The 72,089-nt window shown below is 38.4% G+C and overlaps 1 protein-coding gene across 1 annotated transcript; it reads left to right on the top strand.

Moving 5' to 3' along the window:
• The first annotated feature begins 58,080 nt into the window (after positions 1-58,080).
• LOC127214756 (uncharacterized) lies at positions 58,081-58,587 on the top strand. Its single transcript, XM_051175038.1, has one exon. It carries the CDS (start codon positions 58,081-58,083, stop codon positions 58,585-58,587), a length of 507 nt encoding a protein of 168 aa, XP_051030995.1.
• The last annotated feature ends 13,502 nt before the right edge of the window (positions 58,588-72,089 follow it).

Genomic DNA, 72,089 nt, shown 5'->3' with positions numbered 1-72,089 from the left:
AACTTAGGAACTTCTGTAAGGAAAAGGACACAGTGGACAAGACCAAATGGCAGCCTACAGACTAGGAAAAGATTTTCACCCATAGTATATCAGACAAAGGGCTGATCTGCAAAATATACAAAGAAAGCAAAACACTAATCAACAAAACACCAAACAACCATATTAAATAATGTGGTACAGAACTGAAGAAATAATTCTCAATAGATGAAATAAAAAAACCTTAAAAAAAACTTAAGAAAGTGTTCAAAATCCTTAGCTACAGGGAAATGCAAATCAAAACAACTTTGTGATGCCATCTTATTCCTGTCACAATGGCTAATATTAGAAACACCAATGACAACTTATACCAGAGAAGACATGGAGAAATGGGAACACTCCTCTTCTGCTGGTGGGAGTGCAAACTTGTACACCCATTTTGGAGATCAGTATAGCAGTTCCTCAGGAAAATGGGAATTAGTTTACCATCCTCTTCTTAGACATATTCCCAAATGATCCACATCCATGCAACAAAGACATCTGCTCAGCTATGTTGATAGCAGCATCTTTTGTAATAGCAAGAACCTGGAAGTAACCTAGATGCCTCACAATTGAAGAATGGATAAAGAAGATGTGGCACATCTTCACAATGGAATACTACTCTGTAGAAAAAAAAATAATGGAATCTTGAAATTCACAGGCAAATAGATGGGTCTTGAAGTAACCACTCTAAATGAGGTAACCCAATCACAAAAACATGAACACAGAATATACTCACTCATATATGGATTCTAGAGCTAGATCAATGGATCACCAGCCTATAATTCACACCACCGGTGGAACTAGGATACAAGGTGTATTCTAAGAAATTCATATAAAGTCCCTCACAGAAGGTTGAAAGGAGAAGTCCCCCAGAGCACATGCGAGGTTGGGGGGGGTCACAGAATGTAGAGAGAATTAGGAGAAAGAGAGTAGGAGGAGGAAAGCAGGTGATCCTATGAAGATTGAGTCAGGGTAGGAATAGAAGACAGAAGATAGAGAGAATGAGAGTGAGAGAGAGAAGGAGAGAGAGAAACAGCATAAAAGAGGGAGCCATTAGTGGTTTAAAGAGAAAACTGAATCTAAAGAAAGGTCTAGAGACCTACAAACCTGTTGCCAACTAACAATTTGAGCAACCATGGAAAGGCTACCATAAATTCCCTTGAGTCCTGAGATCAACAACTACCTTATTCACCATCAGGGAACCCTCATCTAGTACTGTTGGAAACAGAAGCAAATACCCATATCTAAACACTGAGTCGAACTAGCATGTAGATGCGAAGGGAGAGGAAAAGACCAGGTTGTAGAAACATACATACATCTGACCTGATCAAGGAATAGATAACAGGCCTCTACACTGATAACTTGGCATCCAGAATGGGACTGACTCAGGTGTCTCTGAATATGAGTCTCAGCCAGAAGGACTGTGCAGTCTTGGGGACCTCAGAGAGTGGATCCAGGATGTATTGTGGTGCAAAAAAAAGGAACTTGCAGACACATGGAGAGACTCCCTTAACCTAGAAACAGGAGAGAAGTCCTAGCCCCTACTTCAATTGACTTGACAGATATCCATGAACCCACCAGGATGGCATTGCCATTCATGTGGAATTGGGGTGGGGGGATGGATGGGAGGGTGGTCAGGGTTCATGAGAGGGGGCAGCCTGAGGAATGGAGGGAGGGAGAGGGAACTGGGATAGATATGTGAAATAAAAACTAAGTTAGAAAATTAAAACAATAAAACAAAGAAACAAACAAAAAAAATCACCCAGGCCAAGAACTAACAGGTTGCTGGTAATGCAGAACAGCAGGGTAAACAGCACCAGCTCTTCCTGGTACAGAAGTCCTAAGCCATGCTCATCCAGGAGCCATGCTGGGTTGTTGATGGGCTATGTGCATATGGCCAGCTTTTGGGCAGTCAGAGAGGAGAGGAATTCTGAATCCCTAGCAGCAAATGACCGAAGTTGCCCCAGCCCATCCCTCCTCTCCTCAGGTGGCAGTGACTGTGATTGTAGGGACAGGGGTGGAGGTGACGGTGGGGAGGTGGAGGATAAGGGGTGTCGGGGAGAATAACTTTGGTAAAGATTTTTATGTCAACTAAAAAAATACAACTAATAAAATAGATGGTAAATAGATGTGATGGGTATGTGCAAACTTGTTACAATCAGTCTGAAGCAAAGAAGTCAAAGTAAGATAACAGTGGTCCAGTAGACAGGTCAAAAGGCCTGTAGATTTATAGGTCAATGCAACTCATCAAAGCTGCACAGATAACATCAAAAGGAACTTCAGGTGTTATGAGTATGATTCCACTTCTCTGGGCAATAAAACGTAGAACAGGAAAAAAGGCTTGGCCAGATCCATAAGAGTCAAAAAGAGATAAAAATAAAATTATAGTAATGAAAGATAACATAAAAGGAGAACTGGTGTACCCTGCATAATCCGAATAAGGACCCAACAGTTAAGAGAGCAGAAGTTGCAGAAAGGCTCAGGGGAAAGCACCAATGAAAGAACGTACAGTCAGGAATTAAATAAATAAGATGTTCACTTAAGGCATGTACCTCTGAGTAAGAGTCACTGATCAGAAAAAAAGAAAACGAAAAAGAGAAAAGGAGAGATTTTTTTATGCTAGGGATGTCTGAGAAAATCAGAGAAAGAGACTACAGGTAATGTAAAAAGATATAGAGGTTCAAAGGAAAGTCGTAAAAAAGTAAGAACAAGATGGAAACTGTTTGCTATGGGCTCTCAATCTACAAATATATATTTAAGATTAGTAATATGAGTTAAAAATTTTGAACATACTAGGTTAATTGTTTAAAATTTCTGTTTATTTCTCTCAGGAAAAATATATGTACTTGGTAAAAAGGTCTATCTGTGTTTCCTGTTAGAAACCTGTTTTATTACAAGAATATAGCTAAAACAAAAATGGTTTAAATGTTTTTGTTATCTAATGCTAACAGTCCTCAGCTCAAAATTTACCTCTGAGTGCTGGTCATTAAATTCAGATTATCAGAAAATCAGATGTCTTTTTAATGTAGATGACATTAATACTGATCTATGTCTAAAGCTGTTAAAAATTGAAACTAGTTAAAAAGTTACAATTATTAACACTGGAAATTAACATAAATTAACATGCACCAAGGTAACAATAGATTTAAAGGAATAAAGTGTGCTTAAATTAGACATCACAAAAAGAAATTACAGTAAGTTGAATTGATGTATAAAACAGTTTTTAAATGTTTAAATTCAGAAGGTTACATCATATTTGTGCGTTTTTTACATTGTTAATGTATTACTTAAATCAAAGGGCTGAAATTTAAGATCACAGCCATACACTGTATGTACTAACCAAAAGTGGAGATGCTCATTTTTTTATGACACCGAACGCAATCCGTCCTTGTTTTTGCTAAATTTTGTAAGCGTAAGTTACTTAGATAAACTGAGTCACATAGCTGTTTTATGTTTCCTTAAAGGAGTTTGAAATTAAAATGAGTATTTTTAAAGCTAAATGTGACAATGCAAAGTTCTAGTTTTATAAAAGCTGGTAACCTATTATAAAAGGTTAAGAAACACAACTTACCGGCAATCCTTATAGATTAATTGTTGGTTATAGTGAAACTAAGTATTAATGATTAATAACAGGAATAAACCTCACTATGTCTCCTATACATGTTGTAAAAGTGTAAGCTTAAAGCAAGTAACTTACATCCAAGTCATCTATTAAGATCTACCTAGAAAGACTTCTAATACTACAGAGATCTTTAGAATAAGGCATTTAAATGTTAACTAAAAAGTTGTAATAACATCAAACAAAGATTACAGAACCTAACAATTACCCAAGGTCTCTAAAGAACATTTTGGGCCAGCCTGAATTGTCATGACATGGACTTGGTAGCAAGATGCTCAAACACAATGCCTGGTGCTAGATAGGACCCAGCTCAGACTGTGTTGTAGGGTACTGGAAAATTGTCTGTGCCACCTTTGCCTAGACAAAATAACGTCAGAGTTTTCCAAGTCCTAGTTACACAGAGAAAAACAACGAACAAGTAACAAAAAATAAGCAAACCAAAAAATCTCTCACATTATGTACTTGGTGAAAAACTCCCCTCAATGCCATAGACAATTGGTTATGGTAGGAATATAAGGAATAGTCCCTGCCGTTTTATTTAATACATTCAAAAGTTACATAAAATTTATCCTTCTCAGATCTCTGATATGACTGATGGCTTGACTAAACCAAACTTTGTGAGATTGACAATATTAGGTGGCCTTTATATGGCTCCTAAATAAGGATCTAAAAATATAAAGACATAAAACTACTTTTAGAGCAATTATTTGTTAATTATGCATACAGTGTTCTGCCTGCATATATCTGCAGGTCCAAAGAGGGTATCAGATCTCATAATAGATGTTTTTGAGCCACAATGTAATTGTTGGGAATTGAACTCAGGACTTCTAGAAGAGCAGCCAGTACTCTTAATCTCTGAGCCATATCTCTAGCTCAAGACATATAAGTCTTAAAGATATAACAATAATTTACAATGTAAAAATTCAGAGCTTAACTTTTAATTAAGTTCTGAAAAGCTATCCAGGAGTGACTCCCAGCTGTTTCGTCACAAGCTCAAGTTTTTATATTTATTTTGGTTGTCATCTATGTGTAAATGTGAAGGACATTTCATCAGGACTAAGGTACTTCTGACCAATCTATACATGGATCTCTCATGACAGAAGAAAAATGTACAAGCTTCTAACCCAAATCTGTCATTTTTGCTAGGACTCAAAGGCATAAGTACATTCCTGCTCTTTTACAGCTACCCAATTAATGCGGTTAAATAAGGATCAGGATAAAAAAATAGGCCGAATAGATGTTTATTCAGGGAGAAATAACTTACAACCTAGACAGATGAACACCAGGAAATTCAACCCGATCCTCTCCTGTCTGAGTCACGCTAGTAAGAGAGCTTTTCCTGTCTCTCCCTCTGACCTCCTTCCACAGGTCACTCCGCCCATGGCTCCATCCCCTAATTGGTGTGGTCAGTGCCACAGAAGGACTATCATCTCACTACACCCAGTATCTACTTTTTCTACAATACAGATTTAAGTACATATTGGTGATGATAATATATCTAAAACATTTATGTTATTTTATACAACACAGTTTATATAGGTTTCAGAGGATCAAATGTTGTAAAGCTAGGATCCACTTCTTACTGGTCAAAAGGACTGCCTACAAGCACAACTTGAACCAATACAGCCAATGTGAATCTTCAACAGGGTGTATAAACTAATGCCTCTGATAATTTTCCATTTCCTAAATCCCCCCTCCTTTTTTTTTTTTTTTTTTTTTTTTTTAGTTTTTCTAGCATTTTACCCTTCTTGGGCCCAAGAAAACACACTACAAAAGTAAGCAGGAAGTAGTACATGAAAGAGTACTTTTCACCTTTTTCCTTGTTGAGATGCTATATCAAAAGAAAACTCCTATACATAGCGGGCTAGGTGACTAACCTGTACACCAAAAAAAGACCAGAATTCTTTTACCTATTGGAGGCCCAAAAATTGAGCCTCTAATGTCAATAGGAAAGAGGGAATGTGATGGAAAAAATAATAACTAAAAGGTATAAAATTAGGACTTATGGCAATAAGGAAAAAATAAAGAGAACAAGAATTTCTGCCAGTAGATAAATTCCTGACTACAGTGTACAGAGCCCATATACTGTTCTCAGGAGAAGTAAAAACAAAGAAAAACATCCAACCTTTCCGGTGTGCTTATCAATGTTACATAAACAAGTGACAGATACTATTAACTTAGATCCATGATGACCTAGTAAATAAACATTGTACTCTATGAATTGCCTGTATCTTGGAAACCTTGTGAAATGAGACTAGTGGTCTCAATTTTCCCTTTCTGTTTACACTGCTAAAATACCTTCAAAATTTTAAGCCACTACAATACTTTTCTGAGAGAATGAGGTCCCAGGTGGCTTGATTTTTAAGCATAAAAACCTTTTGCTTTTGCAGGCAGGAGTCACTTCCTTGGAGGTTGAGGAAACCCATAGTCATAATAGTAACAAGCTGCCTAAGGAGGCTTTTTTAGGCTATAGAACTCCAGGTGACAGCTATTTGAAAATCAAAATACTGATGTGTCAGGGATATGCCTATATTACTTCCTTCTTACGTTTGCAGTGTTTTTGAGATGCAAATATGATAAAATGCTAAACAATACCATCAGAAAGAATGGGAATTCAGAAAATCGAACATTTATCAAAGGCATTAGTTTGTAGAACCTGTTGAAGATTCACATCAGCTGGACTGGTTCACCATAAGTCCAGGAAGAACAATATTCAGGAGTAGGCTGTAGTTAGCAACTGATGCTCATCTGCCAGAAGCACAAATAGGCTGCCAAATGTTCAAAGAGGGAACAGAAGTTAAAACGTATATATTTAATTGGAACGCTTAGTTTTTTACCTTTAGTGATCAAGAGGGACAGGAAGACCAGGGAGAAAATTCCATCCTCAGGTTAGCTGTACTTATCTGCTGATGGGAGATGTCATTCTGAATATGTTTCTCATACTGGTTAATGAATAAAGCACTGTTGGCCAATATAAAAGGAAGATAGGAGGGACTAGGAGACAAGGAGGAAAGAGGAAGCAGTAAGGAGGAGTCAAGATGGAGAGACCTGGGATACCAGAAGCCTGCCCTACTCCCCGGTAAGGAGACCATGTGGAAACACATAGAAATGGGTTAGTAATTAAGACAGAGCTAGCCGATAAGAAACAAGTAACTGACTAACAGAATTTTATCTAATTCAGGGTCTTGGTGTGATAATTGGGGCTGACATGCAGGTGGGACAAGACCAGCAGTGGAAGGAAAAACCTTACTCCTTATAATCTGCAGTCCTTTTGACCTGTAAGAAGTTGATCCAAGCTTTATGACATTTGATCCTCTGAAGCCAATATAAACTATGTTATATAAAAGGACATAAAAGTTTTAGATATATTACCATTACCAATCTATGCTGAAACCCATATTGTAGAAAAATTAGATGTTGAGCATTTGTAATACAGCAGGAATATACATATGCCTTTGAGACATATATTCAGGCAGAACACTGTATGCATAATTAATAAATAAATGTTCAAAAACAACTTTTAAATCTTTCTATTTTTAGATCCTTATTTAGGAGCCACATTAAGGCTGCCTAACACTGCCAAGCTCACAAAGTTATGGTTAGCCCAGTTATCAACACGGTCAGACCTGAGAAGGATATATTTAATTAAATGACAGGGACCAGTCGATATACTCCTAGCCATAACAAATTATCTATAGCACTGAGGGCAGAAGTTCTTCACCAAGGACATAATGTGAGAGGGTTTTTTTTCTTTGTTTGTCTTTTCTCTGTGGAAGAGGGACATGGAAATCTCTCATCTTATTTTGACTAGGCAAAGGTGCAAACAATTTTTCAGTACCCTGCAGCCTCTACAAAGTCTAAGCTGGGTCCTACCTGGCAGTAGACATTGTATTTGCACATCTTGCACCCTGGTCAGTGTCATAACAATCTATGCTGCCCTAATCTTCTTTAGAGGCCTAGGGTCATTGAAAGGATCTGTGATTCTTTGTCTGATATTGTTACAGCTTTTTAGTTAACATTTGGATGCCTTATTCTATACAGATCCCTGTAGTATTAGAAGTCTGTCTAGGTATATCTAAATAGACAACTTTGTATCAGTTACTTGTTTAAGCTTAAACTTTTAGAACATGTATGGGAGACAGAGTGAGGTTTATCCCAGTTATTAATCATTACTACTTAGTTTGATTATAGCGAACAGTTAATTTATAAGGATGGCTAGTAACTTGTGTTTCTTAACATTTTATAATAAGTTATAAACAGCTTTTATAAAACAAGAACTCTGTATTGTCAGGTTTAGCTTTAAAAATACTGATTTTAATTTCATACTCCTTTTAGGGTAACATGAAACATCTTTGTGACTCAATTTATCTAAATAGCTTATACTTACCAAATGTAGCAAAAAACAAGGACGCATTGTGTTTTGTATCATAAAAAATGAGCACCTCAACTTTTTGATAGTACATAATGCTTATGGCTGTGATGTCAAATTTTAGCGCTTTGATTTAAGTACAAACATTAACAATATAATAAAAGCACAAATATCTTGTAACCTTATAAATTTAAACATTTAAATCTGTTTTTAAAAATGATTACATATCCTGTAATGTATTTTTGTGGTATCAAAAATAAACTGCCCTTTATATATTTAAACCCCTTATGAACTGGGTGATTGTTGAATTTATGTTAATTTCTAGTGTTAATAATTGTAAACTTTTAACTAGTTTCAGTTTTTAACAGCTTTGGCCAAAAAAAAAAAAAAAAAAAAACAGTATATCATCTACATTAAAAGACATCTGATTTTCTGATCATCTGAATATAATGGCCAGTTTTCAGAAATATATTTTGAGCTTAGGGCTGTTAGCATTAGACCACAAAAACATTTAAACTATTTTTGTTTTAGATATATTCTCTGTAATAAAACAGGTTTATAACAGGAATCACAGATAGACGTTTTTTCAGTTCATTAACATTTAGTAAGATTTAAAGAAAATATTCTATGATCTATCCTATCTTTGTGAGTCTAAAGTCCTATATGTAACTTTAATCCCAACTAAGAAATACTATAACCTTAACTATCAGTCTTCAACTCCATCAAAGAACACACAAGGATAATATATAAACTCTAGAATTGAAAGGGACAACTCGCCTGGTCAGATCTGACATTCTTCTGTAATGTTCCATCTTCAAACTATAGGCCATGGTGTGTAGAGCAAGAGTAAGGAGTACGTTTTTTCTGCCCACCACCTGGTCTTGTCCCGCCACCCCGCCAGCCCCATTTAACACATTGAGACTCTGTATTAGATATAATTCTGTAGGCCAGGTACTTGTTTCTTATCGGCTAGCTCTGCCTTCAGTATTAACTCATTTCTGTTGATCTGTGTATTTCTCTTACAGGGGAGCCGGCCGGCGTACTGCTTTCTCCACACTCTCCATCTTGACTCTCCTCACTACTTTCTCTTTCCTCCTTGTCTCCTAGTCCCACCTATCTCGCTTTCCTATTGGCCAACAGTGTTTATTCATTAACCAGTATGAGAAACATATACAGAATGACATCTCCCATCATCTCCTCTTTTCTGTCTAAAATAACATGAAGGGTTTTAACCTAAACATAGCAAAATATATAACACAACAGTTATCAAGTAAGAATCACAGTTAACAATAGTTAGTGCATTAACATTTAGCAAGACTAAAAGAAACTATTCTATCATCTATCCTATATTTGTGAATCCTATATGTAACTTATCTTTAAACCTAACTAAGGAAAACTATAACCATAACTATTTGTCTTCAACTCCATCAAAGACCACAAAAGGTTAATATATAAACTCTAGAAATGACAGAGGCAACTCACTGCCTGGTCACCTGAAATTCTTTTGTAATCTTTCATCTTTAGCCCATAGGCCATAGTGTGTCTAGCAGACTCTTTAGCAAAGCAGGAAACTTTAAACTGTCTTCTTGTATTGGCAGTTTGTCAGTCACTTTTCTCTGTGTCCTGCAGACTGTCTGACAGACTCTTCCATGAAGCAGGAACTCTGTAGTAATGTCCATCTTGAATCAGCAGTCACTTTTCTGTGGGTCCTGCATGTCCAGTTTATACAGTATAAAGTCAAACAGTCCAACAAGAGCAGTATCTTGTCCAAATGGCTAGTTGCTATATTGAAAGCAAAGTCCATAACAAGTTTCTTCTATGTCCATCTTCCATCTTTCTTTTTGACTCAGGTGGTGCTGCCAGGAGCATTTATGTCTCACTGTCACGAAAACCCTAAACCATTTAAATGCCATATTCTGTAGGTCTTTGAAAGGTTTGAAGAATACCTATTTACCTTAAATACATGTCTGTATATCTAGAAATCCTAACTAACTTAACTACAAGTTTTGACTATTATAGGTAACTAACTATGATCTGCACAAAATTATACAATATATTTATTACTGAGCTATATAAACACAATACCTAAACAAGAGAAATATAGATATTACAAAATTGACCTTAAATTGTATGAATAAATGAAAATCCATTCCAAAATGAAGTATTCATATCTATACCATAATCCCCTTCTTACCTTTAAAAAGAGATTGGTTGTTGTCATTAACCATTTATAACCAACCCCATATAAATTAAAACAAAGTTTTGTAAACAATAAGCAAAATTTTGATAAATGCATGAGTGAAAGTAGACTTGTGCAGATTGCTGGGACCTCACAGCTAATAGGTGTTGCCACTTAGTGGACCCTCTGGGCTGCATGAAACACATCAGCTGGAAAGGCGTCATGTGTGTGCCAGCAGAAAATGCAAAGCTGGGGATTGGCAAAGATGAGAACCAGTGAGTACTTTCTCAGGACTGTTGTGGAGGTAAAGTTGTCAGGCAGAGGCAAATGTCCCACAATCTGTGGTGTGTCTACCTAGTCAGGTAAGTGACCCTGCCCATTCTGGGATGGTGGGGGAAGGGAGCCACATCTGCGGCCTTGGTGATATCCAGGTCTAGAAAAAATACAGATCCTGCTTATGACAAAAGATATTGATGCACAATAAGAATAAGGAGAAAAATATAGGATGAATAGATGTTCAGGGGGAAATAACTTACAACACAGACAGATGAACACCAGCAGTTTACTGGTTCCAGGATAGGGTCCCCGTCCTACAGGCAAAAGAGCTCTCCGAGTATCCTCCTCAGAATTAGTTCCCCCATGTCAACTCCGGATCTGTCTCCACCACCAGTGGGCGTGGTCTATGCCACAGCCAAGGACAAAGTGAATATCTCACTACAAATACTGAATTCTCCATTTAATTCATACCTCAAACTTTAGTCAACCAATAGTGGGGCAATGGCAGAGGTGTTCTATTAATATGTATAAAGAGCAAATAGGAATTGCTTCCCCCTAATACTAAAGAAACTCCATAACTGCTTGTATTATCTGCCTTAAGGAACCCCATACTTGCATATATGCCCTGCCTGAAGGGTGTATATAAGCCTGTATGGGCCCAAATATATTGTTTTTAGATAGGAGACATTCAGCATCAAGGCCCAGACACTGTATATTAGGAAAGATAATATTTTAGGGACAATAGGAGGTATTTGAGCTCTCTATACTCATGACGAGTTGGAATGGATTCCCATATAGATTTCAGACAAGACAGGCAGGCAGAATGTGTTACAGAATTGTCAAAGCCACTCAGAGAAGCTTTATATGCAATTAGAGGATGAGATTCATCTTTAACTACTTGGTGGCAGTACACATGTTTAATATCAGAACTGAGAAGGCTGTCAGTAAACAAAAATGAAATACAATAATAAAACAAAACACATAATGAAGAATTAGACACACCTTAATATGAGTCACATCATCTGGTGGTATCCTGCTTGTATAAAGGGTATTGAAGGAGGAGGCTCTCCTTCTGTTGCTGCTTACCCTAGTTATGGCTACCAAGTATATTAGTTTACTAGATTTAGAGTCTTCTTCTTTGGATTTTTGGTGTACAATGATGACCAGCTGAGACATGCACCCTGGTGAACAAAATAACTTCTATAGCCTTCAGATTCACTGTTGGACAGCCAATTTTGGACTACCTAGATCACAGCCTATGAGACATTGTAATGAATTCACTCTACATATATGGAAAGAGTCATCCTGTCATGCCTGTTCATGCAGAGAACCTCGCATAATGCAGTTAGTTTTTGCTTTCTTTTTATTTTAACCTGCTCACTTAATGTGTGTTGTCTAAAAATATTGCTCACAAATACAAACTTCCTAGTTCCTTTTCTCTCCAACTATTCAAATTTCTATGAAGACTACTTTTTCATTACTACGCATTTTCCAAGCATTTGCTATGAGTTTCAGGGATAAAACTCCAACATTCATAGAGCCATCATCCATCTTGCTAGCAGGATTAAGAGCAACTATCTGGTTTGTCATCTAGTTCCTGCATCTCTTTCTTGATTTTAAGTGCCTGTGACAACTAAGTAAAGAGCAAATTCAGTTCACCTAAACTCAGTGTGAAGCTACACAACAATCATTTCTCTTTGTATCCCTAAATCTCTCTGTAGTAATTTGGCTGTACCATGTCAAAGGAGAAACTCCTTATTTACAAACAGCCCCTAGGCCAATCCTCATATCATAGAACAGGTGTTTCACAAGCTGCTTAAGGGGGTATTACTGGCATGGTCTGCCAGATGGTTCAGTTTTCTTCTAGAGAAAAACAAAGTTTGGCAAGATGGGCAAGATGAGCAAAATGACAACAGTTTATAAAAGTAAACACTGTTGTGTTCAGGGGTTGACTGAGCAAGCAAGCCTTCTGTATAGGTCCTGACTCATAAAGAAAGAACATAGCTCCTTCTCAAACCCATTAATGAGCTTAGCAGATTGAGTATCAGCCTCAGGAACTAGACTTAGACTCTCAGGTATTGAGACTGAAATAGAACCTCTCCTTTTACATAATGAATATGCTTAGGAAAGAATGCAATTGCCTACATCCAGGGCCTTTGTGGAGGGGGTTGCTGAATATCCTGTGAAAACAACTCTTCCCACCACATGGAGCTGGGGTTTTCCGTCAGTAAAGCTTAGTCAGTAAAGTACACCAGAAGCAATGAGTTCTTCTCATGCTGCAATGCTTGAGTAGCCTTCTCATGAGCTGGTCAAATTGAAAGAAAACTGCTACGGAATTCTTAAAAGTCTCAAATGTCTTCCATCTTCCCCCTGAATGTAGGGAACAGGAAGCTATTAATCATAAGAAGCTTAATTAGAGTAAGACTTATGTTAAGCAAGACCTCCCTTCCCGAGTTTTTATCTTTTCTGTGTCCTGCCTTTCCTTTTTTTCCCTCATCTTCTGGCACCTTTACCCCAAAACCTGTCAGGGAAGTGTAAATGTCTGTTTTATGTTACTCATGTACTATTATATAATTATGGTCCTATATTTCTATTGAAGACTTTAATTGCCTTCCTGCCCTTACTTGATGTTTCCTATTACTATTTAAATTATTCAAAGTGTCAAATAAGTTGGTAATAGCTAACTGTCACAATAAATAGGTGACACAGCATTTAACTAGCAAGGAGCAATGGCACAGACTCCAGTTCTGAAGGATGTCATCATCATCAATTTAAACAATTAATCATAATGTGAAGATATTGCCCATTAACTCTCCAAGAGGGAGCTTTACAGAACTCTTCATGGAATAGGGGATTATTGGATTATATAATTATACTATTATTTACATTTCTTGAGTATTATGACCAAGGATCAACTTAAATAATTCAATTATGTAATTGAATGATCTGTCACACTTCACACCAGAAAGTGGCACCTAATTCCAGGTGTCATGGATGATATAATCATGTTTTATATAACTGAATGATCAAATAATGAGTTCACGTACCATCATCCACTTCCCTAAGGTGGCTCCAAACCACACTCGTGAACAATGCTGTCATCATTGATTTAAATAATTTCATTACATAATTAATATTTAGATGGTATAAAATACCTGACTCCACATTGTGGCACAATAATCCACTGACATGGATTACCTAATGTCCTATTTTCATAAATAAATAATAACATAATAAGAGGATGAAATGGTCTGACTTACTCGACACAAGTTGTGTCTCACATGACTCCCACAAGATTGTGTGAAACTCCCTGGTTCATCCCTTAATTAATCACAGAGTTGAGTAGGAAAATGTGTAAATGATGAAATGTCATTGTGTATGCAGGGCCTTAAAAAATATCACATATTTAATATTGGATAACTGCCTCAAATAATCCAATAATCCCTAAGTCTACTCTAACGAATGTATTGTCACACTCCTGAAGGAAGTTAACAGTGGCAAACTCACCTTTTGATGAATAATTGTGAGTCTTATTATCTTTTAGTCCATAGTTTTACTTATTAGGAGATAGAGCATTCATAAACTGAAGTCTTTGAACAGTTTCTCCACAGAATATATTCACTGATCATAGGTAATCTTGATTGGGTAACCAGTAATAGCTGTAGGCAAACTTCCAGACATTTGGCTATGTCTTGGTTAATGGAATCAAATGCTGTTATTAAAAGTTTTAGGAGATAGTTTTCTTGGGAGATTGTAATGACCCATTACAACACCTCAATGTAGGTGCTCTCTGGCTCATGGCCCAGGATACAGAATGCAAGCATGGTTGCCAGGCAACATTTATGGTAAAACATTCTGTCATATTCTCCTGCACCTCCCACATGCTAAAATTAGAATACCCAAAAATGGACAACACTTACAACCTCACTGATTTTCTCACAAAAACAAAGCAGGGCTCTTTTTTTGAGTCATACCTAGTTACCAGTCTCTCAAGCTATTACATTCCTATAGTGATATAAACATGAAAACTAAAGCATCATTATGCCACTCAAGTACATTGATGAGCATTAAAACATATTTTCTATGGTTCAATTTCTCATTTCCAGTATGCAAACAATACCGATAATCACCTCTACCATACTAGTTTTCAATTTACTGAAAACGAAATAAACATCTATTCATTCACTTAACTTTAGATCATCTTGATCACATGGTTTCTCAGAGTTGTTATGATATGCATTTGGCTGATGACTAAGGATTTTGAGCACAGTAATATGTTTCTTTAAGTCATTTTTGATTCCACAATTTATACTTCTCTGTGGAGTCCTGTATCCCAATTTCTAATATAGTTATTTAGAGTTATTTTGAATTGGTGGTGTGTCATGTTATCATCAAAACAGAGTTCATCTGACGAGAATTCCTGATCATGAGATTATTCAGTTATTCCATTTTTAAACTCGGTGGTGACTTTGTCCTTCATGTGTAACTTCTGTTGCAACTTATCAGAAACTGATGATGCAAAACAATACAGATTTTTTTTAAAATCGTGTAATCATTCGATTGTTAAAAATCTTATATTATGTAATCAGTAACCACTGGATAATGCAGTGTCCTTCATTCTCTGGGCACTGCTTCTAGTACCAATTTCCCGCTGTGTCAGTCGAACAGTAGCCAAATGATTGAATAAACAATCATTACTTACGCAATCAAATAAGTTAATAATTGGATAATTCTCCATACTTAACTTTCATAAGATGGAACCAAACTACAGTGATTGTCAAGTAAGTAGTACTTCCTTGCCACGGTTAACTCCCATGGAGGAATGGCCCGACTCCAGTCAAGAAGAACACCATTTTCATCGATTTAAATAATGAATATATAATGGAAATGATTGAATACTGTCATGGTGGTGCATACTTAAAAACCACAGGGAGTAGTCAAACTGATCTCTTCCTGGATTAATGAGGAATTTAAAAAAAAATTATATTTAATTAGTGGGCATTTTGTATTAACACTTACGAGATAGCACCGAAATCCTAAAACTATCAGTGATGTAATGATCAATTTACATAGTTAAATGAGGAAGAAATGAGATGATGTTACATCATCAACTCCCAAAATCTAACACCAAAAGGGATTTATGGTGCATAACATTACCTGTATTTTAAATATGTTAATTAAATGAAATTATGATTTAATTTCCTATGTAACAGTTAAGGGAGTAAGTGTAGTATTAGATGATGTGATGGTCTGACACGAAGGACTCCCCTAAGGAGGCTCAAACTCCAGTGATCACTGAATACATAATGACAGATTTTCATAAATACATGAATAAACATTAAACAAGTGGATGGTGTTTTATGCGTGAAGCCTAAATTATTGATCAATAATGAAGAGTCATTGTATTCGTAATCATAGATTTGAAGAAAAAAATGAATGCATAAAGAGATAATTTCTCATAATTCACCCCTAGAGAGATAACAAAATGATATCAACATTGATTTAAATAAACAAAGAAATAAAGTAAGAAAGAAATCATGAGATACAATTTAACACCAACAAGGTGGATACAGACTCCAATCTTCTTAGAGTAGAAAAAGACAGATTTGAATAATGAAATAATCAGATAGTTAGATTGTCTGTCATACTTGAGTCACACAAGGTGGCAACAAACTTCAGGGATCACAGATTATATAATGAAAGAATTTAATAATTATATCTTTAAATATGAAAGACGTTGACTATTTTTGTATCATCAATTCCTGAGCAGACTTGCCAGATATGAAAATGTATGCTGTCATCACGCATTTTTAAAATGCCATCAGTTAATCGTCAGATAATCATACTGTCTTGCCTGATGAATTCTGTTGGCCTGACCTCATCACAAGCACCTGAATCTCTGTTGTGGTGCAGCAGGACGTGAGATAATTGGCCCAATCCTGGCATAGAATTAGGAGCAACAATGTTGATATCAGCTGAAAAGATGGCTGTAGCAGGGGCATCACCAGCATAGATGAGTGAGAGATGTTCTTCCGTGTTCTGAGTCGTCATCCTTTTGCCAGATCTCGGTGGTGGTGCTGACCTCCTAGTGCCACTCCTTTTCTCATGGTAGATCACAACCGATGTGAAGATGTGCAGGAACAGCAGGTAGTCAACACCCAGACCACCATGACGGCCTTGGAGAAGTTCTTGTACTTCTCCGGAGGCACCGTGCAACCTTAAGGACTCAATCATCCAGCATCCCTCGTGCTCTGGGAGATGCATAGATCATTCAGAAAATGCTCTGCCCATGTCTACAACTTTCCTAACCTTGTCCCTGACAGATATTTTCACCCTAACCGTAATCGGTGATGGCACTGTCAGTCGTTTACATAATTTAACGAATTAGATAAGTCAGTAATACCTAATTGTCACAATAAATAGGGGATGTAGCATTTTACTGGCAGGGAAGCATGGCCAGACTCCAGTCATGAACGATGTCATCATCCGCAATTAAATCAATGTATCATAAAATGTGATGATATTGCACATTAACTCCACAAGAGGGAGCTTTACAGGTCTCTTCATGGAATGGAGGATTGTTGTTTACATAACTATACAAATATTTACATTATCTTGGCATTAACACAGATTGTTAATTTAAATGCATTAATTATGTAATTTGATGACCTGTGGCACCAGATTCCAGGTGTCATGGACGATATAATCATTGTTTTATATAATTAAATAATCAAATAATGAGTTTATGTAACATCATCCACTTCCCTAAGGTGGCTCAAAACCAGGCTCATGAAAGATGCTGTCGTGATTAGTTTAAATATTTTAACTACATAATTGATATTAAGATGGTCTATAATAATTACCTCCTACATCGCGTCACCACAATCCACTGATCATGGATTATCTAATGTCCTATTTTAATAATCAAATAACAACATAATCATAGGATGAAATGGTCTGCCACGTTCGACACCATTGACTCTCAGTTGACTCCCAACTGATTGTGGGAAACTCCCAGTTGCATCCCTTATTTAATTGCAGAACAGAGTAGTAACATGTTTTAATGCTGAAATGTCATTGTGTATGCAGGGTTTTTAGACGATATCACATATTTAATGTTGGGTGGCTGCCTCAAAAGAGATGGACTGAAATCCAATAATCACTAACTCTACTCTAACAAATGGATTATCACCTTCCTGATGGAAGTCAGAAAGGGCAAACTCACATTTTGATGAGTAATTGTGAGTCTTATTATCTCTTGTTCCGTAGTTTTATTTCTTAGGAGAGAGAGTATTCATAAACAGAAGAATTTGAATTGTTTCTTCACAGACTACGTTCTCTGATGATTAGGTAATCTTGAATTTGGTAACCAGTAAAAGCTGTAGGCACACTTCCAGAGGTGTGGCTATGACTTGTTTAGGCGAATCAAGTGTTGTCATTAAAAGTTTTAGGAGATAGTTACCTTGGGAGACTGTTATGTCCCATGATAACACTTTCTCGAAGCTGCTCTCTGGTCGTTGGCCCATGATACCAGGATACAGAATGCAACAGGGTTGCCCGGCAACATTTATGAACCTACATTCTGTCACATTCTAGTGCCCCTCCCACATGCTTAAAGGAGTATACCCACCGATGAGCTAACATTATAGCCTCACTGAGTTTCTCACAAAAACCAAGCAGGGCTCTTTCTTTTGAGTTCTACATATTTACCAGTCTCTCAAGCTACAACTTGCCTATAGTGACAAAAGCATGAAAACGAAAGCATCCTTGTGCCATTCAAGTACAATGATGAGTATTTTAAACCTGTTTTCTATTCTTCAATTTTCTAATTTCCACAATGGAAACAATACAATGAATCGCCTCTACCATAATCCTTTTCTCTTTATTGAAAATAAAATAAACTCCTCTGCATCCTCTTACCTTTAGAGGAGCTTAATCCCCTGGTTTCTCAGAGTTGTTTAGATTCGCATTAGGCTGATGATTAAGGATTTTGAGCAGTGTCTTCTGTTTCTTTCAGTCATTTTGGATTCCTCAATTGACTGTTCTCTATTAAGTCCTGAAACCCACTTTCTAATATGGTTATTTAGAGATATTTATTGTTGGTGGTGTGTCATGTTAACAGCCCGACAGAGTTCATTAGATGAGATTCCATGATCAGGAGATTATTCAGTTATTCCATTTTTAAAATCGGTGGTCCCTGTGTCCTTCATGGGTCAGTTCTGTTGCAACCTCTCAGAAACTGATGATGCGAAACAGTACAGTTTTTTTTTTTTTAATCGTGTAATCATTCGATTGTTAAAAAACTACTATTGTGTAATCAATAATCACTGTATAAGGCAGTGTCTCCCATTCTCTGGCCACTGCTTCTGATACCGATCTCATGCTGTGTCAATGCCACAGCAGCCAAATGACGGATGACACCATCATTATTTACGCAATCAAATAAGTTAATAATTGGATAGTCCTCCATATATAACTTTCAAAAGATGGTACCAAACTCCAGTGATTGTCATGGAAGTAGTACTTAGATAATTAAATATTGCCACGTGATTAACTCCCGTGGAGGTTTGGCCCGACTCCAGTCAAGAAGAACAACATCTTCATCGATTTTAATAATTAATATATAATGAAAAATGATTGAAAAATGACATGGTGGTGCATACTTAAATCCCACATGGAGTAGTCAAACTGATCTCTCACTGGAATAATGATGTTTTTAAAAAATTAAATTGAAAATTAATTAGTGGGCCTTTCATATTAACACTGTTGAGATGGCACCAATGTCCTAAACCTATCGCTGATGTAAAGCTCTATTGACATAGCTAAATGATGAAGTAATGAGATAATATTACATCATCAACTACCAAAATCTGACTCCAAACGGGACTTCTGGTCCATAACGTTAACTGTATTTGAAATATGTAAATTAAATGATGAATTATTACTTAATTTCCTAGTTTAAAAGTTAAAGAAGTAAGTGTAGTATCAGATGACATGATGGTCTGCTACAACGGTCTCCCCAAAATAGGCTCAAAACTCCAGTGATCACTGAATACATAATGACAGATTTTCACAATTAAATGAATAAACATTAAGCAAGTGGATGGTGTTTTATGCGTGAAGACTAAATGATTGCTCAATACTGAAGAGACATTGAGTTCTTAATCATAGATTTGAACAAAAAATGAATGAATAAAGAGATAGTTTCTCATAATTCACCCATAGAGAGATAACAAAATGATATCAACATTGATTTAAATAAAGAAAGTAAGAAAGAAAGAATGAAATAAAGAAAAAAGAAAGACAGATAGAATTCACAAGATACAATTTAACACCAAGAAGGTGGATACAGACTCCACTCTCCCTGGAGTAGAAAAAGACAGATTTGAATAATGAAATAATAAGATGGTTAGATGTTCTGTCACACTTGAGTCACACAAGGTGGCCCCAAACTTCAGGGATCACAGATTATATAATGAAAGAATTCAACAATTACATCTTTAAATATGTAAGCCGTCGACATTATTTTGTATCATCAATTTGTGGGCTTACTTGCCAGGTATGAAACTGTATGCTGTCATCTCGCATTTTTAACATGTCATCGGTTAATCGTCAGATAATCATAATGTCTTGTCTGACGAATTCTGTAGGCCTGACCTCATCACAAGCGCCTGAATGTCTGTTGTGGTGCGGCAGGATGTGAGATAGTGGGCCCAATCCTGGCGTAGCAGTAGTAGCCACAATGTTGATAACAGCTGACAAGACGGCTGCAGCAGGGGCATCAATAGCATAGCTGAGAGACAGATGTTCTTCTGTGTTCTGAGTCGTCATCCTTTTGCCAGGTCTCGGTGATGGTGCCGACCTCCTAGTGCCACTCCTTCTTCTCATGGTAGATCACAACCGATGTGGAGATGTGGAGGAAGAACAGGTAGTCAACAGCCAGACCACCGTGCCAGCCTTGGTGAAGTCCTTGTACTTCTCAGAGGGCACGGTGCAACCTTCAGGACTCAATCACCCAGCATCTCTCGTACTCTGGAAGATGCATAGATCATTCAGAAAATGCTCTGCCCATGTCTACAACTTTCCTATCCTTGTCCCTGACAGATTTTTGCACCCTAACCATAATCGGTGATGGCAATGTCTTTCGTTTACCTAATTTAAAGAATTAAATAAGTCACTAATAGCTAACTGTCACAATAAATAGGGGATGTAGCATTCTATTGGCAGGGAAGCATGGCCAGACTCCAGTCATGAAGGATGTCATCATCATCAATTGAGTCAATGAATCATACAATGTGAAAATATTGCACATTATCTCCACAAGAGGGAGCTTTACAGGTAGGTCTCCTAATGGAATGGAGGATTGTTGTTTACATAACTATACAAACATTTCCATTATCTTGGGTATTCACACAGATTGTCAATTTAAATTCATTAATTATGTAATTAGATGATCTGTGGCACCAGATTCCAGGTGTCATGGACGATATAATCATTGTTTTATATAATTAAATAATCAAATAATGAGTTCATGTAACATCATCCACTTCCCTAAGATGGCTCCCAACCAGACTCATGAACGATGCTGTCGTGATAAATTGATGTATTTTAACTACATAAATGATATTAAGATGGACTATAACAATCGCCTCCCACATCGCGTCACCACAATCCACTGATCACGGATTCTGTAAAGTCCTATTTTAGTAATCAAATAACAACATAATCAAAGGATGAAATGGTCTGCCATACTCCACACAATTGACTCTCTGTTGTCTCCCACATGAATGTGGGAAACTCCCAGGTTCATCAGTTATTTAATCGCAGAGCAGAGTAGAAACATGTTTAAATGCTACACTGTCATTGTGTATGCAGCGTTTTTAGAAGATATCACATATTTAATGTTGGGTGGCTCCCTCAAAAGAGATGGACTGAAATCCATTAATCACAAAGTCTACTCTAAAAAATGGATTATCACCTTCCTGAAGGAAATAATCAATGCCAAACTCACCTTTTCATGAATAATTGTGAGTCTTATTTGTCTTTTGTTCCATAGTGTGACTTCTTAGGAGACAGAGTATTCCTAAACAGAAGACTTTGAACTGTTTCTCCACAGACTACGTTCTCTGATGATTAGGTAATCTTGAATTTGGTAACCAGTAAAAGCTGTCGGCACACCTCCAGAGGTGTGACTATGACTTGATTAGGGGAATCAAATATTGTCATTAAAAGTTTTAGGAGATAGTTACCTTGGGATACTGTTATGTCCCATGATAACACTTTCTCGAAGCTGCTCTCTGGTCCTTGGCCCATGATACCAGGATAAAGAATGCTCAGGGTTGCCAGGCAACATTTATGAACCAACATCCTGTCACATTCTAGTGCCCCTCCCACATGCTTAAAGGAGTATACCCACCGATGAGCTAACCTTACAGCCTCACTGAGTTTCTCAAAAAAACAAAGCAGGGCTCTTTCTTTTGAGTTCTACGTATTTACCAGTCTCTTAAGCTACAACTTGCCTATAGAGACATAAGCATGAAAACGAAAGCATCATTGTGCCATTCAAGTACAATAATGAGTATTTTAAACCTGTTTTCTATGCTTCAGTTTTCTAATTTCTAGAACAGAAACAATACAATTAATCGCCTCTACCATAATCCTTTTCCCTTCATTGAAAATAAAATTAACTCCTCTGCATCCTCTTACCATTAGAGGAGCTTGATCCCCTGGTTTCTCAGAGTTGTTTAGATTTGCATTAGGCTGATGATTAAGGATTTTGAGCAGTGTCTTCTGATTCTTTCGGTCATTTTGGATTCCTGAATTGACTGTTCTCTATTAAGTCCTGTACCCTGCTTTCTAATATGGTTATTTAGAGTTATTTATTGTTGGTGGTGTGTCATGATAATAGCCCGACAGAGTTCATTAGATGAGATTTCCTGATCAGGAGATTATTCAGTTATTGCATTTTTAAAATCGGTGGTCACTGTGTCCTTCATGGGTCAGTTCTGTTGCAACCTCTCAGAAACTGATGATGCAAAAAGTACAGTTTTTTTTTTTTTTGTTTTAAATCGTATAGTCATTCGATTGTTAAAAACCTACTATTGCATAATCAGTAATCACTGTATGAGGCAGTGTCTCCCATTCTGTGGCCACTGCTTCTGGTACCGATCTCCTGCTGTGTCAATTCCACAGCAGCCAAATGACGGATGACACCGTCATTACTTACAAAATCAAATAAGTTAATAATTGGATAGTCCTCCATATTTCACTTTCAAGAGATGGAACCAAACTCCAGTGATTGTCAAGGAAGTAGTACTTAGATAACTCAATAATGCCAAGTGATTAACTCCCATGGAGGTTTGGCCCGACTCCAGTCAAGAAGAACAACACCTTCATCGATTTTAATAATTAATATATAATGAAAAATGATTGAAAAATGACATGGTGGTGCATACTTAAATCCCACATGGAGTAGTCAGACTGATCTCTTACTGGAATAATGATGTTTTTAAAAAATTAAATTGAAAATTAATTAGTGAGCCTTTTTTATTAACACTGATGAGATGGCACCAAAGTCCTAAACATATCGCTGATGTAAAGATCTATTTACATAGCTAAATGATGAAGTAATGAGATGATATTATGTCATCAACTCCCAAAATCTGACTCCAAACGGGACTTCTGGTCCATAACATTACCTGTATTTGAAATACGTAAATTAAATGATGAAATATTACTTAATTTCCTAGTTTAACAGTTAAAGAAGTAAGTGTAGTATCAGATGACGTGATGGTCTGCTACAAAGGTCTCCCCAAAGGAGGCTCAAAACTCCAGTGATCACTGAATACATAATGACAGATTTTCACCATTAAATGAATAAACATTAAGCAAGTGGATGGTGTTTTATGCGTGAAGACTAAATGATTGCTCAATACTGAAGAGACATTGAGTTCTTAATCATAGATTTGAACAAAAAATGAATGAATAAAGAGAAAGTTTCTCATAATTCACCCCTAGAGAGATAACAAAATGATATCAACATTGATTTAAATAAAGAAAGGAAGAAAGAAAGAAAGAAGGAAAGAAAGAAAGAAAGAAAGAATTCACAAGATACAATTTAACACCAACAAGTTGGATCCCAGACTCCACTCTCCCTGGAGTAGAAAAAGACAGATTTGAATAATGAAATAATCAGATAGTTAGATGGTCTGTCACACTTGAGTCACACAAGGTGGCGCCAAACTTCAGGGATCACAGATTATATAATGAAAGAATTTAATAATTACATCTCTAAATAAGTAAGCCATTGACATTTTTTTTGTATCATCAATTCCTGGGCTTACTTGCCAGGTATGAAACTGTAGCTGTGATCACGCATTTTTAACATGCCATCAGTTAATCGACAGATAATCATACTGTCTTGCCTGATGAATTCTGTTGGCCTGAACTCATCACAAGCGCCTGAATGTCTGTTGTGGTGCAGCAGGACATGAGATAATGGGCCCAATCCTGGCATAGGGGTAGTAGCCACAATTTTGATAAAAGCTGAAAAGATGGATGCAGCAGGGGCATCAATAGCATAGCTGAGAGAGAGATGTTTTTCTGTGTTCTGAGTCGTCATCCTTTTGCCAGGTCTCGGTGATGGTGCCGACCTCCTAGTGCCACTCCTTCTTCTCATGGTAGATCACAACCGATGTGGAGATGTGGAGGAAGAACAGGTAGTCAACAGCCAGACCACCGTGCCGGCCTTGGTGAAGTCCTTGTACTTCTCAGAGGGCACCGTGCAACTTTCAGGACTCGATCAACCAGCATCCCTCGTACTCTGGAAGATGCATAGATCATTCAGAAAATGCTCTGCCCATGTCTACAACTTTCCTATCCTTGTCCCTGACAGATTTTTGCACCCTAACCATAATCGGTGATGGCAATGTCTTTCGTTTACCTAATTTAAAGACTTAAATAAGTCACTAATAGCTAACTGTCACAATAAATAGGGGATGTAGCATTCTATTGGCAGGGAAGCATGGCCAGACTCCAGTCATGAAGGATGTCAACATCATCAATTGAGTCAATGAATCATACAATGTGAAAATATTGCACATTATCTCCACAAGAGGGAGCTTTACAGGTAGGTCTCTTCATGGAATGGAGGATTGTTGTTTACATAACTATACAAATATTTACATTATCTTGGGGATTAACACAGATTGTCAATTTAAATTCATTAATTATGTAATTAGATGATCTGTGGCACCAGATTCCAGGTGTCATGGACGATATAATCATTGTTTTATATAACTATATAATCAAATAATGAGTTCATGTAACATCATCCACTTCCCTAAGGTGGCTCTCAACCAGGCTCATGAACGATGCTGTCGTGATAAATTGATGTATTTTAACTAAATAAATGATATTAAAATGGTCTATAATAATCGCCTCCCACATCGCGTCAACACAATCCACTGATCATGGATTATCTAATGTCCTATTTTAATAATCAAATAACAACATAATCAGAGGATGAAATGATCTGCCATACTCCACACAATTGACTCTCTGTTGACTCCCACATGATTGTGGGAAACTCCCAGGTTCATCAGTTATTTAATCACAGAGCAGAGTAGTAACATGTTTAAATGCTGAACTGCCATTGTGGATGTAGGGTTTTTAGAAGATATCACATATTTAATGTTGGGCATTTGCCTCAAAAGAGATGGACTGAAATCCATTAATCACAAAGTCTACTCTAACAAATGGATTATCACCTTCCTGAAGGAAGTCATCAATGGCAAACTCACCTTTTGATGAATAATTGTTGGTCTTATTTGTCTTTTGTTCCATAGGAGAGAGAGTATTCATAAACAGAAGACTTGGAACTGTTTCTTCACAGACTACGTTCTCTGATGATTAGGTAATCTTGAGTTTGGTAACCAGTAAAAGCTGTAGGCACACTTCCCGAGGTGTGGCTATGACTTGTTTAGGCGAATCAAGTGTTGTCATTAAAAGTTTTAGGAGATAGTTACCTTGGGAGACTGTTATGTCCCATGATAACACTTTCTCGAAGCTGCTCTCTGGTCCTTGGCCCATGATACCAGGATACAGAATGCAACAGGGTTGCCAGGCAACATTTATGAACCAACATTCTCTCACATTCTAGTGCCCCTGCCACATGCTTAAAGAGTATACCCACCGATGAGCTAAACTTACAGCCTCACTGAGTTTCTCACAAATACCAAGCAGGGCTCTTTCTTTTGAGTTCTACGTATTTACCAGTCTCTCAAGCTACAATTTGCCTATAGTGATAAAAGCATGAAAACGAAAGCATCCTTGTGCCATTCAAGTACAATGATGAGTATTTTAAACCTGTTTTCTATGCTTCAATTTTCTAATTTCTACAATGGAAACAATACAATTAATCACCTCTACCATAATCCTTTTCTCTTTATTGAAAATAAAATAAACTCCTCTGCATCCTCTTACCTTTAGAGGAGCTTGATCCCCTGTTTTCTCAGAGTTGTTTAGGTTTGCATTAGGCTGATGATTAAGGATTTTGAGCAGTGTCTTCTGTTTCTTTCATTCATTTTGGATTCCTCAATTGATTGTTCTCTATTAAGTCCTGAACCCTGCTTTCTAATATGGTTATTTAGAGATATTTATTGTTGGTGGTGTGTCATGTTAACAGCCCGACAGAGTTCATTAGATGAGATTCCATGATCAGGAGATTATTCAGTTATTCCATTTTTAAAATCGGTGGTCACTCTGTCCTTCATGGGTCAGTTCTGTTGCAACCTCTCAGAAACTGATGATGCGAAACAGTATAGTTTTTTTTTTTAAATCGTGTAATCATTCGATTGTTAAAAACCTACTATTGCATAATCAATAATCACTGTATAAGGCAGTGTCTCCCATTCTGTGGCCACTGCTTCTGGTACCGATCTCCTGCTATGTCAATTCCACAGCAGCCATATGACAGATGACACCGTCATTACTTACGAAATCAAATAATTTAATAATTGGATAGTCCTCCATATATAACTTTCAAAAGATGGTACCAAACTCCCGTGATTGTCAAGGAAGTAGTACTTAGATAATTAAATAATGCCACGTGATTAACTCCCTTGGAGGTTTGGCCCGACTCCAGTCAAGAAGAACAACATCTTCATCGATTTTAATAATTAATATATAATGAAAAATGATTGAAAAATGACATGGTGGTGCATACTTAAATCCCACATGGAGTAGTCAGACTGATCTCTCACTGGAATAATGTTGTTTTTAAAAAATTAAATTGAAAATTAATTAGTGGGCCTTTCATATTAACACTGTTGAGATGGCACCAAAGTCCTAAACCTATCGCTGATGTAAAGCTCTATTTACATAGCTAAATGATGAAGTAATGAGATGATATTACATCATCAACTCCCAAAATCTGAGTCCAAATGGGACTTATGGTCCATAACGTTACCTGTATTTGAAATACGTAAATTAAATGATGAATTATTACTTAATTTCCTAGTTCAACAGTTAAAGAAGTAAGTGTAGTATCAGATGACGTGATGGTCTGCTACAACGGTCTCCCCAAAGGAGGCTCAAAACTCCAGTGATCACCGAATACATAATGACAGATTTTCACCATTAAATGAATAAACATTAAGCAAGTGGATGGTGTTTTATGCGTGAAGACTAAATGATTGCTCAATACTGAAGAGACATTGAGTTCTTAATCATAGATTTGAACAAAAAATGAATGAATAAAGAGATAGTTTCTCATAATTCACCCCTAGAGAGATAACAAAATGATATCAACATCGATTTAAATAAAGAAAGGAAGAAAGAAAGAAAGAAAGAAAGAGTTCACAAGATACAATTTAACACCAACAAGGTGTATCCCAGTCTCCACTCGCCCTGGAGTAGAAAAAGACAGATTTGAATAATGAAATAATCAGATAGTTAGATGTTCTGTCACACCTTTTGCCCCCCCTTTCCGGGGCCCCCTCCCGGCCCCGCCCTCCCCCCCTGCCAACCCCACATGACCATCATTACTTACACAATCAAGTAAGTTAATAATTGGATATTCCTCCATACTTAAATTTCATAAGATGGAACCAAACCCCAGTGATTGTCAAAGAAGGAGTACTTAGATGATTAAATACTGCCACTTGATTAACTCCCATGGAGGAATGGCCCTACTCCAGTCAAGAAGAACAACATCTTCATCGATTCAAATAAGGAATATATAATGAAAAATGATTGAATAATGTCATGGTGGTGCATACTTAAATCCCACATGGAGCAGTGAGACTGACCTCTTCCTGGAATAATGATTTATTTATAAAATTAAATTGATAATTAATTAGCTGGCGTTTTATATTAACACTGACGAGATGGCACCAATGTCCTAAAACTATCGCTGATGTAATGACCTACTTACAGAGCTAAATGATGAAGTAATGAGATGATGTTACATCGTCTACTCACAAAATCTGACTCCAAAAGGGACTTATGGTCCATAACATTACCTGTATTTCAAATATGTTAATTAAATGATGAATTATTATTTAATTTCCTAGTTTAACAGGTAAATAAGTAAGTGTACTATTAGATGATGCTATGTTCTGGCACGATGGACTCCCCTAAGGAGGCTAAAATCTTCACTGGTCACTGAATAGGTAATGACAGATTTTCATAATTCAATGAATAAACATTAAACTAGTGGATGGTGTTTTATGTGAAAAACCTAAAGATTGATCAATACTGAAGAGTCATTGAGTTCTTAATCATAGATTTGAACAATAAAATGAATGAATGAAAAGATATTTTCTCATAATTCACCCCTAGAGAGATAACAAAATGATATCAACATTGATTTAAATAAATAAATAATGAAACCACAAGAGACATTTCAAGACCAACAAGGGAGGCTCCAGACTCCACTCTTCCTGGAGTAGGAAAAGACAGATTTAAGTAATGAAATCATCAGATTGTTAGATCGTCTGTCACACTTGAGTCACACAAGGTGGCACCACACTTCAGGGTTCACAGATTATATAATGAATAAATTTAATGATTACATCTTTACATATCTAAGTCGTTGAACTTTTTCGTATCATCAATACCTGGGCAGACTTGCCAGATATGAAAGCGGATGCTGTCATCACGGATTTTTAATATTCCATCAGTTATTCGTCAGACAATCATACTTTCTTGCCTGGTGAATTCTGTTGGCCTGACATCCTCACCGGTGCCTGAATCTCTGTTGTGTTGCGGCAGGACCTGAGGTAATTGGCCCATTCCTGGCATACCAGTAGTAGCCAAAATGTTGATATCAGCTGAAAAGGTGGCTGCAGCAGGGGCATCAACAGCATAGCTGAGAGAGATATGTTCTTCCGTGTTCTGTGTCGTCATCCTTTTGCCAGGTCTCGGTGATGGTGCCGACCTCCTAGTGCCACTACATCTTCTAGACGTAGACCACAACCGACGTGAAGATGTGGAGGAAGAGCAAGTAGTCAACACCGAGACCACCATGCAGACCTTGGTAAAGTTCTTTTACTTCTTGGAGGGCACCATGCAATCTTCTGGACTCTATTCTCCAGCATTCCTAGTGGTCTGCAAGACGCATAGACATTCAGAACATGCTCTGCCCATATCTACATGTTTCCTAATTTGTCGCTGACAGATATTTGCAACCTAAAAATAATCGGTGATGGCATTGTCTGTCGTTTAAGTAATTTAAAGAACTAAATAAGTCAGTGATAGCTAACTGTCCCAATAAAGACGTGATGTAGCATTTAACTTGCAGGGAGGTATGTCCAGACTCCAGTATGAAGAATGTCATCATCATCCTTTGAAACCATGAATCATAAACTGTGATGATATTGCACATTAACGCCACAAGAGGGAGCTTTACGGGTCTCTTCATGGAATGGACAATTTTTGGTTTACATAATTACACTCATATTTACATTATCTTTGGGATTAACACAGATTGTCAATTTAAATACATCAATTATGTAATTAGGTGATCTGTGGCACCAGATTCCAAGTGTCATGGACGATATAATCATTGTTTTATATAACTAAATAATCAAATAATGAGTTCATGTAACATCATCCACTTCCCTAAGGTGGCTCCAAGCCAGGCTCATGAACAATGCTGTCGTGATTAATTTAAATATTTTAACTACATAATTGATATTAAGATGGTCTATAATAATTGCCTCCCACATCGCGTCACCACAATCCACTGATCATGGATTATCTAATGTCCTATTTTAATAATCAAATAACAACTTAATCAGAGGATGAAATGGTCTGCTATGCTCCACACAATTGAGTCTCAGTTGACTCCCACATGATTGTGGGAAACTCCCAGGTTCATCCCTTATTTAATCGCAGAGCAGAGTAGTACCATGTTTAAATGCTGAACTCTCATTGTGTATGCAGGGTTTTTAGAAGATATCACATATTTAATGTTGGATGGCTGCCTCAAAAGAGATGGACTGAAATCTAATAATCGCTAAGTCTACTCTAACAAACGGATTATCACCTTCCTGAAGGAAGTCAACAATGTCAAACTCACCTTTTTGATGAATAATCGTGAGTCTTATTATCTTTTGCTCCATAGTTTTACTTCTGAGGAGAGAGAGTATTCATAAACAGAAGACTCTGAACTGTTTCTCCACTGACTATGTTCTCTGATGATTAGGTAATCTTGCATTTGGTAACCAGGAAAAGCTGTAGGCACACTTCCAGAGGTGTGGCTCTGACTTGGTTAGGCGAATCAAATGCTGTCATTAAAAGGTTTAGGAGATAGTTATCTTGGCAGACTGTAATGTCCCATGATAACACTTTCTCGAAGCTGCTCTCTCGTCCTTGGCCCATGATACCAGGATACAGAATGCAAGGAGGGTTGCCAGGCAACATTTATGAACCAACATTCTGTCACATTCTAGTGCCCCTCCCACAGGCTAAAAGGAGTATACCCACCGGTGAACTAACCCTACAGCCTCACTGAGTTTCTCACAAAAACAAACCAGGGCTCTTTCTTTTGAGTTCTACATATTTACCCGTCTCTCAAGCTACAACATGCCTCTAGTGACATAAGCATGAAAACGAAAGCATCATTGTGCCATTCAAGTAAAATGATGAGTATTTTACTCTTGTTTTCAATTCTTCAATTTGCTAATTTCTAGAATGGAAACAATACCGTTAATCGCCTCTACCATAATCCTTTTCTCTTTATTGAAAATAAAATAAACTCCTCTTCATCCTCTTATCATTAGAGGAGCTTGATCCCATGGTTTCTCAGAGTTGTTTAGATTTGCATTAGGCTGATGATTAAGGATTTTGAGCAGTGTCTTATGTTTCTTTCAGTCATTTTGGATTCCTCAATTGACTGTTCTCTATTAAGTCCTGTACCCCGCTTTCTAAGATGGTTATTTAGAGTTATTTATTGTTGGTGGTGTGTCATGTTATCAGCCCGACAGAGTTCATTAGATGAGATTCCCTGATCAGGAGATTATACAGTTATTCCATTGTGAAAATCGGGGGTTACTGTGTCCTTCATGGGTCAGTTCTGTTGCAACCTCGCAGAAACTGATGATGCGAAACAGTACAGTTTTTTAAAATCGTGTAATCATTCGATTGTTTAAAATGTACTACTACGTAATCAGTAATCACTGTATGAGGCCGTGTCCCCCATTCCCTGGGCACTGCTTCTGGTACCTATATCCTGCTGTGTCAATCCCACAGCAGACACATGACGGATTACACCATCATTACTTACGCAATCAAGTAAGTTAATAATGGGATAGTCCTCCATATTAACTATCATAAGATGGAACCAAACCCCAGTGATTGTCAAGGAAGTAGTACTTAGATGATTAAATACTGCCACGTGATTAACTCCCATGGAGGAATGGCACTACTCCAGTCAAGAAGAACATCTTTACCGATTCAAATAATTAATATATAATGAAAAATAATTAAATAATATCATGGTGGTGCATACTTAAATCCCACATGGAGTAGTCAGACTGGTCTCTTCCTGGAATAATGATTTATTTATAAAATTAAATTGATAATTAATTAGCTGGCGTTTTACATTAACACTGACGAGATGGCACCAAAGTCCTAAAACTATCGCTGATGTAATGACCTACTTACAGAGCTAAATGATGAAGTAATGAGATGATGTTACATCGTCTACTCACAAAATCTGACTCCAAAAGGGACTTAGGGTCCATAACATTACCTGTATTTCAAATACGTTAATTAAATGATGAATTATTATTTAATTTCCTAGTTTAACAGGTAAATAAGTAAGTATACTATTAGATGATGCTATGTTCTGGCACGATGGACTCCCCTAAGGAGGCTAAAATCTTCACTGGTCACTGAATACATAATGACAGATTTTCATAATTCAATGAATAAACATTAAAATAGTGGATGGTTTTTTATGCACGAAACCTAAAGATTGATCAATACTGAAGAGTCATTGAGTTCTTAATCATAGATTTGAACAATAAAATGAATGAATGAAGAGATAATTTCTCATAATTCACCCCTAGAGAGATAACAAAATGATATCCACATTGATTTAAATAAATAAATAATGAAATCACAAGAGACATTTTAACACCAACAAGGGAGCTCCAGACTCCACTCTTCCGGGAGTAGAAAAGACAGATTTAAATAATGAAAGCATCAGATTGTTAGATCGTCTGTCACACTTGAGTCACACAAGGTGGCACCGCACTTCAGGGTTCACAGATTATATAATGAAACAATTTAATAATTACTTCTTTACATATCTAAGTCGTTGAACTTTTTCATATCATCAATTCCTGGGCAGACATGCCAGATATGAAAACGGATGCTGTCATAACTGATTTTTAAATTCTATCAGTTATTCGTCAGACAATCATACTTTCTTGCCTGGTGAATTCTGTAGGTCAGACATTCTCACCGGTGCCTGAATCTCTGTTGAGTTGCTGCAGGACCTGAGGTAATTGGCCCAATTCCTGGCATACCAGTAGTAGCCAAAATGTTGATATCAGCTGAAAAGTTGGCTGCAGCAGGGGCTTCAACAGCATAGCTGAGAGAGAGATGTTCTTCTGTGTTCTGAGTCATCATCCTTTTGCCAGGTCTCGGTGATGGTGCCGACCTCCTAGTGCCACTACATCTTCTAGACGTAGACCACAACAGATGTGAAGATGTTGAGGAAGAGCAAGTAGTCAACACCCAGACCACCATGCAGACCTTGGTAAAGTTCTTGTTCTTCTCGGGGGGCACCATGCAATCTTCTGGACTCTATTCTCCAGCATTCCTAGTGGTCTGGAAGACGCATAGACATTCAGAAAATGCTCTGCCCATGTCTACAAGTTTCCTAATTTGTCGCTGACAGATATTTGCAACCTAAAAATAATCGGTGTTGGCATTGTCTGTTGTTTAAGTAATTTAAAGAACTAAATAAGTCAGTGATAGCTAACGGTCCCAATAAAGACGTGATGTAGCATTTAACTGTCAGGGAGGTATGGCCAGACTCCAGTCATGAAGAATGTCATCATCATCCATTGAAACCATGGATCATAAACTGTGATGATATTGCACATTAACGCCACAAGAGGGAGCTTTACGGGTCTCTTCATGGAATGGACAATTTTTGGTTTACATAATTACACACATATTTACATTATCTTGGGGATTAACACAGATTGTCAATTTAAATACATTAATTATGTAATTAGGTGATCTGTGGCACTAGATTCCAGGTGTCATGGACGATATAATCATTGTTTTATATAACTAAATAATCAAATAATGAGTTCATGTAACATCATCTACTTCCCTAAGGTGGCTCCAAACCAGGCTCATGAATGATGCTGTCGTGATTCATTTAAATATTTTAACTACATAATTGTTAAGATGGTCTATATTAATTGCCTCCCACATCGTGTCACCACAATCCACTGATCATGGATTATCTAATGTCCTATTTTAATAAACAAATAACAACATAATCAGAGGATGAAATGGTCTGCCATGGTCCACACAATTGAGTCTCAGTTGACTCCCACATGATTGTGGGAAACTCCCAGATTCATCCCTTATTTAATCGCAGAGCACAGAAGGAATATGTTTCAATGCTGAACTGTCATTGTGTATGCAGGGTTTTTAGAAGATATCACATATTTAATGTGGGACGGCTGCCTCAAAAGAGATGGACTGAAATCTAATAATCGCTAAGTCTACTCTAACAAACGGATTATCACCTTCCTGAAGGAAGTCAACAATGTCAAACTCACCTTTTTGATGAATAATCGTGAGTCTTATTATCTTTTGTTCCATAGTTTTACTTCTGAGGAGAGAGAGTATTCATAAACAGAAGACTCTGAACTGTTTCTCCACAGACTTTGTCCTCTGATGATTAGGTAATCTTGCATTTGGTAATCAGTAAAACCTGTAGGCACACTTCCAGAAGTGTGGCTATGACTTGGTTAGACGAATCAAATGCTATCATGAATAGTTTTAGGAGATAGTTATCTTGGCAGACTGTAATGTCCCATGATAACACTTTCTCAAAGCTGCTCTCTCGTCCTTGGCCCATGATACCAGGATACAGAATGCAAGGAGGGTTGCCAGGCAACATTTATGAACCAAAATTCTGTCACATTCTAGTGCCCCTCCCACAGGCTTAAAGGAGTATACCCACCGATGAACTAACCCTACAGCCTCACTGAGTTTCTCACAAAAACAAAGCAGGGCTCTTTCTTTTGAGTTCTACATATTTACCAGTCTCTCAAGCTACAACTTGCCTATAGTGACATAAGCATGAAAACGAAAGCATCATTGTGCCATTCAAGTACAATGATGAGTATTTTACTCTTGTTTTCTATGCTTCAATTTGCTAATTTCTAGAATGGAAACAATACAGTTAATCGCCTCTACCATAATCCTTTTCTCTTTATTGAAAATAAAATAAACTCCTCTTCATCCTCTTACCATTAGAGGAGCTTGATCCCATGGTTCCTCAGAGTTTTTTAGATTTGCATTAGGCTGATGATTAAGGATTTTGAGCAGTTTCTTATGTTTCTTTCAGTCATTTTGAATTCCTCAATTGACTGTTCTCTATTAAGTTCTGTAACCCGCTTTCTAATATGGTTATTTAGAGTTATTTATTGTTGGTGGTGTGTCATGTTATCAGCCCGACAGAGTTCATTAGATGAGATTCCCTGATCAGGAGATTATTCAGTTATTCCATTTTTAAAATCGGTGGTCACTGTGTCCTTCATGGGTCAGTTCTGTTTCAACCTCGCAGAACCTGATGATGCGAAACCGTACAGTTTTTTAAAATCGTGTAATCATTCGATTGATAAAAATGTACTACTGGGTAATCAGTAATCACTGTATGAGGCAGTGTCCCCCATTCTCTGGGCACTGCTTCTGGTACCGATCTCCTGCTGTGTCAATCCCACAGCACCACATGACGGATGACACCATCATTACTTACGCAATCAAGTAAGTTAATAATTGGATAGTCCTCCATACTTAACTTTCATGAGATGGAACCAAACCCCAGTGATTGTCAAGGAAGTAGTACTTAGATGATTAAATACTGCCACGTGATTAACTCCCATGGAGGAATGGCCCTACTCCAGTCAAGAAGAACAACATCTTCATCGATTCAAATAATTAATATATAATGAAAAATGATTGAATAATGTCATGGTGGTGCATACTTAAATCCCACATGGAGTAGTCAGACTGATCTCTTCCTGGAATAATGATTTATTTATAAAATTAAATTGATAATTAATTAGCTGGCGTTTTATATTAACACTGACGAGATGGCACCAAAGTCCTAAAACTATCGCTGATGTAATGACCTACTTACAGAGCTAAATGATGAAGTAATGAGATGATGTTACATCGTCTACTCACAAAATCTGACTCCAAAAGGGACTTATGGTCCATAACATTACCTGTATTTCAAATACGTTAATTAAATGATGAATTATTATTTAATTTCCTAGTTTAACAGTTAAATAAGTAAGTGTACTATAAGATGATGCGATGTTCTGGCACGATGGACTCCCCTAAGGAGGCTAAAATCTTCACTGGTCACTGAATACATAATGACAGATTTTCATAATTCAATGAATAAACATTAAACTAGTGGATGGTGTTTTATGTGGGAAACCTAAAGATTGATCAATACTGAAGAGTCATTGAGTTCTTAATCATACATTTGAACAATAAAATGAATGAATGAAGAGATAATTTCTCATAATTCACCCCTAGAGAGATAACAAAATGATATCAACATTGATTTAAATAAATAAATAATGAAATCACAAGAGACATTTTAACACCAACAAGGGGGCTCCAGACTCCACTCTTCCTGGAGTAGAAAAAGACAGATTTAAATAATGAAATCATCAGATTGTTAGATCGTCTGTCACACTTGAGTCACACAAGGTGGCACCACACTTCAGGGTTCACAGATTATATAATGAAACAATTTAATTATTACATCTTTACATATCTAAGTCGTTGAACTTTTTCGTATCATCAATACCTGGGCAGACTTGCCAGATATGAAAGCGGATGCTGTCATCACGGATTTTTAATATTCCATCAGTTAATTGTCAGATAATCATATTTTCTTGCCTGGTGAATTCTGTTGGCCTGACATCCTCACCGGTGCCTGAATCTCTGTTGTGTTGCGGCAGGACCTGAGGTAATTGGCCCATTCCTGGCATACCAGTAGTAGCCAAAATGTTGATATCAGCTGAAAAGGTGGCTGCAGCAGGGGCATCAACAGCATAGCTGAGAGAGAGATGTTCTTCCGTGTTCTGAGTCGTCATCCTTTTGCCAGGTCTCGGTGATGGTGCCGACCTCCTAGTGCCACTACATCTTCTAGACGTAGACCACAACCGATGTGAAGATGTTGAGGAAGAGCAAGTAGTCAACACCCAGACCACCATGCAGACCTTGGTAAAGTTCTTTTACTTCTCGGAGGGCACCATGCAATCTTCTGAACTCTATTCTCCAGCATTCCTAGTGGTCTGGAAGACGCATAGACATTCAGAACATGCTCTGCCCATATCTACAAGTTTCCTAATTTGTCGCTGACAGATATTTGCAACCTAAAAATAATCGGTGTTGGCATTGTCTGTTGTTTAAGTAATTTAAAGAACTAAATAAGTCAGTGATAGCTAACGGTCCCAATAAAGACGTGATGTAGCATTTAACTGGCAGGGAGGTATGGCCAGACTCCAGTCATGAAGGATGTCATCATCATCCATTGAAACCATGGATCATAAAATGTGATGATATTGCACATTAACGCCACAAGAGGGAGCTTTACGGGTCTCTTCATGGAATGGAGAATTTTTGGTTTACATAATTATACAAATATTAACATTATCTTGGGGATTAACACAGATTGTCAATTTAAATTCATTAATTATGTAATTAGGTGATCTGTGGCACTAGATTCCAGGTGTCATGGACGATATAATCATTGTTTTATATAACTAAATAATCAAATAATGAGTTCATGTAACATCATCCACTTCCCTAAGGTGGCTCCAAACCAGGCTCATGAATGATGCTGTCGTGATTAATTCAAATATTTTAACTACATAATTGTTGTTAAGATGGTCTATAATAATTGCCTCCCACATCGTGTCACCGCAATCCACTGATCATGGATTATCTAATGTCCTATTTTAATAATCAACTAACAACATAATCAGAGGATGAAATGGTCTGCCATACTCCACACAGTTGCGTCTCAGTTGACTCCCACATGATTGTGGGAAACTCCCAGGTCCATCCCTTATTTAATCGCAGAGCACAGTAGGAACATGTTTCAATGCTGAACTGTCATTGTGTATGCAGGGTTTTTAGAAGATATCACATATTTAATGTTGGGCGGCTGCCTCAAAAGAGATGGACTGAAATCTAATAATCGCTAAGTCCACTCTAACAAACGGATTATCACCTTCCTGAAGGAAGTCAACAATGTCAAACTCACCTTTTTGATGAATAATCGTGAGTCTTATTATCTTTTGTTCCATAGTTTTACTTCTGAGGAGAGAGAGAGTATTCATAAACAGAAGACTCTGAACTGTTTCTCCACAGACTTTGTCCTCTGATGATTAGGTAATCTTGCATTTGGTAACCAGTAAATGCTGTAGGCACACTTCCAGAAGTGTGGCTGTGACTTGGTTAGACGAATCAAATGCTGTCATTGAATAGTTTTAGGAGATAGATATCTTGGCAGACTGTAATGTCCCATGAGAACACTTTCTCAAAGCTGCTCTCTCGTCCTTGGCCCATGCTACCAGGATACAGAATGCAAGCAGGGTTGCCAGGCAACATTTATGAACCAAAATTCTGTCACATTCTAGTGCCCCTCCCACAGGCTTAAAGGAGTATACCCACCGATGAACTAACCTTACAGCCTCACTGAGTTTCTCACAAAAACAAAGCAGGGCTCTTTCTTTTGAGTTCTACATATTTACCCGTCTCTCAAGCTGCAACATGCCTATAGAGACATAAGCATGAAAACGAAAGCATCATTGTGCCATTCAAGTACAATGATGAGTATTTTGACTCTTGTTTTCAATTCTTCAATTTGCTAATTTCTAGAATGGAAAACAATACAGTTAATCGCCTCTACCATAATCCTTTTCTCTTTATTGAAAATAAAATAAACTCCTCTTCATCCTCTTACCATTAGAGGAGCTTGATCCCATGGTTCCTCAGAGTTTTTTAGATTTGCATTAGGCTGATGATTAAGGATTTTAAGCAGTTTCTTATGTTTCTTTCAGTCATTTTGGATTCCTCAATTGACTGTTCTCTATTAAGTCCTGTACCCTGCTTTCTAAGATAGTTATTTAGAGTTATTTATTGTTGGTGGTGTGTCATGTTATCAGCCCGACAGAGTTCATTAGATGAGATTCCCTGATCAGGAGATTATACAGTTATTCCATTTTTAAAATCGGTGGTCACTGTATCCTTCATGGGTCAGTTCTGTTTCAACCTCGCAGAACCTGATGATGCGAAACCGTACAGTTTTTTAAAATCGTGTAATCATTCGATTGATAAAAATGTACTACTGGGTAATCAGTAATCACTGTATGAGGCAGTGTCCCCCATTCTCTGGGCACTGCTTCTGGTACCGATCTCCTGCTGTGTCAATCCCACAGCAGCCACATGACGGATGACACCATCATTACTTACGCAATCAAGTAAGTTAATAATGGGATAGTCCTCCATACTTAACTTTCATAAGATGGAACCAAACCCCAGTGATTGTCAAGGAAGTAGTACTTAGATGATTAAATACTGCCACGTGATTAACTCCCATGGAGGAATGGCCCTACTCCAGTCAAGAAGAACAACATCTTCATCGATTCAAATAATTAATATATAATGAAAAATGATTGAATAATGTCATGGTGGTGCATACTTAAATCCCACATGGAGTAGTCAGACTGATCTCTTCCTGGAATAATGATTTTTTTATAAAATTAAATTGATAATTAATTAGCTGGCGTTTTATAGTAACACTGACGAGATGGCACCAAAGTCCTAAAACTATCGCTGATGTAACGACCTACTTACAGAGCTAAATGATGAAGTAATGAGATGATGTTACATCATCTACTCACAAAATCTGACTCCAAAAGGGACTTATGGTCCATAACATTACCTGTATTTCAAATACGTTAATTAAGTGATGAATTATTATTTAATTTCTAGTTTAACAGGTAAATAAGTAAGTGTACTATTACATGATGCGATGATCTGGCACGATGGACTCCCCTAAGGAGGCTAAAATCTTCACTGGTCACTGAATACATAATGACAGATTTTCATAATTCAATGAATAAACATTAAACTAGTGGATGGTGTTTTATGTGGGAAACCTAAATGATTGATCAATACTGAAGAGTCATTGAGTTCTTAATCATACATTTTAACAATAAAATGAATGAATGAAGAGATAATTTCTCATAATTCACCCCTAGAGAGATAACAAAATGATATCAACATTGATTTAAATAAAAGGAATAAAAAATGAAAGATTCACAAGAGACATTTTAACACCAACAAGGGAGCTCCAGACTCCACTTTTCCTGGAGTAGAAAAAGACAGATTTAAATAATGAAATCATCAGATTGTTAGATCGTCTGTCTCACTTGAGTCACACAAGGTGGCACCACACTTCAGGGTTCACAGATTATATAAGGAAACAATTTAATTATTCCATCTTTACATATCTAAGTCGTTGAACTTTTTCGTATCATCAATACCTGGGCAGACTTGCCAGATATGAAAGCAGATGCTGTCATCACGGATTTTTAATATTCCATCAGTTAATCGTCAAACAATCATATTTTCTTGCCTGGTGAATTCTGTTGGCCTGACATCCTCACCGGTGCCTGAATCTCTGTTGTGTTGCGGCAGGACCTGAGGTAATTGGCCCATTCCTGGCATACCAGTAGTAGCCAAAATGTTGATATCAGCTGAAAAGTTGGCTGCAGCAGGGGCATCAACAGCATAGCTGAGAGAGAGAGATGTTCTTCCGTGTTCTGAGTCTTCATCCTTTTGCTAGGTCTCGGTGATGGTGCCGACCTCCTAGTGCCAGTACATCTTCTAGACATGGCAGACCACAACCGATATGAAGATGTTGAGGAAGAGCAAGTAGTCAACACCCAGACCACCATGCAGACCTTGGTAAAGTTCTTTTACTTCTCGGAGGGCACCATGCAATCTTCTGGACTCTATTCTCCAGCATTCCTAGTGGTCTGGAAGACGCATAGACATTCAGAACATGCTCTGCCCATATCTACAAGTTTCCTAATTTGTCGCTGACAGATATTTGCAACCTAAAAATAATCGGTGTTGGCATTGTCTGTCGTTTAAGTAATTTAAAGAACTAAATAAGTCAGTGATGGCTAACTTTCCCAATAAAGAGGTCATGCAGCATTTAACTGTCAGGGAGGTATGGCAAGACTCCAGTCATGAAGAATGTCATCATCACCCATTGAAACCATGAATCATAAACTGTGATGATATTGCACATTAACGCCACAAGAGGGAGCTTTACGGGTGTCTTCATGGAATGGACAATTTTTGGTTTACATAATTACACTCATATTTACATTATCTCGGGGATTTACACAGATTGTCAATTTAAATACATTAATTATGTAATTAGGTGATCTGTGGCACCAGATTCCAGGTGTCATGGACGATATAATCATTGTTTTATATAACTAAATAATCAAATAATGAGTTCACGTAACATCATCCACTTCCCTAAGGTGGCTCCAAACCAGGCTCATAAACGATGCTGTCGTGATTAATTTAAATATTTTAACTACATAATTGATATTAAGATGGTCTATAATAATTGCCTCCCAGATCGCGTCACCACAATCCACTGATCATGGATTATCTAATGTCCTATTTTGATAATCAAATAACAACATAATCAGAGGATGAAATGGTCTGCCAAACTCCACAAATTGAGTCTCAATTGACTCCCACATGATTGTGGGAAACTCCCAGGTTCATCCGTTATTTAATCGCAGAGCAGAATAGTAACATGTTCAAATGCTAAACTGTCATTTTGTATGCAGAGTTTTTAGAAGATATCACATATTTAATGTTGGGCTGCTGCCTCAAAAGAGATGGACTGAAATCCAATAATCACAAAGTCTACTCTAACGAATGGATTATCACCTTCCTGAAGGAAGTCATCAATGGCAAACTTACCTTTTGATGAAAAATTGTGAGTCTTATTATCTTTTGTTCCATAGTTTGACTTCTTAGGAGAGAGAGTATTCATAAACAGAAGACTTTGAACTGTTTCTCCACAGACTACATTCTCTGATGATTCGGTGATCTTGAATTTGGTAACCAGTAAAAGCTGTAGGCACACTTCCAGATGTTTGGCTATGACTTGTTTAGGCGAATCAAATGCTGTCATTAAAAGTTTTAGGACATAGTTATCTTGGGAGACTGTAATGTCCCATGATAACACTTTCTCGAAGCTGCTCTCTGGTCCTTGGCCCATGATACCATGATACAGAATGCAAGCATGTTTGCCAGGCAACATTTATGAACCAACATTTTGTCACATTCTAGTGCCCCTCCCACATGTTAAAAGGAGCATACCCAAAGATGAAGTTACCTTACATCCTCACTGACATTCTCACAAAAACAAAGCAGGGCTCTTCCTTTTGGATTCTACATATTTACCCATCTATCAAGCTACAACATGCCTATAGTGACATAAACATGAAAATGAAAGCATCATTGTGCCATTCAAGTACAATTATGAGTATTTTAAATCTATTTTCTATGCTTAAATTTTCTAATTTCTAGAATGGGAACAATACAATTAATCGCCTCTACAATTACGCTTTTCTCTTTTTTTGAAAATAAAATAAGCTCCTCTTCATACTGTGACTTTTAGAGGAGCTTTATTCCATGGTTTCTCAGCGTTGTTTAGATTTTCATTGGACCAGATCGGCCAGGGCCAGGGCCAGGGCCAGGGCCAGGGCCTTTTAATTCCAACAACAGAAAACCAGACACACTGAAGCAGAAACAAGAGTAAGTGTGGAAAAACCTTGAATACATTGGCACAGGGGACAATTTCCTGAACAGAAAAACAATTAATATATGGGACCCTATGAAACTACAAGGGTTGTGTAAGACGAAGGACACTGTCAATCAGGAAAGGGTCAGCTTAAGAAATTGGGGTAGATTTTTCACAATTCCACATCAAGTAGTGGTCAAATTAAAAGTATATAAATAACTAAAAAAAAACTATATGTCGTATGCTGTGGAAAAATTCTTCCGTATAATATGAATTTGTTTTACTCTCAGTTGTTAAAAATGAGCTCAAAAAACTATAGCAGTGAATGAACAGTTGGGTGGCCGGACCAAACTAGGATCATTCAGGGAAAAATGGTGGAGTCAGTGAAGTCATGAACCAGAACAAAAGATAACAAGAGAGGATGAATAGGTTAATGTCACAAACCTTGGACAGCACATAAACCAATAGAAATGGGTTAATTTAAGTTGTAAGAGCTAGTTAGTAAAAAGCCAGAGCTATTGGTTAAACATGTGTAATTAATATAAGCCTCAGCATGTTTATTGGAGAGCTCCAGGTAGAACAAAACTCTTTCCTACATTTGAAAATTTAAGTAATCCAAATTAAAAAAAAAAATGGGTTATGGGTATAAGCCAAGATTTCTCAGCAGGTATATGTCAAGTAGCTGAGAAACAGTTAAAGGAAAGTTTGACACCATTAGCCACTAGAGAAATCAAAATGAAAACTACTTTTTCATTCCATCTTAGAACTTTGAGGATGGCAAATATTAAACATGTAAATAACAGCTCATGCTACTAAGGAAGGAAGCAAGGAGAAAACACTTCCACTCCTTGTAAAAGTGCAATTTAATACAGCCTTTATAAACATAAGTATCATCATTCTTCAGAAACATGAGAGTCTAACTATGTCAATGCCAAGCTCTACCACTCTTAGTCATAGACCCAAAGGTTGTTCCATTCTACCACAATGATCATCAAGGCTTTATTCATGATAAACTAAGAGAATGGAAACATTCTTCTGTAGCCACAACTTTGATCTTTAGATCTTATGACTTGATAAGGAAAGCTTTGAACTCTCTGTCCTTGTCCGAAGATGGAGTGCAGCCATTATTATGGGCACCCACAGAATATCTATGCATACAGTCAAAATTGTGGAGGGAAATGGAGGAAATTCTAGGGATGGCAAGTTTAATAATGGCATAGCATCTGTAGAGTGATATTCCTGTTAAAAAAAAGTGTGATTTTTTTGTGGGAATATTGTTATCACAGATGTGTAATCTCATTGTATTGAAATCTAATTTATAAGAAGAAAGAAGTATCTTGAAAACAGAGAAACTTTGGCACAAAATGGAAAAAAAAACGCTATGAACCTAGTGCTGAGTATTCAATTTTTAAAATCGGAGTGGACTGTGTCCTTCATGGGTCACTTCTATTGCAACCTCTCAGAAACTGAGGATGGATGCAAAACAATACACTTATCTAAGGTGGCCCCAAACCAGATTCGTGATCAATGCTGTCATCATTAATTTAAATAATTTAATTACCTAATTAATATTTGATGGTCTAAAATACTTGACTACCACACTGTGGAACAATAATCCACTGATCATGCATTACCTAACGTCCTGTTGTAATAATTAAATAATATATCAGGCTCGGAAGCTACAACCTGCCTATGTTGATTTAAGCATGAAAATGAAAGCATCATTGTGCCATTCAAGTACACTGATGATTACTTAAACCTATTTTCTAGGCTTCAATTTTCTCATTTCCAGAATGGAAACAATAACATTAATTGCCTCTACCATTATTCTTTTCTATTGACTGAAAAGAAAATAAATTCTCCCTCACTCTCTTTCCTTTACAGCAGCTGGATCTCATTGTTTCTCAGAGTTGTTTTGATTTGCATTTGTCTGATGACTAGGATTTTGAGCACTGTTTTATGTTTCTTTCAGTCACTTTTGATTTCTCAATTGATATTTCTCTATTGAGTCCTGTATCCCTCTTTCTAGTATTGTTATATAAAGTTATTTTGAGTTGATGGTGTGTCATGTTATCAGACTGACAGAGTTCATTAGATAAGATTCTCTGAACTTGAGATTATTAAATTATACAATTTGTAAAATTGGGGTTGACTGTGTCCTTCAAGGGTCAGTTCTTTTCCAACCACTCAGAAACTGATGATGCAGAAACAACACAGTTTTTTTTAGATCGTTTAGTCATTTGATCGTAAAAATCTATTATTACATAATCAGTAATCACTGGATAAACCAGTGTACCTCATTCTCTGGGCAAGGCTTCTGGGACCAATCTCCTGCTGTGTCAATCGCAGAGCAGCCAAATGACGGATGACACCATCATTACTTACGCAAACAAATAAGTTAATAATTGGATGGTCCTGCATACTTCACTTTCATAAGATGGAACAAAACTCCAATGATTGTCAAGGAAGTAGTACTTAGATAATTAAATAATGCCACATGATTGACTACCAGGGAGGAATGGCCAGACTGCAGTCATGAAGAACAACATCTTCATCGATTTAAATAATTAATATATAATGAAATATGATTGATTAATGACATGGTGGTACATACTTAAATCCTCATGGAGTAGTCAGACTGATATCTTCCTGGAATAATACTTTATTTAAAAAATTAAATTGATAATTAGTTGGTATTTTAGATTAACACTAATGAGGTGGCACCAAAGTCCTAAACCTATCGCTGATGTAATGATCTATTTACATAGCTAAATGATGAAGTAATGAGATGAAGTTACGTCATCAACTCCCAAAATCTGACTCCAAAAGAGACTCATGGCCCACATAATTATCTGTGTTTTAAATACGTTAATTAAATGGTGAATTATTATTTAATTTCCTAGTTTAACAGTTAAAAAAGTAAGTGTAGTATTAGATGATGTGATGGTCTGGCGTGATGGACTCGCATAAGGAGGCTCAAAAGTCCAGTAATCACTGAATACTTAATGACAGATTTTCATAATTAAATGAATAAACATTAAACAAGTGGATGATGTTTTATATGTGAAGCCTAAGAGATTGCTCAATATTGAAGAGTCATTGAGTTCTTAATCATAGATTTGAACAAAAAAATAAATGAATAAAGAGATAATTTCTCATAATTCACCCCTAGAGAGATAACAAAATGATATCAACATTGATTTTAATAAATAAATAAATAAATAAATAAATAAATAAATAAATAAATAAATCACAAGAGACAACTTAACACCAACAGGGTGGATCCAGACTCCACTGTTCCTGGAGTAGAAAAAGACAGGTTTGAATAATAAAACAATCATATCCTTATATCGTCTGTCACACTTGAGTCACACAAGGTGGCACCAAACTTCAGCGTTCACAGATTATATAATGAAAGAATTTAATAATTACATCTTTACATCTGTAAGTCATTGAACTATTTTGTATCATCAATTCCTGGGCAGACTTGCCAGGTATGAAAAGTATTCTGTCATCACAGATTTTTAAAATTCCGTAAGTTAAGCGTCAGATAATCATACTGCCTTGCCTGATGGATTTTGTTGGCCTGACATCATCACCAGCGCCTGAATCTCTGTTGTGGTGTAGCAGGACCTGAGATATTGGGCACATTCCTGGCATAGCAGTAGTAGCCAAAATGTTGATATCAGCTGAAAAGATGGCTGAAGCAGGGGTAACTCCAGTATAGCCGAGAGAGAGATGATCTGCGGTGTTGTGGGTCTTCATCCTTTTGCGAGTTCTCGGTGACGGTTCTGACCTCCTAGTGCCACTACTAATTCTCATCTTAGATCAATACCGATGTGAAGATGTGGAGGAAGAGCAGGGAGTCAACACCCAGACCTCCATGACTGCCTTGGTGAAGTCCTTGTAGTCTTTGGAGGGCACTATGCAATCTTCTGGACTCAAACATCCAGCATCCCTAGTACTCTGGGAGATGCATAGATCATTCAGAATAGGCTCTGCCCATGTCTACAACTTTCCTAACCTCGTCCCTGACAGATATTTGCACACTAATCATAATCAGTGAGGGGATGGTAGTGTTTGTCGTTTAAATAATTTGAATAATTAAATAAGTCAGTAGTAGCTGTCACAATAAAGAGTTGATGTAGCATATAACTGGCAGGGAAGCATGGCAAGACTCCAGTCATGAAGGATGTCATCATCATCAATTGAAACAATGTATCATAAAATGTGATGATAGTGCACATTAACGCCACAAGAGGGAGCTTTACAGGTCTCTTCATGGAATGGAGTATTTTTGGTTTACATAACTATAAAAATATTTACATTATCTTTGGTATTAACATGAATTGTCAATGTAAATACAAATAATGAGTTCATGTAACCTCATCCACTTCTCTATGGTGGCTCCAAACCAGACTCGTGAACGATGCTGTCGTGATTAATTTAAATATTTTAGCTACATAATTGATAATTAGATGGTCTATAATAAGTGAGTCCCACATCGTGGAAACACAATCCACTGGTTATGGATTAATGTCCTATTTTAATAATCAAGTAACAACATAATCAGAGGATGAAATGGTCTGCCATACTCGACACAATTGACTCTCACTTGAATCCCACATGATTGTGTGAAACTCCCAGGTTCATCACTTTTTTAATCACAGAGTTGAAAAGTTAAATGTTTAAATGCTGAACTTTCATTGTGTATGCAGGGTTTTGAGAAGATAGCACGTATTTAATGTTGGACGGGTGCCTCAAAAAGAGATGGACTGCAATACAATAATCCCTAAGTCTACTCTAACTAATGGAGTACCAGGTTCCTGAAGGAAGTTAATGGAAAACTCACCTTTTTGATGAATAATTGTGAGTCTCATTAACATGTGTTTCATAGTTTTACTTCTTAGGAGAGAGATCATCCATAAGCAGAAGGCTTTGACCTTTCTCCACAGACTATGTTCTCCGATAATTAGGTAATCTTGAATTTGGTAAGCAGTAAAAGGTGTAGGCAAACTTGCAGAGATTTGGCTATGACTTGGTTAGGTGAAACAAATGCTGTCATTAAAAGTTTAAGGACTTAGTTATCTTGGGAGAACTGTAATGTCACATGATAACACTTTCTCGAAGCTGCTCTCTGGTCGTTGGCCCATGATACCAGGATACAGAATGCAAGCAGGGTTGCCAGGAAACATTTATGAACCAACATTCTGTCACATTCTAATGCTCCTCACTCATGATAAAAGGAGCATACCCACCAATGAACTAAACTTACAGCCTCACTGAATTTCTCACAAAAACAAAGCAGGCCTCCTTCTTTTGAGTTGTACACACAAACCAGTCTCTCAAGCTACAACCTGCCTATAGTGACATAAGCATTAAATGAAAGCATCATTATGCCACTCAAGTACATTGATGAGTATTTTAAACCTGTTTTCTCTGCTTCAATTTTCTAATTTCTAGAATGGAATCAATGCAATTAATGGCTTCTACCATAATCCTTTTCCCTTTATTGAAAACAAAATAAACTCCTCTTCATCCTCTTCCCTTTAGAGGAGCTTGATCCCATGGATTCTCAGTGTTGTTTAGATTTGCTTTTGGCTGATGAATAAGGATTTTAAGTACTGACTTATGAAAATTTCAGTCATTTTTGATTCATCAACTGATAGTTCTCTATTAAGTCCTGTACCCTGCTTTCTAATATGGTTATTTAGAGTTATTTATTGTCAGGGGTGTGTCATGTTATCAGCCAGACAGAGTTCATTGGATGAGATTCCCTCATCAGGAGATTATTCAGTCATTCCATGTTTAAAATCTGTGGTGACAGTGTCTTTCATGGGTCAGTCCTGTTGCAACTTCTCAGAAGCTGATGATGCGAAACAATACAGTTTTTATTAAAATCGTGTAATCATTTGATTGTTAAAAATCTACTGTTATGTAATCAGTAATCACTGGATAAGGCAGTGTACCCCATTATACAAATATTTACATTGCCTTGGGTGTTAACCGGAATTGTCAATTTAAATACTGTAATTATGTAATTAGATGATCTGTTGCACTTGGCCCCACAAGGTGGCACCAAATTCCAGGTGTTAAGGATGATATAATCATTGTTTTATATAATTAAATAATCAAATAATGTGTTGATGTAACATCACCCCTTCCCTAAAGTGGCTCCAAACCAGACTTGTCATGATTAATGTAAATAATTTAATTTCATAATTAATATTTAGATGGTCTAAAATTCTTGACTCAAACATCATGGAACAATAATCCATGGATCATGGATTATCTAATATCCTCTTTTAATAATTAATTAATAACATAATTAGAGGATGAAATGGTCTGCCATACTCCACACAGTTGACTCTCAGTTGACTCCCACATGATTGTGGGAAACTCCCAGGTTCATCCCTTATTTAATCGCAGAGCAGATTAGTAACATGTTTAAATGCTGAAGTGTCATTGTGTATGCATTGTTTTAGAAGATATCACACATTTAATGCTGGACAGCTGCCTCAAAGGAGATGAACTGCAATCCAATAATCCCTAAGTCTACTATAACGAATGGATTATCAACCTCCTGAAGGAAGCTAACAATGGAAAACTCACCTTTTGATTAATAATTATGAGTCTTTTTAACTTTTAATCCATAGTTTTACTTCTTAGGAGAGAGAGAATACGTAAACCGAAGTCTTTGAACTGTTTCTACACAGATTATGTCCACTTATAATAGGTAACCTGGAATTGGGTAACCAGTAATAGCTGTAGGCAACCTTCCAGAGATTTGGTAATGACTTCGTTAGGGGAATCAAATACTGTGATTAAAAGTTTTAGGAGATAGTTATCTTGGGAAATTATATTGTCCCATGGTAACACTTTATCGGAGCTGCTCTCTGGTTCTTGGCCCATGGTACCAGGATACTGAATGCAAGGAGGGTTTCCAGGCAACACTTATGATCCAACATTCTGTCACATTCTAGTGCACCTCCCACATGTTAAGTTAGCATACCCACTTTACAGCCCAACTGGTTTTCTCATAAAAACAAAGCACTGCTCTTTCTTTTGATTTATACATATTTACCAGTCTCTCAAGCTACAAAGTTCCTATAGTGATTTAAGCATGAAAAGTGCGGCAAGCCACAGCCCTGAGGTGGTACCTGGCTGGATGCCAGGTATTCGGAGTTCAGCTGCAAGCAAGCCAACCCCAAGGTGGTGCCAGGCTGGATGCCAGGTAAGTCCGAGCTTAGCTGTAAACAAGCCTTATTTGGAAGTGCTTGATGGATCTCGTGTGCTTCATCCTTCTGTGGCCAACCCGGGATCGCCTGTTGGCATGAGCTTATTAGGCAGTGAGCGCATATTAAAGGGCTTGCTGGAGCTGGAAGGAGCAGATTCTGATGTATAAAGTACCTGAAGAAACTGCGTGAAGAAGAGTGGTGTTCCTGGCAGAGGTAGACGCCACAGAAAATGAAAGCATCATTATACCACTCAAGTACATTGATGAGTATTCAAACCTATTTTCTATGCTTCTATTTTCTCATTTCCAGGATGGAATCAATAACATTAAGCTCCTCTACCATAATCCTTTTCTCTTTACAGAAGAGAAAACAAACTTCTTTTCATTCTCTTACCTTTAGAACAGCTTGATCACATGGTTTCTCGGAGTAGTTTTGATTTGCATTTGGCTGATGACTAAGTATTTTGAGCACTGTCTTATGTTTCTTTCTGTCGTGATTCCTCAATTGATAATTCCCTATTAAGTCCTGTACCCCAATTGATAATATGGTTATTTTGGGTTATTTTGAGTTGGTGGTGGCTCATGTTATCAGCCTGACGGAGTTCATTCACTAAGTCTCTCTGATCATGAGATTATTAAATTATTCAAGTTTGAAAGTTGGTGGTGACTGTGTCCTTCATGGGTCAGTTCTTTTGCAAACGCTGAGGAACTGATGATGCGAAACAATAGATTTGTTTAAAGCGTTTAATCATTCGATCGATAAAAATCTATTATTACGTAATCAGTATAGTACTCAAAGGATATCCCAGTGTCCCTTATCCTCCGGGCACTGGTTCTGGTACTCATTTCCTGTTGTGTCAATCACACAGCAGCCAAACCCATGACAGATGACACCATCATTCTTTACCTAATCTAATAAGTCAATAATTGGATATTCCTGCATACTTAACTTTCATAAGATGGAACCAAACTCCAGGGATTTTCAAGGAAGTAATACTTAGAAAATTAAATAATTTCACATGATTATCTCCCAGGGAGGAATGGCCAGACTCCAGTCATGAAGGACAACATGTTCACCGATTTCAACAATTAATATATAATTTGAAATAAGTGAATAATGATATGGTGGTGCATACTTAAATACCATATGGAGAAGTCGAACTGATCTCTTCATGGAATAATGATTTATTTAAAAATTAAATTGATAATTAATTATTTGGCATTTTATAGTAACTCTGACAAGATGGCACCAAAGTCGTAAAGCTATGGCTGATGTAATGATCCAGTTAAATAGCTAAATAATCAAGTAATGAGATGATGTTACACCATCAACTCCCAAAATCTCACTCCAAAAGGGACTTATGGTCCATAACAAAATCTTGTGTCTAAACAAGAAGTGTCAATTTAAATAATATAACTATGTAATTAGGTGATCTGTGGCACAAAACTCCAGGTGTCATGGATGATATAATCATTGTTTTATCTAACTAAATAATCAAATAAAGAGTTGATGTAACATCATCCACTTTCTTAACGTGGCTTTAAACCATACTCGTGAATATTACTGTCATGATTAATTTAAATACATTACTTACATAATTAATATATAGATGGTCTAAAATACTTGACTCCCATATCGTGGAACTATAATCCACTGATCCTGGGTTATATATAGTCCTATTTTAATAATTAAATTATAACATGATCAGAGGATGAAATGCTCTGCCATACTCGACACAATTTATTCTCACTTGACTCCCACACTATTGTGTGAAAATCCCCGTTCATCCCTTATGTGATCACAGAGTTTAGTAGTAAAATAAGTAAATGCAGACATGCCATTGTGTATGCAGGGTTTTTGAAGATATCTCATATTTAATGTTGGACGTCTGCCTCAATACAGATGGACTAAAATCCAATTATTCCTCAGTTTACTTTAACAAATGGATTACCACCTTCCTGAAGGAAGTTAACAAAGGAAAACTCACCTTTTGATGAATATTTGTGAGTATTATTAGTTTTGAATCCATATTTTTTTTCTTCTTAGGAGAGGGAGTATTCATAAACAGAAGTCTATGGACTCTTTCTCCACAGACTATGTTCTCTGATATTAGGTAATCTTGAATTGGGTAACCAGTAAAAGCTGTAGGCAAACTTCCAGAGTTTTGGCTATGACTTGGTGAAGTGAATCATATGCTGTCTTTAAAATTTTAGGAGATCGATTTCTTTTAAGATTGTAATGTCCCATGATAACAATTCATCGAAGCTGCTCTCTGGTCCTTGGCCCACGATACCAGAATACAGAATGCAAGCAGGGTTGCCAGGCAACATTTATCATCCAAAATTCTGTCACATTCTAGTGCACCTCCCACATGCTAAAATTGTGATACCCACCGATGGACTATCCTACAGCCTCACTGATTTTCGAAAAAACAAAGAAGGCCTCTTTTTCTGAGTTATACCTATTTATCAGTCTATCAAGCTATATCATGCTTATAGTGACTTAAGCATGAAAACGAAAGCATCATTATGCCAATCAAATACATTGTTGAGTATTTAAACCTATTTTCTAGGCTTCAATTTTTCTCATTTGCAGAATGGAAACAATACCATTTATTGCCTCTACCATAATCCTATTCTATTTACTGGAAAAAAAATTCTCCTCACTGTCTTAACTTTAGAGCAGCTTGATCTCATGGTTTCTCAGAGTTGTTTTTATTTGCATTTGGCTGATGACTAAGGATTTTGAGCACTGTCTTATGTTTCTTTCAGTCACTTTTGAGTTCTCAATTGATAATAATTCTTTATTGAGTCCTGTATCCCACTTTCTAATATGGTTATGTAGAGTTATTTTGATTTGGTGGTGTGTCATGTTATCAGCCTGACAGAGTTCATTAGATAAGTTACTCTGATCCTGAGATTATTAAATTATTCAATTCGTAAAATCGGTGTTGACTGTGTCCTTCATGGGTCAGTTCTGTTGCAACCTCTCAGAAACTGATGATGCAAAAATAAAACAGTTTTTTAAAAAGTCATTTAATCATTCCATCCTTAAAAATCTATTGTTACATAATCAGTAATCACTGGATAACCCAGTGTCCCTCATTCTCTGAGCACTGCTTCTGGTACCAATCTCCTACTGTGTCAATCACACAGCAGCCAAAACCATAATGGATGACAAAGTCATTATTTATGTAATCAAATAAGGAACTAATTGGATAGTCTTGCATTCTTCACTTTCATAAGATGGAACCAAACTCCAGTGATTGTCAAGGTAGTAACACTTACATCATTAAATAATGCCACATTATTAAATCCCAGGGAGGAATGTCCAGATTTGAGTCATGAAGGACAACATCTTCATGGATTTAAATAATTCATATGTAATGAAAAATAATTGATTAATGACATGGTGGTGCATACTTAACTCCCACATGCAGAAGTCAGACCATTCTCTTACTGTAATAATGATTTATTTAAAAACTTAAATTGATAATTGATTAGTTGGCGCTTTATATTAACACTGACAAGACGGCACCAAACTCGTGAACCTATGGCTGATGTAATGATCTATTTCAGTAGCTAAATAATCAAGTTATGAGATGATGTTACATCATCAACTCCAATAATCTGACTCCAAAAGGGACTTATGGTCCATAACATCACTTTTATTTTAAATAAGTTATTAAATGATGAATTATTTTTTAATTTCCTAATTTTACAGTTAAATAAGTAAGTGTAGTATTAGATGGTGTGATGGTCTGGCATGACTGACTCCCATAAAGAGGCTCAAAGCTCCAGTGATCACTGAATAAATAATGACAGATTTTCATAAATAAATGAATAAGTGGATGGTATTTATACATGACTCCTATGAGATTGCTCAAAACTGAAGAGATCATTGAGTTTTTAATCATAGATTTGAACAAAAAAAAAATAAATAATGAGATAATTTCTCATAATTCAACCCTAGAGAGATAACAAAATGATATCACCATTGATTTAAATAAATAAATAAATAAATAATGACATCACAGGAGACGATTAACTCCCACAAGGTAGAAAACCTTTTTCAGATGAATTCATTATTCTAAATCAAATCCTACATGATTGCATTCTTTTACATGTACCAGTTCTTGATGAAGGAATATTGTTGTTTGTATAAGTGCCTTGGCATGTGGGTCAAGTATGAGTGCTCACAAGAGAAAATAGTCATGTGTGGAAAACTGTGATTACAGATTTGATTTAATTTTAATCATGTGATGTCAATGTGTTGGTTTGTGACTGTGAATGCTTATTCCCAAGATGGTCAGACCCTTGAGTATTCCTTGATCACGAACTCCAGAACATTCTCAAACATCAGACATACGTCCTGGCAATGAGCCTGTCATAATTTTTCTTTTCCATATTCAATGCTGTACATATTTCACATCCTTCCATATTATCTTGATAACAAGTAATAGGGAACAACTTACAGTAAAGAAAACACATCTCATATAAACAATTTGGTGAATAATTTAGATATCACACTTGTCTTAATTTCAATGAACTACATTGTTTCATTTGAAGATGGGGTATTAATAAGTTCACTAGAAACAAGAGAAATGATAAATGTGTGTTTTCTTGGGAGACAACTTACACAGAAGAAAATAAAGAAAAGTGGAAAGTGTCCTACTCAAGAAAATACACTTTCTTATCTGACAAGTTCTGCAACATAAGAAGAGGTGAGGGGGAGAGAAAGAGGGAGGAAGAGAGGGAGAGCACAACATATACTTCTCCACTTTCTGATCATGTATTCAGAAACAAAGAATCATTATATGAGACAGATTCTGACTTCCTCAGGAGATGATCTGAGAATAAAGCCAGGATTCAGAAGAAAATTTCCCTCTGACTGGTGGGTGTGCTAGAGGCTCTGATTGGTTAGTAAAACCTGAGTGGCAGGATCAGTTGTGCACAATAGACACAATCCATTGAGGGGCGGCATTGGGAAGGTTACCAAATATTTCAAATTGTTAGCATATATATAAAAGCCTATAGAGCTTCTACCTAAACAACCCAGACTCCCTGGGTATATGGGTGTTGTTTTGATTCTCGCTAATTTTGTTGGCTAGGATTGATGTGGGGTGGGACGAGAAAGGACTCCATGGGCTCACACTCAGGAGGTGTGGGTGAAGAACTTTTCTTAGCTGCCATCCTGTTCCTTGAGGTGTCATAAAATGTGGTTTGGGCAAGGTGCAGTTAGCACCGTGCCAAGCCAGATCTCTATGAGTTCAAGGCCAGCCTGGTCTACAGAGTTCCAGGACCAGCTCCAAAACTACAGAGACCCTGTCTCAAAGAAACAAATAGATAGATTGATGCTGCCCATATGTAGATGTTGTCTGAGAACTGTAACCTGACACATACATTTACAGTCAATGATCTGTTTCTCAAACCTCTGACCTGACATAACTGTGTCAAGCAGGATTGGACACATGACAGTTTCCTCATTGCCAATTAAATATTAATTGCCTCAAAATAACCTTCCAAAACTGTGCACCCAAACTGATCTGTATTCATACACATGACAGGGATAAAAACTTGCTGAGAAATTACAGAATCACAACCCCTATCACAATCTAGTCCTTTCTCATAAAGTTTACTAAATCACCTGAATTTTTCTCAATTTTTCCTACAGTGTACACAATAAACCATGCCTCCTACTCTTGCCTGGAGGCACAAAAAAATTGGTCTACAAGTGAATTGTTTTCCTATGACTACATTGTGAATGACTTCATGATGGAAAGTGGAAAATTTTAAATCTCTTATGTGGAATAGTTACTTAAGAATTTTGGAGATGTAATATATAAAACAGATGTTCATTGCTTTGGAGAGTAACAGACTTGTGTCAAAGCCAATTGATACAACATGGAGAGTTTGCCTCAGCAACATTATTTTCTAACAGGATGAAAATGCAGCTGTTCTCCCTTCCTAGCGAGAAATCCCTTAACACACTTGGGAGATTAATAAAAAAAATATCTTTAATGATGCCATGCATACATCTCTAGATAATGCTCAAAGTAAACCCAGATCAGATACATTTGCATTCCACATACACAATCTTCCTTAAATGTCTTTTGGGTCCATGGTCCAAGTTACACTTTGAAGAAATTAAAGAGAGACAGGGAACTTGTAGTGGTAGGCACTGAGATATATGGGAGGATTATATGGCAAAGAAACATCCTAGAGTAATTTCTTAAATACACCATTGACCTGGTCTTGAACTCATTATGATCTGCCAACCTCTGCCTTCACAGTGCAGGGATTCAAGCTTCTTCAGAATAGCATCTTGTATACTACTCCAAGGGGGGATGGGAGGAATGGAAGAAAATAGGGGACTTCTATGAAGTAGCAGGAAGCATCAGACCATGGGACAAATTCTGGAGGCAGCTACTCAAATAACACTATACAAGAGGAACACAGGCTATCTAAAGAACATTACTAACTAAGCCTAAGATGGCATTTCCATCAATAATGACAGCTCTACATGGTTGGAAAGCTTAGGTTCTCAGGATCTGAAGCAAACCCTCCATGAAAGCTGTGACTGCAGACCATTACCAGCTCTACCAAGCACACTCCTGGTTTTAGAGAAAGCTCTGCTTTTTTTTGTCAATATATTAGGCCCTTAGGGAAGCCTCCCAAGAATGTACCTCCTCCCTGACTGAGTGCCTAAATGAAAGCCATGTGATGAACTGCATGATAGAGCAAGTCCTTAACATGACAATGTTTTGATTCAAATAGTTTTCACCTGGTGTCCTATTGCCCACCTGTAATAACAATGCTTGTCTCAAGAAGAACACTGTAACTTCATGGCACAACTGGCTTTAAGGTTGCTTTTGACAGTGTAATGCCTCCTTGAGCACCTTGTTAGCGGCCTGTTTTTCATCGAACAATGGGCATAGTAGCAGATTATAAATCAAGGGTGGCTCATTTGTAACAGTTTGGACCCAAATGTCTAGACAATCCTCTTGAATGAATGTGTATTCTACCATCCTGATTCCTAGCAGAACTGGTTATTATACAATTGTCTTTGGAGTGTCTTAGAGGCAGTCGTCTGTAAGCAAAAATATACCTTGTGAGACTTACTATATATTTCCAAAATTTGGTAAATTATTTATACAAACAATTTTACTCATCTACATCATGGCATGTAAGTAGAGTACACTGAACAAAAGGGAAGTCTTTTACAACAGCCACAGTAATGCATGTCAACAAATAAATGTAAAATGCAAAGTGCTAAATGTCTTGAAGATACTAGAGAAATGAGGCCTCTCCAAGGTTGGCAACCTTTCCATGGATGCAACTAAAACAGATTGATGTTGAGTAGAGACATGTTTCAACACACAGTTCCCTGCTCCCAATGCTCTGAGCACATCATCACAGTGATGTGATTCAGAGGCCTACACCTGGGCACAGCAAATTGCAAGGACCTTGTGATACATCACAGGACAGTGAAACTGGCTGTAGTTTCCCATTCAGATTCAAATTGGTTCAGGAATGTCAGGATCTGCCTGCCCCTCCCCAACTGGGAACAGCAGCCCCTCATTCACCATGTCATGGTTAGCAGCTCTTCCAATATATCCAGTCAACTCCCTGTGGCAGTAATTTAAGCACAGCAGAAACAAAACATTGCACCAGCTTCTCTTCAGAGACAAACGTGAAACTGCACCCAGATGGGACTTGTACCAGTTGGAGACACACACCTTTAATCCCAGGACTGGAGAGGCAGAGTAAGGTGCATTTCTGTGAGATTGAGGCCGCCCTGGTCTACAGAGTTATTTCTAGGGAAGGCTCTGTAAGGATGTAAAAATTTAGCCTAACTCTCCACTGACCCCAGGAGTAGGCAAAAGGTCACATTCTTAACTGTTTATGACAGGGCTGTTTAAGACATCACCTGTGAGCGAGTGAATACAGCAAATGAGCCTTGTCACCACACCCACTTCCTGGGTTAAGCATGGTCTTGGATAGTTCAAATTGATTGGTCTGCACTGGATGCTATGAGATTATTGGTTTAGGATGCATGGGCTTTGTTGTTACCCTGTAAAAGCTGTCTCAATTGTGTACCCAAGATTCCCCCAGTCCTCTACTGCCTCGTGGAATATGGCTGTAGACCCCAATGCTCTTGAAATATAAGAGACCTCATGCTTTTTCATCAAGACCGCTTCTCATGAGTGATTTGTGGGGGGCTGAGTTGGGGCGTGAGTGTATATGTGCTCTGTGGATCTTTCAGCTTCAAAGCTACTGAGAAGCCCTGTCTCAAAAAAAAAAAAAAAAAAACAAAAACAAACAAACAAAAAAACAAAAAAATACCTCACCCCCTGTCGCTCAACCTGGAATACTCCCCTACTGCCGGTAAAGAAACCTGGTACTGGGGATTATCGGCCAGTGCAGGATTTAAGAGAGGTCAACAAGAGGGTAGAAGACATATACCCTACGGTCCCCAACCCTTATAATCTACTGAGCACACTGCCACCTTCTCACACTTGGTACACTGTATTTGATTTAAAGGATACTTTCTTCTGCCTACAACTGCATCCTGTGAGTCAATCTCTGTTTGCCTTTGAATGGAAGGAACCAGATCTTGGGCTCTCAGGCCAATTAACTTGGACCAGGCTTCCCCAAGGGTTCAAGAACAGCCCAACCCTCTTTGACGAGGCTTTGCATCAAGATCTGGCAGATTTCAGGGTGCAGCATCCTGCCCTGTTACTGCTTCAATATGTCTAATGCTGGCGGCAGCATCAGAAGAGGAGTGCAGGAGGGCACAGAAGCCCTCTTGCAGACACTAGGACAACTAGGATATCAGGCATCCACAAAGAAGGCCCAAATATGCCAAAAAGAGGTCATCTACCTAGGCTATCAATTAAGGGATGGACAGAGATGGCTGACTGAGGCACGTAAACAGACTATTACTGACATCCCTGCCCCTAAAAATCCCCGCCAGCTGCGGGAGTTTCTGGGGACTGCAGGGTTCTGCCGCCTCTGGATTCCAGGGTTTGCGGAGATGGCTGCACCCCTATACCCTCTCACCAAACAAGGGACTCTGTTTAATTGGGGAGAGGAACAACAGAAGGCATTCCAGGATATTAAAAAGGCCTTGCTGGCCTCCCCAGCGTTGGGCCTCCCTGATACCACCAAACCCTTCAAATTTTTTGTGGACAAATGGCAGGGCTATGCTAAAGGAGTACTCACACTCAGAGACTGGGCCCCTGGAAGCGTCCAATAGCTTACTTATCCAAGAAACTTGATCCAGTAGCGTCGGGCTGGCCACCCTGCTTGCGAATGATAGAAGCCATTGCAGTCCTTGTCAAGGATGCCGGCAAATTAACTCTGGGTCAGCCTTTAACTATCCTAGCACCCCATGCAGTAGAAGCCTTGATTAGACAACCTCCAGACCGCTGGCTCTCCAATGCCCGCATGACTCATTACCAGGCCATGCTCCTGGATGCGGACCCGAGTCCAATTCAGTCCAGTGGTTGCACTTAACCCTGCCACTCTGCTCCCCCCTGCTGGGAAAGCCAGAACTGCATGACTGTCTCCAGATCCTTGCAGAAATGCAGGGGACCAGACCGGACCTGAGGGATCAACCCCTCCGAGATGTAGACTACACCTGGTACACGGATGGCAGCAGCATCCTGGTGAACGGGGAGCGGAAGGTGGGAGCAGCCATGACCACAGAGACTGAGGTAGTCTGGGCAAAAGCCCTTCCGGCAGGCACCTCAGCCCAGAGAGCTGAGCTCATCGCGCTAACCCAGGCCCTTCAGATGGCAGAAGGTAAGAGACTGAACGTCTATACAGATAGCCAATACACCTTTGCCACTGCCCATATACATGGGGAAATTTACCGGAGGCGAGGACTATTAACTTCAGAAGGAAAAGAAATTAAAAACAAGGCTGAGATCCTGGCACTGCTAAAAGCCTTGTTTCTGCCTCAGAAATTGAGCATTATGCATTGCCCTGGCCATCAAAGAGGCAATAGCCCGGAGGCAAAAGGGAACCGACTAGCAGACACAGCTGCAAGGGAGGCTGCCCTAAACTCCCTCATCACCACCCGAGCCCTTCCTTTGACGTGCCCAGGGGAGAATCAGGAACTCAGACGCTCCCTGTCATATAGCCAAGAGGACATAAATCTCCTAAAGAAAATGGGGGCCACTTATGACCCCAAAAAGGGACATTGGATTTTCAAAGGAACAATCGTTAGACCCATGAGACAAACCTACGAACTGATAGACTGTTTACATAAACTAACCCATCTGAGCCCCAAAAAGATGAAGACTCTCCTAGAATGCCAGGAGATGGGACAATACCTCCTAAATAGAGACGGGGCCATACAAAAAGTAACTGATGAATGCAAAGCCTGCGCCCAGGTAAATGCAGGCAGGACTAAGCTCGAACCAGGGATCTGAGTTCGAGGACACCATCCCGGTACCCATTGGGAAATCGATTTCACAGAGGTAAAGCCTGGATTATATGGAAACAGATACCTACTGGTGTTCATAGACACCTTCTCTGGATGGGTAGAAGCTTTCCCCACAAAACATGAAATGGCAAAGACTGTGACCAAGAAACTCTTGGAAGAAATCTTCCCCAGGTATGGGATGCCCCAGATCCTGGGTACTGACAATGGGCCCACCTTCGTCTCCCAGGTAAGTCAGTTGGTGGCTAAGCTTTTGGGCATTGATTGGAAATTACATTGTGCATACAGACACCAAAGTTCAGGACAGGTAGAGTGCATGAATAGAACAATTAAGGAGACTTTGTCTAAATTAACGCTTGCAACTGTCTCTAGAGACTGGGTGCTCCTCCTGCCTTTAGCCTTATACAGGGCCCGAAACACACCGGGCCCACATGGACTCACCCCATTTGAAATATTATATGGGGCCCCGCCCCCATTTATAAATTTCTTGGATTCCAACATTGCTGATTTTGCTAATAGTCATTCTCTGGAAGCTCATTTGCAGGCATTACAGATTGTCCAGAGAGAAGTCTGGAAACCACTTGCAGCAGCCTATCGGGAGCAGCTAGATAAGCCGGTGGTACCACACTCCTACCAGATAGGAGACACTGTATGGGTACGCAGACACCAGACTAAGAACCTGGAACCCCGGTGGAAAGGACCATACACTGTCCTCTTGACTACCCTGACGGCACTAAAGGTTGACGGCATCGCAGCCTGAATCCACACTTCCCACGTCAAGGCCGACCACACCATGGGAGAGAAGAAACTGACCACGACCTCACCATGGAGAATTCAGCGCACCCAAAACCCGCTAAAGCTAAGACTTACCCATGGGGCCCCTTAACCATTTTATGGGCCTTGTTGGGACTAGGAATTGCGATGCAGGAAGGAAGCCCTCACCAAGTGTACTCTTTGACATGGCAAGTTTGGTCCCAGAGCTGGCAGGTTGTTTGGGAAATTCAGGGCAACCATGCGCTTAACACCTGGTGGCCTACATTCACCCCCTACTTTTGCCAACTGGCTGCCGGCCTGGACACTTGGGTTATCCCAACTATGGGTCCCCATAACTTACAATCATCATACATGGGAGCCAGACCCCAACAGATGACGGCCCATGGATGCAGCAGCCCCACCGCTAGATGCAAATTAGCCCAATCGGGTTTTTATGTTTGACCCCGAGATAATAGAGATCGAGCCACAGCCTACCGATGTGGGGGATATGAGGCATACTTTTGCTATGAATGGGGCTGTGAGACCACTGGGGGCGCCTACTGGTGGCCCTCCTCTTCCTGGGATTTGATCACAGTCAAACGAAAATATACTCTACCTGACTCTGATGGACACACTTGTTATTACCAGAGAGGAACTGATGGAAATGCCAATTGGAAGAAACCACTGTCATTACCTCTCAGGATCACATTCACAAGGCCAGGACGGCAGGCCACTGGATGGCAACAAGGGTACACTTGGGGTCTCAGATGGCATCTCCCAGGGACAGATAAAGGTGTCACTTTCAAAATTAAACTTAAAGTGAACACAGCAACCCATTCCATCGGACCCAATATGGTCATAGCAGACCAAAAACCACCCTCCCAGCCGGCCCCAGTTGTACCCCCTTATTACCCCCTGTTGCCCCAACAGCCTCCTTAGCCAGCAATAGCATCCCTAGTGTGCATACCCCTACTACCACTACCTTGGCTCCCCGCCAACCTGGGACTGGGGATAGACTACTCAACTTGATACAAGGAGAATATCTGGCTCTCAACCTCACAGATCCGAACAGGACACAATATTGCTGGCTATGTCTGTTGTCAAGACCTCCCTATTATGAAGGGATGGCCGTTCTAGGTAATTATACCAACCACTCCACCACACCCACCAGCTGCATTTCCACCCCCCAACACAAGCTGACCCTATCTGAAGCATCTGGGCAGGGACTCTGTATAGGGACTGTTCCCAAAACCCACCAGGCCTTATGTAAAACAACCCAACATATGTCCACAGGAGCCTATTACTTAGCAGCTCCTGATGGGACTTACTGGGCATGTAGCACTGGCCTGACCCCATGTGTGTCTGTTCAAGTACTGAATACAATGATTATTGTATTCTGGTTGAATTATGGCCCAAAATAACATACCATGATCCAGAATACATTTACAGTCATTTTGAAGGGAGACCCCGATTTAAGAGAGAACCAGTATCTCTAACTCTGGCCTTGTTACTGGGAGGTATCACCATGGGGGGGGGGAATAGCGGCAGGAGTGGATACAGGCACTGCTGCTCTTATAGAAACCGGCCAATTTAAACAACTGCAGGCTGCCATGCACACTAACATCAAGGCACTGGAAGAATCGGTTAACCTCCCTCTCAGAGGTGGTCCTACAAGACAGGAGAGGATTAGATATGATATTTTTACGAGAGGGAGGATTATGCGGGGCACTCAAGGAGGAATGCTGTTTCTACGCAGATCACACCGGGTTAGTAAGAGACAACATTGGAAAACTTAGGGAAAGATTAAAACAAAGACAAAAGCTATTCGAATCTCAGCAAGGATGGTTTGAAGGATGGGTCAATAGGTCCCCCTGGTTCACCACCCTATTGTCCTCTTTGATGGGTCCCTTGATCATCCTACTCCTAATCCTCCTGTTTGGACCTTGCATCCTCAACCGCTTGGTCCAATTCATGAAGGATAGACTCTCTGTCATCCAGGCTCTGGTTCTCACCCAACAGTATCAGCGATTAAAACAAATAGACCAATCCGACCCTGACTTCATAGAACTAACATAGACCACATGAATGGAAGATTCCATTCAAAGCCAGAAGAGAAATGGGGGAATGAAAGACCCCTGCCAATCATATTGTATAAGCTTAGCTTAGCTGCTGCAGCACCATTATGAAGGAACCCTTGTGCATGTAGCCCCGGGTTCAGGACAGGGTCAGCAAGCTAGGGCTGCCAAACAGGATATCTGTGCCAGCCAGGAACGGAAAGTACCTGAAAAACACCCTGTGTACCCTAGATAGAGCCATTCATCTGGTTGCTATTCATCTGGTTGCTATTCATCTGGTTGCTATTCACCTGGTTACTATGTACTAAGGGAACTTGTCCTCAGAATAACCCTGGCCTCATTTGAATTGACCAATGGCATCCCTGTAACCATGCATCTTGCTTCTGTACCTGCGCATTTGCTCCCCTGCCTCTATAAAAATCCCTTTCCCCAGCCTTTCGGCGCGCAAGTCTTCAAGGAGATCTTGTCGCCCCAGATACCTGTGTGTCCGAATAAAGCCTCTTGCTGATTGCATCCGCACGAGTGGTCTCAACAGATCCTTGAGCACGGGGTCTCTCCCGAGGGAAGACACTCCTTGAGGGTCTTTCATCCCATCATTGGAGAGGTCACCCCGGCCCATAACCTACCTGTCTTTGGTTGGATATTTGCCCCCTCTGCCTTACCCATTACTGGGGAATAGTTTGTCAGACACAAGTGGGCAGAGGCATTTTCTCTTGAGCCAAAGACAGTATCTGTGTTGTTTGAAAGTTGTCGTGGGCCTCTCTAATGCTGTGGCAAAGTAGCACCAAGTGCAAGGGCTACAAACCCCAATGATCTGCTCACATGTTGAAGTCCTTGTAAAAGGCCTTCTGCATTGGCAAGTGGCACTCAGGTTTCATAGATGTTAATGATCTGCATGGGTAAAGCATGTGTATAACTTAAAAACTGATCACTCCAGGATTTCTGGAGAAAAATCATGCATTAACAGAGATATGTGTAAAAGACAGAGAACAAGAAGCCATATGAGCTCCTCACAAAAATTCAAGTATTCCTACAAGAGGTTAGTTTGTAAATTTAGTTTAAAAATGCCTATTTGTACTAGATAATAAGTGTGATTTGGGTGGCTAAGGCTTAACCCAAATCACCTGATAGTTGATCAGTGCTTGCAGTATTTACAGATTGGGAGAGGGCTATGGTAGAAGCTGTTGCTTCAGTGGTGAAGGCAGCACTAGCAGTCATGATCATAAAATCTCCTTTCCTCTCTGCTCCACACCTGGGTACGTGGCCCCCGACAGCTTTTACAGTTGGCAGACCTGCTGAGAAAAATGAAACTTTCTCCAAAATTAGTAGCATTAGTTACAAAAAAAGAACGGAACCAGAATACAATGCCTGAGATAAAGGTGAAATTCTTGTCCTTTGGATCAAAGTGTAAATTTATAGCCACTGGATCCAAATTATAATTAATAGTCAGGAAAAAAAATGCCACATATGGCAACTCAGACCCACAGGCATCAGGATGGGTAGATTCTTGAAGACCCATCGGACCTTCGTTCTGGCTGTTACAATCACTGTCCCTCCGCATATGGCGAATCAGCCGCTTAGGCACCCAAACAGGGTTATCTGCATCTTGTGGAAAGACACAAACTGTCCCTCAGGCCCATACTAGAACTGGGTTGGGGCCGCACAGTTTTCCAGTAGGGACAGTTTTCCACGTAACTAAACCATAGTCAGATGACTGAGGGCGCCAATGACTGTCGGCTGCAGATCCAGCAGCACCATCAATAGTTAAAAATTTTTAAATATAAAGGACAAGAGAAAGGTGACTATGAGAAGACCCTGTAAACTCCACCTTTTTTTTGTTTTATGAAGTAGGCTTTAATTGTGCAAAGAGCACCTTCCACCATGTCCTGACCCTGAGGATATTAAGGGATACTCATCTTATGTGGGATAAAAAAAAAATTTTTGCAAAAAGAGTTAAAACTCTGACTAGTATAAGCAAGGCCATTATCAGTTTTTAATTGTCTGGGCATTCCCATATAAGCAAAGGCTTATAAACAATGGCTTTTAACTTCCTTAAGCCTTTCTCCAGTATGAGCAGAGGCAAATATGAGATGAGAATGTGTATCCACAGATACATGAACAAATTGTATTCGACCAAAGGAAGGAACATGGGTAACATCCATCTGCCAGATATCATTAGGTGTGACATCACGGGGGTTAACTTCAAGGTGTGGAAAAGGTAAGAACTCTGCACATAGGGGACAATTCTTAACTATATCAATAGCTTGTTATCTAGCAATTTTAAAATGGAATTTAAGTGACCCTGCATTAATTGGAAGGTTGTATGAGCTGTGCAGTCTGCTTCATAACCAGACTCTCTCATCATCATGATGGCATTATCTGTTTTAATATTAAAATCAGCAATGGCATTTCCTTCACTTAAAGGATGGGCTAAATCAGAATTTGCTTGGAGATGTCCTACAGAAATTGGGAGGAGAGTGCCTCCATAGTAGGCTTTGTATGTCTAGTAAGTGTTCTTGTACATGAGAGACTGGAGCTATATAAGCAGAAGTTTCTAAGGGAGCCAATATATGATACACATATTTACTGTCTGTGTATAAGTTAAATGGCTGATTAGAAAAATGTTGAAGGGCTAATAGTACTGCAGATAGTTCCGCAAATTGTGCAGACTTCACTTTAAGTATAGAGCGTTTGATAATGGGAAAAGAAATAGCTATTGCACAACCATTTGAAAAGCCATCTGTAAATAGATTGTGGGCCCCCTTCAGAGGATTTTGGGAAATAACCTTGAGGAAACACACAGGGTGATTTTTTTTTTAATGAGCTAACTTACTGGAAGGAAAATAACTATCAAAGTGGCAGGGTGAGGAACACAAGCAATGTGCCCAATCCTCATCAAACTGTTGAAGCCATTTTATCTGTTGTTGGGTATAGGGACTAACAATTACATCCAGCATCATGCCAAAAACTTGAAGGCTCATTTTGTATGCCTTTTGAATAATAGAAAGCTTTGCCTGGGGATAAGATTTAACTGCCTTTCTTGGGGATGAATGTTCATGCACCCACAATATAGGACCAGTTTGCCAAAATACCACAGTAGGGGAATATGCTGAAGCAAAAACTAATAACATCAAGTTCTTATAATAGTCAATATAATTTAAACGTGCAGATTGGAGGCGTTTTTGCACAAGCTGTATGCATTTCCACACAGCATGCGTTAAGGTGTGTGGAGAAGTGGGATAATAATCCCCTTGTAAAATATCAAATAATGGTCTAAGGTGCCCAGTGGTTAGGGTTAAACTAGATCGAACCCAATTTATGTCTCCCAATAATTTTTGAAAATCATTAAAGGTGGTCAGTTTATCCAGCCTTAAAGTTGTCTTTAACAATTGATGACCAGTATTGATAGGAAATTCTTGTTGCACCTTTTCTGGGGCTATTCTTAAGCCAGCTACTTGAAGATGATGTTGCAATTCCCCAAAATCCTCATTCATTTCCTTAGAATCTGGGTCACATAAAATAATATCATCCATATAATGTAAAATATAGAGGGATTGAAATTTCTCTCTAATGGGGGCAATGGCCAATGATACATAAATTTGACAAATAGTGGGACTCTTGGCCATTCCTTGAGGCAACACCACCCATAGATAACTCTTATAGGGCTCTTTAAAATTAAGAGAAGAAAATTTCACAGCCCAGTGTGATCTCCGGCTCTTATGATAATTAAATTATTAGATACAACAGACTGAGAGTCACCTTGTATGAATTTACCCAATCCTTTTCATTGTACATAACCTTGGTTAGCCAAGCATATTTTTAACAGGCTCAGTAATAAGGACTGCTCCCATGGCCTGAAGCACATCTCTCCCCCAAAGATTAACAGGGATATGACTTAACACAAAAGCCTGAAAAAGACCTGTATGTCCTTCATTATCTGACCATTTAAGAAACTGAGTACTACATTCTGGAGCCACAACCATGTCCTTGTTGTCCACACCAACAGCATGTCTTTGGCCTGGCTCCTCCATTGTCCCCTCCTCTTTTAATAACTGAAGCTATAATCTGGACTATAATGTGATGACAATCTATGTACCGACATATAAGTATATAATCATTAAGACCTTTGGCCTTATGGAGATGTAAAGCCTCTTTACAATACTTGTTTGCATTTTCAAATGCCAATTGTTTAACTATGGGCATGGCATTTCCATCATCACCAAAAATGTGGCCTGACAGCTGTAGGAGGCAGTCTGCAAAATCTGAATAGGGCTCAGACAGTCCCTGCAATACCTTAGATAGTTTATCTCCTGCAGCCTTAATAGGCAGGGCTTTCCAAGCTCTAGTAGCAGCAACAGCATTTTGTGCATGGACTGCTGGGTCAAAAAGAATTTGAGCTACAAGTGTAGAATATTGCCTAGTGCCTGCGAGCATATCTAAATACCTAGCAGGAAATCCAGCAACAGCATTACTTTGTATGGTTTCCTTGCAAAATTCTTGATATTTGTCTTTCCATAGCAAATAGTCACCCCTACTCAGCAAGGCTCTACAGTGCTGCATCCAATCAATACAATTTAATCCTGGGAAAGACTCAAAAATTGTCTGAGTAAAAGGAGCATGGGGCCCATAAGCAGTGACAGCCTCTTTAAGCTGTTTTATATCCTTAAAATTTAATGGGCTGTGCTCCCTCACTCTGTTATCCTGCGGATCCACTGTCTCAATCACTGGAAACACTTGTCTTTCCTATTCTAACACTTCTACCTTGGTTAGTGAATCTTTGGCCTCTTCCTCTAACCCTCGAGGTGCAGAGGCCCTACAAAAGGAAGCAGAATCACAAAAGTGGTTGTGCCTTGGGAGTTGAAATATGGGCTCGCCAGCTTCATTTTCTGATTCCAAAGTATCCAGTTCATCAGTTACAGCATGACTATCATATCCTAGTTGGGATCCCTCTTGTCCCCTGATAGATATTGTAATTCCTCAAAAGGCCTATTCATCTCTGCCATTTTTCTTTTTAATTGTGGCAATGAATTCTTTATCTGTCTTTATTTAATCCTATTGCCCTGTCTTTTCAATAGGGCCACTAATAGTCCACTGAGACTTTCTTTAGGGTCACTGGAACCCATCCTTCAATACACCCTCATTCACTTAATTTTGCTGGCCGGCCTCCGAGGGTGATTTCTTAGGTTATCCTTTCTTTCCAAATCTTGGTGGGCAAGATCCACTGGTATTGCTTGTGCCCTGATTTGTTCCACAAATCAGGTGATGGCCTAGAGATTGAAATAAAGACAAGACAGGGGTCATTCGTTCAATGGCAATGCCGAATGCAGTTTATTGAGGGGAAAGAATGGTCTTAAATACCAACTTACAGAACAATGGAAAATTACAGGAATTTTAGGCTGAGCTCCTCCCTACGAGATGTGTGTCCTGAGGTGTGTTATCAAAATGGGAAGAGTTCCAAAACAGCCTTGGGGAAAGGAGTTCCAGCCAACAGCTTCAGGCTTGCTCAATGTCCCTCGGGGGTCCATGAAGTGTTCTACACCATATCTTTGTTAAACAGGAAGTTTGATAAACACATTGTAAATGTCTGCTTCTTTGACAATATAGTCATATAATTCTGGCACTCCCCACATTTATTTCATGACATGGACATTATAATGTATTCATCAATTTACCTTAGAAGGAAACTGAATTTGATGTTCACATAGAACTTTTCTTGGCTCTTTAAAAATCATATAGCATTGAGGAAAAAAAAACCAAAATAAATAGACATAAAGGGAGACACAAGCTTGTAGATCAATTATACTCATATAACATCAAAGAAATTTTATGATTGGGCCAGCCTCTCACAGCAATATCCCAGCCCCTGATAAACACATCTGTCTTTTTAGGGTTTTATTGCTGTGAAGAGATACTGCAAAAAAATGGAAACTCTTAAAAGAAAACATTTAATTGAGTTGTCTCACTTAATGTTTCAGAGATTCAGTTAATCATCATTATGGCTGGGGCATGGCACCCTGCATGTGAATGTGGTACTATAGGTTAGTGTCATTAACTCTTGACTCAGAGGCCACAGTACGTTCACCAACACTGGCCAGCATCCTATATGCAAGAAACATCAATGCCTGACTCCACCCACACCTAGTGACTTACTTCCTCTAACTAGGTAAAGCCCACTCCAGCAATGCCACACCCCCTACTACTGTCACTAGTGGAACTCACAGACTATGGACTGACTGTTGGAGGATTTTCATTGCATCAGACTAAACCCTGTGAATGTCAGTGATAGTTATTTGAATTGATTTGTTCGAGGGACCCTGGCAGTGAAACAAGGAGCTATCCCAGTTGACAAACTGGCTGTTTGTAACCTACATCCTATGGTGAGACAACTTGTTCTGTCATGATACAGGATGGAATGCCTAGAGCCTTTCTCAGCTTGGTATGCTAGACTTTGTTGACTTCCAAAGGAAGTTCTTATCCCCTCTAAGAACTGGATGGGGCTTATGAAGGGGAAGATATTGGGGAAGGAAGATAAGGAAGGAGGTGAACTATGGATGGTATTTAAAATGAAGACTAAATTTTAAAAAATAACATTTAAAAAGAAGCAGTGTATTATTTGTATCATGACCCAAAGCGACTGGTTTTTCATTTGCGTTTAATGATGGAAAAATTTAGCCTAAATCTCCATAGACCCTGCCCCTAGCAGTGAGTATGCAAAAGGTCACATTCTTGACTGTTTATGACAGGGTTGTGAGTGAGTGAGTAACATCCTGGGCTAAGTGCAGGCTTGGATACTTCAAATTAATTGATCCACACCAGATGCTATGAGATGATTGGTTTATGATGTGTGGGCTTTATTGTAACCCTATAAAAGCTGTCTAAACACTGTACTCGGGTTTCCCAGTCCTCTACCCCACGTGGAGTATGGCTGTGGACCCCAGTGCATTGGAATATAAAAAACCTCATGCTTTTGCATCAAGACCACTTATCATGAGTGATTTGGGGGGGGGGGCGCCTTTCCTGAGTCGGGGCGTGAGGGTCCACGCCATCTGCGGGTCTTTCATAAGTAAAAAGAAATGTTTACACAAAATTTTGAATATACAGTATTTGTAAGAGAGATGTTATCCTTGTGTGTTTATGGGACACACCATAGAAGTGGTTGTTAGATATCCTGTATCTATAGTAAGAGGTTTTACGAACTTCTGTGTTTGGTTGGTGGGATCTGAAATCAGGTCATCCAGAAGATTATGTGCTGTGCCATTTGCTAAGCCCATATAAATAAAGAATTCAATGAATAACCATTGGGAAATGGATGCCTCAACATTATGATACCATGGAAGGTAAATTTGCAATATGAATTCATTGAAATACAAATAAAATTTCCAACGCCTCATCTAATTCCTGACCTATATGAAATTGGAAACACATGTAAGTATCAACAGGATTACAAATAATAGTGCATGCACTGACACAGTGTGACTTTTTACTCACAACAAATCTACAGCGATTGAGAAGGTACAAAGTATTTGGGAATCAATAAAGGGGATGTATAGAAAAATGGAAAAAGAAATTCAGGAAAATATAACCAACCATTTCTCAAGAGGTCAAGGGAAAGTCAGCCTTGTAAAATGAGGTCTTGACTAGTGTAACACAGCTAACAATGATTTTATGTGTTTACAAAGTAAATAACTAGACTTCACGACTCCCAAAACTTTAAACAAGAAGAAGCCTTAAACTATTCTGATTCTGACCCTCAAGCTACTGATATTTCTTCCCAACAGATATGTGCCATAGTCTAAAACTCCACATACAGATGGGGTTAATATCTTGCTTTGCTAATGCAAACTCTTATGTCCCCTCGTGGTTTAAGGTAAACATGGACCTGTTGATGCCCAGATGGAAAAAAAACATAGAAGAATAATTTAATATCTGTTCCTGCCACATGTATCATGAAACAGCATGAGGCATCCGCACAATCCACACATTCAACATCATGCCCACCTAGATAGTTCTGTAGATCAGAAATTCCATTTGTTCCCAGAAACTCAACTTTCCTGAATCACACCATTGTTTTGGGAGGTAGGAAAATGTTAATAGCACTCTGATCACATATTGCTGAAGGAAGATCCCCATCACCTCTTTTTAGCGGTTTCTAAACTTTGAGTAAATCATGTAAGAAAACCTGAATGTTGAATGAGATTTTCATAATTTCCAGAAGCCAAACTTACAGTTTACCAGTGAATGTTCCCACAAAACACAAAAGCAACCCTGTGATGCACAAACGTGTCACCTGGTCTCAAGTTTTCTTTCTGGCAGACATAATTTTCTATAGAGGAAAACTGTGATTGTTGAAAGTGGATTTATTGGGCTGTCTCAGAAGCTGAGGGCCACATACTCTAACAATGCCTAACAATGGAAATTAGAAGAATTCTGTAGTTGCTTGGTTTATGAGTCTAGATGTCTTAGCTGGTCTTCAGCATAAAGGAGTATTTCAAAGAAATGCTCTCTAAAGCTATTATGGAATAGAATCAGTAGGATCCATATGGCATCAACTTTGTGGAGCTTGTAAGATATGTGTCCAAGTATGATGGTATTTTGTGGTCCTTTAAAAAATGAAGCTCCATTTTATTCATTCACTAAATTTAAGTCATCAACCAAAGGTAGGGCAATGCCAGAAGACTTCTATTAATATGTATAAATGGCTAATAGTAATTGCTTCCCTTATTAAATGCACTCCATAACTGCATATACCGTCTGCATTCAGGCACTGTATAGCTGCACTTACTGCCTGCCTGAAGGGTGTGTGTAAACCTGACTGAGCCCAAATCTATTGTTATTTAGATGGGAGACTTTCACCATCCAGGCTCAGGCATCTTGTAGCAGGAAAGATAATGTCTTAAGTACAATAGAGTTATTTGATTTCAACTTTCCTGGTTGAAATGGTGGTAAGGGAAAATTAAAAGCACTGTGGTCAAATCTTGCTGAACGATGATCCCCATCTCCTATTTCCACTGATTTTTAAACCTGAATGTGGAATGCCACATTCCTAAATTCCAGAAGCCAAAATATTAGTTTCTCCCTTGTATGTTCCAAAACATGCCAAAAGCAAGCCTGTGATGTACAGAGGAAACAAATATTTGTTTCTGTTTTGTTTTCTTTTGGTTTGGGTTGGTTTTTCAAGTCAGGGTTTCTCTGTGGGTTTGGAATGTTCTTTGAAAAACAGCCTGGCCTAGAACTCACAGTGATCTATCTGGCACTCCCTCCCAAGTGCTTGGATTACAGTCTTGCAGCACCACAGACCAGTATGGATACTGATATCACATCTATCTCACTCTCCTCAGGGAACATATATACAAGCAGGCTTAGAGCACAAGGGCATTGGCCCTGGTCTGCACAAGTCACATGGTCCCTCACAATCCCAGCAGCAATGACAGCTAGGCAGAGCTGCTCTTCCTGCACAGAATCCCAGACACTGACCATGCTGTG

The sequence above is a fragment of the Phodopus roborovskii genome, unplaced genomic scaffold, assembly GCF_943737965.1.
Source record: "Phodopus roborovskii unplaced genomic scaffold, PHOROB, whole genome shotgun sequence".
Classification (NCBI taxonomy): Eukaryota; Metazoa; Chordata; class Mammalia; order Rodentia; family Cricetidae; genus Phodopus; species Phodopus roborovskii.
The sequence above is the reverse complement of the archived record's forward strand: the minus strand, read 5'-3'. Positions and strand labels throughout refer to the sequence as shown.

What these genes read in the sequence shown, in the direction of transcription:
- LOC127214756 (XM_051175038.1), top strand. Translation starts at nt 58,081, where the DNA reads ATGTCTAATGCTGGCGGCAGCATCAGAAGAGGAGTGCAGGAGGGCACA.